At 38.1% G+C, this 72089-nt stretch overlaps 4 protein-coding genes and 2 pseudogenes across 4 annotated transcripts in view; 4 read left to right on the top strand and 2 right to left on the bottom strand.

Moving 5' to 3' along the window:
* LOC142642230 (zinc finger CCCH domain-containing protein 19-like) overlaps positions 1 to 12123 on the top strand; it is a 16120-nt gene extending 3997 nt beyond the window's left edge. The window contains exons 3-10 of the mRNA XM_075816567.1: positions 1035 to 1222; positions 2166 to 3090; positions 3192 to 3319; positions 5360 to 5419; positions 5501 to 5551; positions 8049 to 8119; positions 9527 to 9681; positions 9836 to 12123. Of these exons, the coding sequence (XP_075672682.1) occupies positions 1035 to 1222; positions 2166 to 3090; positions 3192 to 3319; positions 5360 to 5419; positions 5501 to 5551; positions 8049 to 8119; positions 9527 to 9681; positions 9836 to 11865 (3608 nt within the window). The 3' untranslated portion in view covers positions 11866 to 12123. The remainder of the gene's footprint in view (positions 1 to 1034; positions 1223 to 2165; positions 3091 to 3191; positions 3320 to 5359; positions 5420 to 5500; positions 5552 to 8048; positions 8120 to 9526; positions 9682 to 9835) is intronic.
* A 6473-nt stretch (positions 12124 to 18596) lies between these two features.
* LOC142644429 (uncharacterized) lies at positions 18597 to 19700 on the bottom strand. Its single transcript, XM_075819046.1, has 4 exons — positions 19663 to 19700; positions 19327 to 19444; positions 18771 to 19150; positions 18597 to 18681 (listed from the first exon to the last, which is right to left on the bottom strand). Exons 1-4 carry the CDS (start codon positions 19698 to 19700, stop codon positions 18597 to 18599), a joined length of 621 nt encoding a protein of 206 aa, XP_075675161.1.
* Positions 19701 to 24960: 5260 nt separating this feature from the next.
* On the top strand, positions 24961 to 27776 carry LOC142644428 (protein FAR1-RELATED SEQUENCE 5-like; annotated as a pseudogene).
* Positions 27777 to 33355: 5579 nt separating this feature from the next.
* LOC142644427 (receptor-like protein EIX1) lies at positions 33356 to 34672 on the bottom strand. Its single transcript, XM_075819045.1, has one exon. It carries the CDS (start codon positions 34670 to 34672, stop codon positions 33356 to 33358), a length of 1317 nt encoding a protein of 438 aa, XP_075675160.1.
* Positions 34673 to 50461: 15789 nt separating this feature from the next.
* LOC142642506 (putative pentatricopeptide repeat-containing protein At1g26500) lies at positions 50462 to 53748 on the top strand (annotated as a pseudogene).
* Positions 53749 to 68994: 15246 nt separating this feature from the next.
* LOC142644765 (uncharacterized) overlaps positions 68995 to 72089 on the top strand; it is a 4215-nt gene continuing 1120 nt past the window's right edge. The window contains exons 1-3 of the mRNA XM_075819337.1: positions 68995 to 69331; positions 70379 to 70548; positions 70963 to 71020. Of these exons, the coding sequence (XP_075675452.1) occupies positions 69136 to 69331; positions 70379 to 70548; positions 70963 to 71020 (424 nt within the window). The 5' untranslated portion in view covers positions 68995 to 69135. The remainder of the gene's footprint in view (positions 69332 to 70378; positions 70549 to 70962; positions 71021 to 72089) is intronic.

Genomic DNA, 72089 nt, shown 5'->3' with positions numbered 1-72089 from the left:
TTTATGGTTGAGTTGAAATTGATGTTGAGGTTGTTGTTTGAGTAGTCTCATGCGTTTAGAACTACTTTCTATGATTTCTTTTGTAGATTTATTGATTTTCCTTCCTTCAAATTTGACTTTTAAGTGAGAAATTTATATACATATTTTGTGTACGTGAAGTTTCCTCTTTTATCTAAACAAAATTCTTTTCACTTATCTATGATTCTTACTTATCCCAGAAAAAAATCTTATAAAATTCAAATAAATTAGTACAAGATATGATTCTTTTGAGGCACATTTGGTTGTCCCATAAGAAGTGATTTGTCCCATTTTCTTTTTGTTTTGGATTTTATATGTAAGTTCATCCTTTGAATGGAGCAATTTATGAAAATATGACCACTAACACACTTTGTGGTGGAGGCTTGAAATGGTTCCACTTCACAAAATCATGCTAGTGATATCAAACCAAGAATTTGTGTGGTTACATTTTCATTGTCCTATTGCTGCATCCAACTCAACAGATTCACCCCTTAATGTTACATGTAGATATCGATTTATTTGTATTCAATTTTAATGGGAATGTTGTGAGACTTTTAGATCTCTTTTAGTGCCACTATTTTTGGGAAAAAACATAAGATTTTGAATGATAATGCATACAATTTGGCATTTGGCATTTGCCTTTGCATTTTCTTTTTCAAAAATTGCTTTTTTTATTTTTATTTTTCTAAAAGGCAAAAATTGCATTTTAAAATTGCAGCTTATGGGGTTCTTTTTCAAAAATGCTGTTTTGAAAAGAAAAACTCTGTTGTCATATTGCAGTTTTCTAATGCATCAAAACTTTTTACAAACTTTACCAAATGCTCAACTGCATTTTAAAAATCACATTTTCAAAACTCATGTTTTCAAACAACTGACCCAAACAGACACTTAGTTTTCAAGATCTGTTTACGTTCAATTATTATTACCTATTGAAGTTTACAATTTTAAAAGGATTGTATTATTTTTGGTTGCTTAACTCTATCTAATTGAAGTGTTACCATGTTCATGGATTTTAGGTTGGCACCTGTGTAGTAGCTGTGGGAAGAATGCCAACTATATGTGTTATACATGCACATTTTCCTTGTGCAAGGGGTGCATCAAAGATGCAGTTATCCTTTGTGTGAGAGGAAACAAAGGCTTCTGCGAAACATGCATGAAAACAGTGCTGTTAATTGAACACAATCTGCAAGGAAACAAGGATATGGTATGTGTTCTTTGCTCTCTCTCTCTCTTAAATTATTTTTTGTTCTGCCATTTCCTTCAATGGATCATTCTCATTGTTAGGGCTGTGAAAAATTAATAATGTAGCTGTAGTTTAGTTTACTAATGTCTAGTCTTTGGAATTAAAGCATATTTGGCCTTTGTATTTATCCACATTAATGGTTCAATAGAAGTATGAAGTATCTTCCTTTCCCCCCCCCCCCCCCCCCCTTTCCTATTGATTGATTGAGACCTTGCCGAAATATTTATTGTCATTTAAAATTGATTTCTTCAAAGTGATGCAAAATATGTGCTCAATATGTTGGTGCCCCTTGGCTGTTTAATCTGTTTTATTTTGCAAGTTTTCCATGTACTTCAGTGTTTATGATGGTTTATTATTGGCTGTCATGTGTATTTTTGCTGTTGCTTTTGTCACTGTTTCTGCATTCACCTTGGGTAATGTTGCTCTAGCTGCACTGCATTTTTGTAACTTATTGGACTAGCACATAAGCTGACTAATTGCATTCTAACTTTTAAACTTGAATAGCATATTAGCATGACAAGTACATTGGACTGTTTCCTTAACTGATTATGGCTTTCTGTAATAGACTAGGCATGAATTTTTAGTCTATAGGTGCTATAGAATTTGCATCTTTTTCTCTTCGTATTTCTCTGGTATGCTTCCTATGTTCTAGGATTGTGCCCCTTTTTCCACTTTTTTTAAAAAAAAATAAAAAAATTATTACTTTATTACCTAAATTATTATTTGTTTTTCTGAAAGTCTTAATTTTAGATGGGAAACTCATTATATATAATATATATGTTCGTACTGTATTGCTTCAAAGATCATAAGAGCATTTTAGTGTTCTTATTATTACTTTTGTTCTATTTGTGTTCAGAATTTTTTGGATGTCAAATTTCTTACTGTCTTTCTTGTTCTTATGCAGGGTCAAGTAGATTTTGATGACAAAAGTAGCTGGGAGTATCTCTTCAAAGATTACTGGATAGATTTAAAAGAGAGGTTGTCTCTGAATTTGGACGAACTCAATCAAGCTAAAAATCCGTGGAAAGGAGGATCCGATGTGGCTACTGGTAAACAGGAATCACCTGATGAACTTTATGATGCTAACAATGATGAGAGGTCAGATTCAGACAGTTCTTCTGATAATATAGAAATCAGTAACTCCAAAAGAAGAAGGGGCAAGAGACGGTTGAAGCCCCGTACCAAGGAATCTAATTCATCAGCCTCAGCTGCAACTGGTTCTGGAGGTCCATCCATGGTTGACAATGCTGAATGGGCATCAAAAGAGCTTTTGGAGTTTGTTATTCATATGAAGAACGGTGACAGATCTGTTTTATCTCAGTTTGATGTACAGGCTCTCTTGCTAGAGTATATAAAGAGAAACAAACTCCGTGATCCTCGTCGCAAAAGTCAGATAATTTGTGATGCAAGGCTTGAAAGTCTGTTTGGGAAACCACGTGTGGGGCATTTTGAAATGTTAAAGCTTCTTGAATCCCACTTTCTCATAAAAGAGGATTCTCAGGCTGATGATCTTCAAGGGAGTGTTGTTGATACTGAAACTAGTCAGCTTGAGACTGATGGGAACTCTGATACCTTGGTAAAGGCTAGTAAAGATAAGAAACGTAAAACTCGTAAGAAAGGCGACGAGAGGGGACCTCAATCAAATCTTGAAGACTATGCAGCCATCGATATTCACAACATTAATTTAATTTACTTAAGACGTAATCTAGTGGAGGAACTAATTGAAGATATGGAAAAGTTCCAGGACAAAGTTGTTGGTTCTTTTGTGAGAATAAGGATTTCTGGTAGTGGCCAGAAGCAAGATTTGTATAGGCTGGTCCAAGTTGCAGGTAATTATTTAGATAAATTCTATTGCATACTATTTTGATCTGAGCATACAAGGGGAAAAAATCTGGTATATCATAGAGTTTCTTAATGATTTTGTGGACAGGTACATGCAAAGCTGCCGAGCCATATAAAGTTGGTAAAAGGATGACAGATACTTTGCTAGAAATATTAAATTTAAACAAGACAGAGATCATTTCAATTGACATAATCTCAAATCAAGAGTTTACTGAGGTGATTCAACAAAGAACTTTTCAGCTGTTATTTGTATTTTCCACCTTAGTTTTTGTGATGAGAGAAAAGAGGGATATAGATTTCCAATGAACATTTTTTAAATGCAACTTTGGTTGGTTTAATTCTGGCATACAATGGAATTTTTTTTTTTGATAAGTAATAAAGATATATATTCAAGAACACTACCTTATGCAGAAAACATAAGGCAGAGAGAAAAGTACAAAGGGAAAGAAAGAGAAAAAAGAAAAAAGAAAGGAAAAGATACTAATTACACAAGAGAGAGCTAAGGAACATAGGGAGAGAGTCACTAGAGGTGAGTCCCCAAGCCCTGGACCAGTCAAACAGAGAGCCACTGAAAGAAGCCAATAGCTGGTCATCCGAACTTTCTATGTCCTCAAACGTTCTCCTATTTCTCTCCCTCCAAAGACACCACATCAAGCATAATGGAGCTAAATTCCAAATGCTAGACACATGCTTTTCCAGGCCAATTCCACCAACCAAATAGAGTATCCGCAACTGATCTTGGCAAGACCCAAGAAATTCCAAAAGATCTAAACACCAAACTCCACAACCGATGAGCCTTACCACAATGAAGTAACAAATGACCCATCGTCTTCCCATTACAACAGCACATGATACACCGGTCAACAAAAACCATCCTGCTACCCCTCAAATTGTCACCTGTAAGAATCCTATCCCATACAGCAATCCACACAAAGAAGGAAACACGCCGAGGAGCCTTAACCTTCCAAACGCCTTTCCAAGGAAAAATAATGGGCAAGGGGCTTCTCAACTTATTGTAAAACGAACGGATATCAAAAACCCCATTCTTTATCAATTTTCATCGCATACGATCACAAAACCAATTAAACAAGCCCTTGAATGCCAACAAAACTGCTCATTTCCCTTGTTGTAACACGTATTATTCACTAATAGGTTATTTAACTTTTCATTGCCATACTTGAGGAGGGATATCCCCGCATCCAAATTTGGAGATTCTAAAAAAATCATGTATTCCTTTAATATCCATTGTATATTTATTCTGCTTGATGCAGGATTTAGGAGCCGGGTTAGGTACATAAATGTATTAGATCCGACAAATATGTGTTACTATGTCTCAGAATTTCTTGATGCAGGATGCGATGGACCTCTGTTCATGGTTTGTACTTGCCTGCAATTGCTATTATATATTCTTGCTGGTTTAGACTTGATCTTGCATCATATTTATTCAGAAAAGGCTCTCTCAATATTTTATTTGCTTGTAGCTTGTTAATCTTTATAGTATTGAGTTTCCAAAAGTCTATTGAACATCAAAAAGCTTTGAGATGCTATAGAGTTTTTTTCCTCCCAAAACTCCATGAGAGAGAAGCAGAAGAGCAAAGAGAGAGTTTCACTGATCATCACCTTGCAAGGAAAAGACTCTGTAGCATCTCAAAGCTTTTTGATGTTCAATAGACTTTTGGAAACTCAATGCTATAAAGATTAACAAGCTACAAGCAAATAAAATATTGAGAGAGCCTTTTCTGAATAAATATGATGCAAGATCAAGTCTAAACCAGCAAGAATATATAATAGCGATTGCAGGCAAGTACATACCATGAACAGAGGTCCATCGCGTCCTGCATCAAGAAATTCAGAGACATAGTAACCCATATTTGTCGGATCTAATACATTTATGTACCTAACCCGGCTCCTAAATCCTGCATCAAGCAGAATAAATATACAATGGATATTAAAGGAATACATGATTTTTTTGGAATCTCCAAATTTGGATGCGGGGATATCCCTCCTCAAGTATGGCAGTGAAAAGTTAAATAACCTATTAGTGAATAATACGTGTTACAACAAGAGAAATGAGTAGTTTTGTTGGCATTCAATGGCTTGTTTAATTGGTTTTGTCCTTTAATTGAAACAACTTGTGGAGTCCAAATTTCTAGCATATACAGTCATTGGAAATTATTAGGAGTGAAGATTGGATGTTTTATGTGAATGTTATACCTTTTGTTTAAAAATCAATTCATTTCATCTTTTTGTCTCTAGGACGAATGCAAGCGTCTACGTCAGAGCATAAAATGTGGATTTATCAACCGGTTGACTGTGGTAATTCTATGCTCTATTTCCAAATTTATGTTTATTAAGCATCTAAACCCTGTGCTGAGAAAGTCAAATGGTTCATTTTAGGGAGACCTTCAGGAGAAAGCAATGGCACTCCAAGAGGCCAGGGTCAAAGATGTAAGTTTTCTTTCTTGTCAACTTTGATTCCCTTAGATTCTTGCTGGTTGTATGTCTATGCTCAATGTTTTAAAACTAGATTAAATTTTCCCACCATATAAGATGTATTGGCATAGGAAAATACTGGGTGAGAAACATTGTAGACACCCTAACCATTTGCTTAGAGATCACTTTTTTTCTACTTATGCTCTGTTTGTTTTAATATAAAATATTTTACACCTGAAAATTCATTTGCAAGTCTGTTTAATGGTTAAATGAAAAAAGAAAATCTTTAATTAGAAACAACCAAAACTAAAAATTCTCATCATCCTAAGTTGAAATTCTCAAATTTTAATAAGAAACACAGCCATGAATCAAACCACCCAAACTCAAATTAGCTATAAAAAAAATACAGATTTGCAACCAAAAAAAAAAAAAAAAATCAGATATGCAAAAAGCCAAAAAACACAGATTTGGATACCAAAAAAAAAAAACTCAAATTTGCATGACACCGGTGGAGATCTACAGAATTTTTGTATGACAGGGCCTAGCAGTAGAGATTTGTACAAAACAAACCCAGATCTACAGGGCTTAGGAAAAAAAAAAAAAAGATCAGCAAACACAAATTGCAATTTTGGTGCTTGACTTGTCACCGATTTTTGTGACGGTGACAGGGCCTACCGGTGAAGGAGAAGAGCGGCATCTGACAGAGGGTATTGAGCCTTAATTCTCATGGTTTGTCAGTGGGCTGTTTGAGATCATCCACATGTAGTGGTCACCGGACTTGTCACCAGAGATGAGTGGGAAATATTACAGTGGAAAATAATTTCAAGCTTAAATTATTTTACTTCTTCTTGCCTTAATTTTACAGTTTGATTGGAAAATATTTTACAGTTGACCAGATTTTACATGAACACAAACATGGTAAAATGTGTAAAATATTTTACTTCGAAACAAACGGAGCATTAGTTGAAAAGGGATGAGCTCTAGCTCAAAAATGTAAGTAAAAATAAGGTGGTGTGGGTGACGTCGAGGGTTCAAGACTAGATGCTCATGTAATTACCTATAAAAAAGTAAAAAATGGATGGCAAAAAAAGTATTAAGAGTATATGTCTAAACTCCAAGAGATAAATGTTTTTAGAGTTCAGGTGTGCACCATTTTTGATAAGGTACCCTTTCTCGGGCTGATTTGATTGATTGTTGTAATTTTCAAGCACTTTAGTTTTTTGGTTGTCCTTAGCACACAGCCTGTGTGCTTTGGTTTTTTGTGTTACTTTCCTTTTCAATTAATGAAGTATTACTTATTTATCAAAAAGAAAATTGTGTTTACACATGGTTGAGGTGCCCCCCTAGGAGCGAGATTTCAGGAGGTGCACATTCTCTCTCTCTCTCTCTCATAGGAAAATTGTGTATACTTCCACCACTACAAGTATGGTGTGGTGGATGAGATCAGGGGTTTAAATTCAGGCAGGTGTTGAATTATAATTACAAACCAAAAAAAAAAAAAAGGTTTCTTTCATAGCTTTCTCTTGTTGCAATGGGTTGGAGTATAATGATATGGGTTTGGAACAGGTTTAACCAAACTTAATCAAGTTTAGATTTAAACATCTGATTCAAGCCTATTGAAAAACACGTAGGAGGTGCATGCTAGTGTTTGGATATCCTTCTAATTGGATGGGGGATACGCGGGCTCCACTATCCAAATCCTGCCTTTTCCTAGGTTTATCTTTGGGAAGGTGAGAACCAAGACCTAGTGACTTGCACTCACCAAGCTCTTCATCTTGTTAGTTATATTATGGCACAGAAATACAGCAAGACCTTGTAACATTTTCATGGTTTGGGATTGAGCAATTGGCGTTGGAATGGGTCTATCAACCCCCTTTTTTAAGAGGGAAAAAAGAAAATTCAACTTGTGCACTTCCAGGATTGAATCTATGATCTCACTTTCTACAACTGTTTTGGGGGGATGGAGATGCCATTTGATCCTAAGAGGTGTATCCAACCTTAGTTGTGTACTTGTGTTTGTATTTTAGCAACCCATCCTACTCAGACTGGACCTATTGGTGGGAGGTGTATGTCATGTTACAGATATCCTTTAAATAGGATGGGGTGTGGCTTGGTGGGATTCACTTTCCTAGACCTTCCTTATCACCACCCTAGTTTTTGCTTTTGACAAGGTCAGAACCAAAGGCCAGTGATTCACCTCCGCCAAAATCTTCATCAGGATAGATATTATAGAACACAATTTTTTTAATATACCTAGTGACATCTGCCAAGCTTACTTCGTAATTAATCCTGAGTGATTAGTTCTTCAAATGTGTCATTTACATCTCTAGAGACAATTTTAACTCATACTCTATTCTCTGTTTGAATTGATTCTAGTGTGAATTGAATAAATGGCTTGTACATCCCCAATTAATATTTTTTCATGGTAAATATCGCTTATTGTGTTGATATTAAATAACTTAACATCTAGAACTTTTTCCTTCTGATGAATTATGCTCTCTATTTAATGCAGTGGCTGGAAACAGAGATAGTGCGACTCAGTCATCTTCGTGATCGAGCTAGTGAAAAAGGGCGTAGGAAGGAATATCCTTTACTCTTTAATGCTTTTTCGTTTTCACAGTTTATGCAGTTGGATTGCTTTGTATTACTTTCTATTTCCTAGTGTGCAGTTTCTGATTGCCAAACGAGCTCTAGCTCAAATGGTAGCAATTCTCCTTGAACAACCACCGTGGAGGGTGAGGTGTGTGCGTGTGTAACTTGCGAATCATAAAAGAAAAGTTCCTAGCATGTAGTAAAATGACTTTAGCGTTTTGCATATTTTAGCTTTCTCAAGGAATGACTCAACTGACATTTGAGTATGACTTGCCTATGTGATGAAACTGAATTGCTATTTGTTTTAATTTGTTAATATGTAGATATGCTATGATCAAAGTGTAAACTAAAATTTGAAGCATTTAATTGGAAAAAAAGAAAAGTTTACATGGTTAAGTCTTTTCAATCATTGAGCTCTGGCTAAAATGCGACCTCCTCTCCCTCTAAGAACAAGGTGGAGGGTGAAATTGTGGGTTCAAAGCTCACTGGGTGTGTGTATAGCTTTCTAATCCGGAGTAATTTGAGACTTCTGCTGTCTTTGTTGAGGATCCATAACTGACCCCAAATTTTTTGGACCAAGGCTTTGTTGTAGTTGTTGCTGCTGCTTATGCCTTTGTTGGGATTATGTATTTCTGATCCTATTGGTAATTTTTTTCCAGTTTTTCTGTTCTTTAGTGGGAGTTGGGAGCAGAATTTGTGATATACTCAGAGTTTAATTTTAAAAGAATTTTTAGTATTTATAAAAAAATAAAATAAAAGAATGCTAGATGAGCTGAATCCCTGGTCTGGCTATGTGGCTTGTCTCCACTTTGATTGCAAAATTAAAATGGGTATTGTTGTAGCTTTACCCTTGGCCCTTGCCACATCCTTTGGAGTAGGATGTCTGCCTCAGAATTCAAGGAAGATAAGTTCTACTTTGTTGAAAATTTTCTTAGGATTTGAAGACTTCGATGGATTCAAATGGTACGAATTAGATTCATTTGAAAGATTAAACATTGTACATAAGCAACTTTTGCTTGGTGATGTTGCCATAGAATTATCTTCTAATTTCGCATGTCTGCATATTTCTTAGCTAGATATACTTTGTTATTGGGAGTTTGGTATTAACTGATCTTAACTCTTCTGTCTTTTGTCATGTCCTTCATCCCTGAGGTAGAGAGCCCAAATCAGGTATGATGGTTGAAAGATTGGAAAAACCGTTTAGAAAGAAAAAAGGTCTCATAAAGCTACAAGCATCTTCATCATGCAATCTTTCTTCTTCTTCTTCTTCTTCTTTTTGTGTGTGTGTGTGTGTGTGTGTGTTATTATTTGTAATATGACACTCCTTGTATGTTCATTTGTAATGGAAATGGCCAAAATATCTCAGAATAATTTAAGTTATCCTTGACTTCTTTTCACGCTCAGAGAATGTGTAGAAAAATTGCAGCTCCTCAAGACACCTGAGGAGCGCCAGCGTAGGTTGGAGGAAATTCCTGAAATACATGCTGACCCAAATATGGATCCAAGTTATGAGTCTGAAGAAGATGGAGGTGAAACAGATGATAAGAAACAAGGTCCTCTCATTTTTAAGTCATTAATTCAAGTCTTTTCCATTGTATTTTTATTTATTTATTTATACTTTACTTATTTATATAAAAAAGTATTTTCTATTGTTTTTCATTTTTATACAGCATTTACTAAATAGGATTTTGCTTCTGGTGCTTGCAGAAACCTACATGAGACCAAGGGGTACTGGCTTTGGCAGGAGACCAAGGGAACCAGTTTCTCCTCAAACAGGAGGTTCTCCATTTAGTGATTCCTGGAGTGGGACAAGGAATTATTCTACCGTGAATAGAGATTTAACCAGGAATATGTCTAATAAAGGGTTCTCTCATAAGGGAGATGATACTACTGGTGTTGGTGAGATATTGAATGAATGGAATCAAGGAAGAGACAGAGAAACTCAGCAAATTAACAGTTGGGAGAAACAAAAAACTGCTGCAAGCTTGGAAATTGATGCTAGTAAGACCCAATCTGCAGTAAAGTCTGAACCAACTTCTGCTGCTGCAGAAGCATCTCTCTCCACCACGGTGGCACAATCTGCTGTCACAATCAATGAAACAGAAAAAATGTGGCATTATAAGGATCCATCTGGAAAAGTTCAGGGACCATTTTCTATGGTGCAGCTGCGTAAATGGAACAACACTGGATATTTTCCTGTTGATCTGAGGATTTGGAGAATTACTGAGAAGCAAGACAATTCTATACTTTTGACTGATGCATTGGATGGAAAATTCCAGTCAGACCCACCCTTGGTGGATAACAGTTTTCTAAAGGCCCAAGGGGTGCACAATTTAAATCTCCCTTCCTCATATTCCAGTAAACCCCATGGAGCACCCTTACAGCATGGTATTGAAGGTCAAGTTGGTGAAAGATCAAACTTTGATCAGAATCGTGCTGCTCTGAGTTCACAATCTCCTACAGGCATGCTGGCTACTTTGTCAGTTGAGGTCCCTAAGATTTCTATTGATGGTCGAAGTTCTAATTATCAAAATGATTCAACAAATCTTCCTTCTCCTACTCCCCAATCTACCACGAGTGCAACAAAGGGGCAACCTTATGAAAATAAGTGGTTCCAAAATCCTATTCAGCCTGCTGATTCTGTCGTGGGAGCTGGTTCATTCTCAGCAGGAAATGGAGGACTGCATCCTCCTGCAGCAGTTATCCCCGAGAGTGTATTGCGAGTTTCTGAAAATAACGGTGCAAGCTCACATCTTGGAGTGACCCCAATACCAAAGCCAGAAAAGAGTATGCTAGCAGGATCTACAGACACTCTTCAAATGCATGCTCAATCAATAAGTCCTGGTGCTGATATGAAGAATTCTGTCACTAATTTCCAAAATTTGGTTCAGTCTGTGGCTAATAATAATCATCCTGTTGAAACTCAAGGATGGGGGGGTGCTCCATCGCAGAAGGTAGAACCAAATAATCTTGCTAATATGCCTGCACAACCAGCTACTCATGGTCACTGGGGGAATTCTCAATCTGTCCACAATTCTGCAGCATCATTCAGCACAGGAAATCCGGTGGGGAATTTCCCCTCAGCAGGCTTCTCAGGCTTGCCTCCATCCGATTCTTGGAGACATCCAGTTCCAGTGAATCAATCAAACATTCAGCCTCCAGCTCCTCCCCCACAAACGTGGGGCATGGGTGTTGCTGAGAATCAAACAGCTGGAACAAGACCAGAGAATCAAAATACTAGTTGGGGTCCAATGGCAGGGAATCAGAATATGCCCTGGGGAGGACTAGTTCCAGCAAATTCCAACATGAATTGGGGAGCTTCTGGTCCAGGGCCAGTACCTGGAAATGCAACTGCAGGATGGGTTGCACCTGTTCAAACACCTGGAAATGCAGTTCCTGGTTGGGTCCCTCCCAATCAAGTGCCACCACCAGTAAGTGCGAATCCTGGTTGGGTTGCTCCTGGTCAGGGACCACCACCTAGAAATGCAAACCCGGGTTGGGTGGCACCCACTGGGAATGCAGGCAACAATGGAGACAGGTTTACAAACCAAAGGGATAGGGTTTCTCATGGTGGAGACTCTGGTCATGGTGGCAGTAAACCTTGGAACAGACAGTCATCATTTGGTGGTGGAGGGGGAGGAGGTTCTAGGCCTTCTTTCAAAGGGCAAAGAGTTTGCAAGTTCCATGAGAGTGGGCACTGCAAGAAGGGAGCCTCATGCGATTATCTGCACCCATAAGTTCTAATTTCGATCACCAGAGCAGTCAATACTGTACAGTTAATTTTCATAAAGAGGTTTTTGACCTTGTATAACCTTTTGTTTCTTTTATGTGTAAAACTAGTTCAGTTTAGAATCTCACCCGATTTTGCTTCGTTCAGTCTCTTAGTGGATGCTTTCCTTGCATTCGGTTAAAAAGTAATGCGAGGTGCTATTTCTTTATGATGGAAGTCCTAGTAAAATAATAGGGAATGGATGGAGGTGGTTCTAGATTGGTTATTTGGTTATTTCCGGCGTGTCAACATGCCTCTCTGATCTTGATTTTAAGTTGATATATGGATGGATGCGTGTGCGTCTGCTTGTAGGGTTTCCTTGCAAAATTTTTGGCTTTGTTTGGCAAATGAGATGGTTGAATAGGGGGCTCTGGATCAGGATTTTCTTTCCTATACTGTTTTTTCTGGTCAAGTTGTTCTTTTCATCTATTGCCAACTAATTATAAATCTAATAAAATGACAGATGTATTACATATGTGGAGTTAGTATGTTATGAGTTTGGAGCAGGCCTCTCACGGGCTTCTTGGTGAGTGGTGACTCTTATGGCATGATCTCACTTAAAACCCGAACAATGTTGGTGACACAATATCTAGGTAATATATTATATATAACAATGAGGAGATTACAATTACAAATTTTGTCACATTGTTTGTGTTCTATTTTATGCTCTATTACTTATGGTATGATATGTGTTTGATTTTTTTCCTTGTTAAACTTAAGGTATATTGTAAGGGAAGTGAAACAAATATATGATAAATTGTGATTAGTAGAGTATAAAATGAAACACAAAAATGGGACGTAATTTGAATTCGACAAAGGCTTATATAGGGTTGTTCATCTATCTGTCCAACTTGATTAACTAATCTGACCTAGCCCAGTTGGACCACCCTTCACAGGTGATTTCAAAAAAACACGTGGGTGTATAAAAAAAAAAAAAAAAAAACTAAAATGCTTGGTTGGATAGTGGGTTTGGTGGGGTTCATCCATCAAACTCAACCGGATGGAAAAACCTATACCCTTTGACCTTTGCTTTCTGAATATCTTCCTTTTCGCCCAAATTTGCCTAATGCCATTACTTCTTTTCTTTGTACCCACCCTCTCAATTAATAGCTTGAGCTACTAACTTTAATATGTTGTTGTCCTCTCTGATCCCCTTTCGGCTTGGTAAGTTCGAGATTGTCTGCAAAAAGAAAAATGACCATTACGCAAGCCCCCGGTGGGTGTTTTGGCAAGCAACCATAACCATTTATTACTACTACATTTGTTGCTTTTTCGCTTGCACCATAACAAGGGGGTGTGCTTGGAGCCTTATCCCAACGGATTCAGCTCCCTTCCTCGGCTGCAATTGTTGAGTTCTTGGCCTGCCGCAGGGCAATGCTATTTGCAAAAGAATTGAGGATCACGCACTGCACTTTTGAGGGTGATGCTGAGGTAGTTCTTAAAGCTATTTGGAATAAAGACTCAACGCATCCAAAATATAGTCATGTTATTACTGATGTCCTATCACTAGCTAAAGTTTTTCAGTATTGTAGTTTTTCATACTTTTTCATTTGTAAAGCGTATAGGTAAGCCAGAATTTCTAAGTCTAGTAATGAGCTCCAGGTTTGGTCTAATTCCTTTCCTGAGAATTTAGCTCCTCTAGTCGCTCGGGATTCATTGTAAATTCCTTTTTGTTCCTTCCAATTGATCAGGGCCTTCGGGTCCGGTTTCTCAAAAAAAAAAAAAAAAGGGGTATCCAGTGGCGGAGTTAGGATTTTAATTTAGAGGGGACAAATTTAAAAGACGATATTAAAAGTAAAATTTATCTAAAAAACATTAATCAACAACAATAACAAAATAAATAAACAATTGTAAGCAAATATGAATATATTTCATGTTATTAAAATAAATAAACAAAAACAACCAATTCATAGCTACTAAATAATTTACAAATTAATGGAGTAAAAATAATGATTAGTGTTACTTAAAAAATATAATGAATAAATGTTTGAAATTATTTTTTGTGATTGGTAACATGCCAATTTGTAAGACATAATTAGTAAAATTTGTAATATCTCTAGCATCATTCAAAGATAAAATGCTGTGAAAAATATCATAAATAGTAAAAATAGTGTAAATAATGATATAAAATAAAAATAAAAAAATAGCGAAATAGGTGGTTTGGTCACTTTCAAGTTTCAACAAGTAGAAGTCTTTTTTCTTTTTTCCTCCATGTGACTACTAATACAAAAAAAAAAAAAAAAATTTAGTAGTCAGGGGGCAGGTGCCCCCCCTCACCCCCCTCTGGCTCCGCCAGTGGGGGTATCACGTTTTGCTAGGGCCGGGTTTGGCATGCATTCAATGCACAATAAATTATTGGCATTTTTAAAAGAGAGATGCTATGTCTACAACATTTTTATAACATTTTCACAATAAATCATAAGTAGTTAGTTATTATTGGTTCAAATTTGAACCTAACACTAAGGTTATTTTTTTGCCCCCAACAATAACAACTAGTAACAACCTGCCACTTAAGATTTGTAGTAAAAATGTTGTGAAAATGTTGTGAAAATGTTGTGGACATATCATTTCTCTTTTTTAACAATCAATATTATTGGCTTATTGATTATTTTTTTATTTCACATTTTTCTTAGTTTAAACGTTTTGTCTTTTTTTTTTTTTTTTCCAACAAATAAAAATAAATAGTCTCTTTTCATATAGGTTTAAAAAAAGTGTTGGGATACAAGATAGTTAAGTGGTAACAAAATCTTTTGCAATGTGCCGTGTTTGTGATTTGAATTGAAACTCACATTTTCCTCTCCACTATCTACCTATCTCAAAAAAAAAAAAAAAAAAAAAATGATGGGCCACATTGTATATGTCTAGATCTTGTGTCTGTTTGTCACACATGTAGGTTCAAAAAATACGTCTATACTTATCTATCTTCTTTATGAGACAAATGGTTTCTTATTATTTAGGATAGTTCACTTTATGTAAAAGTCTGTTAATTAAGTTTCAAGAAGTTTAAAACTCTATTAGTTTAATTTGGAAAAAATTTAAAATTCTACTCCAATTGAATTTTTATTTCAATAAATTTCAAGAATTTTAAAATAAAATTGAAAATATATTTTAATTATTTTGACCATCTATTATAATGTTGTATTTTTATATAATAAAATTTACACATTACATATCACCATCCTTATGCCAATTAGCAGCTCAATATATGTTTGCATTTTGACAATTTGATTTAGATAAAACATTATTAAATTTCAAGCGGCTCACTAAAGTTTTGATAGTATTTTTAAAATATATTTTTCTTTTAAAATTTTTATGCATTGTCTACTACTGTATAATAAAAGTTTGAGTCCTAGAAGTCGTTGTGTCATTACTTATTGTAACTTTTACTATTATTGTAGTCCAAGCCAAAGTCTTGGTCTCCTCCATGTCAAAACTACTTCAAGGTGAAGTAAAAGATAAAATTAAACTCTTCAAAATAAAATAATTATAAAAACCTGTAATTCAGAACTAGATAATCGATTTGTAAGGAGTGAATAGTATTAGGCTGCAGTGAGTTTTTCCTTGTAGGATTTTTGTGTGGTAATTAATTAATTATCTTTCAAAGAGCTTAAGTGGGTTTTATTTAAAAACCTACAACAAATACCAACGTTCATTTCTATAACGTTAAAATTTCCAATGTTCATTTCATTTTTTTTTATGGGTCCAATGTTCATTTCTGTTCCTAATACTTTTTTTTTAAGAAAGTTTTTACTTATGATGTATTTTCCTAATGATAGTTTTTAGTACATAAACGTATACTTTTTTATTTACCTCACTGGTCTCATTCACAATTCTATATATTAAAAAAGAGAAAAAGATAGTCATTGGATAATTGATACAGCATGTCATCTCTTTGTTTTAGTCAAATTTCTATCCCGCATTGATAAAATTTAGTCCTACAACTAAAAAGACTTCTAAAAAAAAACTATTTCTTAGTATTAATTAAGAAAAATTTCATTAGATAATAGATACAACAGAATTACCTATAATACATACATATATATATATATATATATATATATATATATATATATATATATATATATATATATATATATATATCCTTAAGTTACGTTTATCTCTTTCTTTTCATCAAATTTATAATGATAAGCCTGGCCTCCTATTATAAATCTGACTTAGATCGGGATATAAGAAAATTGCTACTTTCTAGAAAAGAACTTCTATCTCATCACAGAAAATCAATCATCAAAAATGTCTTAATTATCACTAGTGACCATATTGATCATCTTATCAACAACACTCAACATGCAAATATCATCATTAGAACTATGAAGAAGTATTTTATCTTCCTTTAATTTGGCTTTTCTTATTCTCATCCCTTACTATAAATTTGTCATTTTCTCTACCACTAAATGCATATTTTTCCTATTCAAAAAAATGCTCTCTCTCTCTCTCTCTCTCTCTCTCTCTCTCTCATAGCTTTGGTTTATTTTTGTTTGAGTTAATATTTAATTATTTTGGAAGAGTGATAATTTGAATTTATATCAAAACACAATCTTGGCTATGCATTTGAATGTGCTTATCAATTATTTAAGTAATATCAAGTGTAATTTTTTTATGAGTTTTGATTATAATAATAATCTCCATTAAGAGAATGAAGAATTTGAATAATTTATTTGAAACTTAAAAGTATAGATGTACAAGAAAAAAAGAAAAAGAAAAACATGGCGCACTATAATATAATTTTGAAAAATAAGAACCATCTAAAAAATGAATAATATCAATTAAACACACCTAAAATGATATACTGGTAGAGATAAAAAGATGGAAAATAATTTTAAAAATTGTTTAATTTTTTGCTTGAACAAATTATCTTCAATAACTTTTAGAGAACAAATTGTATACTATACTACAATTACCAAATAATCATTTATTCTCACGTATCACATGAGTCTGTATCTAGTATATATATAGAAGTAAAAATCATATAAATTTGTCTAAACTTAATATAGAATCACATGGGGAGAAGGAATAGTACCTGAATTCGGGTGCATTCACCTTGATTCTTGAAACGGAGTTAATGCCATCGCCGTTGTAGTTTGCTGCAAATTATTCTAATTTGAATTTAAAATAACCTTCATTTGACAGTAGAAGTTATGAGACAATGCAAGCATTGGAAGCGTATTCCAGGAATCCAAGATATTACAGTTTATTCTACACTTTTAATACTTAAAAGACATAAAGAAGACACTTTTAATACTTAAAGAAGTAAAGAAGGTACTCGCAAAAGTTAGTATTGAACAGAATTATTGACGACCCTTTACTTGGGAGTTTGTTGGTGTTGAAACTTCCTTTGCAATTTGGCTACTCCAACTGCTACCTTGTACCATCCCAGAAATTTTGTCATTCATGTTGCCCAAGAAGCGGAAATAAGTGCACCTCCAAGATTTATTCATCAGTAAAGAGCACCAAAATCCACAATACCCTGCAATAAATCCGAGTCCCATGCTAAAATAAAATGAAGTTATTTCAAAGCCATACTGCTCTTCTTTTTGAATGCCTTGCTTTTCTTCATCTCCTTCTTCAATGCTACAATGTGGATCTCCGAATGATTCATTGCTTGAGCATATCTTTGAAAGTGGAGGCCCACAAAGTTGATTATTCCCTATAAAGCTTGAGTCTGGAATTGTACTAAACTGGCCGGTATGTAAAATTTTCCCTGACAAGTTGTTATATGATACGTTGAAATCCATGAGGAAGGGAATATCTATCATGGCAGTGGGCATAGTGCATGAAAGGTGGTTCCTTGATAAATCAAGAACCTCTAAATTTTCCATTTCACCAATGCTTGGTGGGATAGGTCCGACCAGATGATTTCTTGACAAATTCAAATATAGCAATCCGCCTAGGCTCATTACTTCTGTGGGAATCTTTCCCGACAAGTTATTAGATGAAAGGTCAAGCACATAGGAAGGATAGTTCGAAAAATAACAAGAACGATGGTTTCTAATAAACTCTCTAAAGTTGAATGTGAGTTTGACACCATCAGAATAGGCCATATAAGGATAACTCATGTAAGGATAATGCATGGCTTCCAAGGAAGCCATGCCAGGAAAGACACATGATGGAATAGTTCCAGATAAATTATTGGACGAAAGATTCAAATAATTCAAATATTTCAATTGGCACAACTGCATGGGAATATTTCCACTGAATGAATTAGAACTTAATGAAAGAAATTCCAGGTTTTGTAAATTTTCACTAATCCATGCGGGTACGTTACCCAAGAGTCTGTTGTTGGCAAGATTCAAAACAGTCAAGTCAGTGCAAGTCTTCAATGATAAAGGCACTTCTCCCGATAGACTATTGTTCTCCAATTGCAATGTTTTAAGATGTATTAATTGGCCCATTGAGTTGGCAATTTGTCTTGAAAAATTGTTATTGGCTAAGTTGAGAGTGACCAGATGGTATCCATATTTCCAACAGTCTGGAATCTCTCCCGATAAATTATTTGAATATAGATCCAAATAAGTCAGGGAGTTATTCATAGACAATATTTCACGTAAGTTTGAAATTTGTCCAAAAAATGAATTTCTAGCTAGAAACAATACCCTTCAGTTGGCGGAGAAGCGAGGCAGGGGACTCCAAAAGTTATTGCTAGTCAAATCAAGTTGTGAAAGTTGGAGTTGGGATGAAAAATCAGGCACATGTCCTTTGAGCTCGTTGAAAGACAGATTCATATACATGATCCTGGAAGAAAGGTTTCAAAACCAATCTGGCACATCTACAATTCCAGCATTAGAGATATCAATGGCAGAAAAACTCTTTTGTGATCGAAGCCACAGGGGAAATTTCGGGCCTAGTAGGCAAGACCTCAAACCTATGGTTTCAAGTTGAAAGGGTGGAATCCAGCTTGAACTCACTTCCAATGCCAACGAGTTTGAAGAAAGATCTAACACCCGCAAGCTACTGAATTTTAGCAAGTGAGCTTCTTTGATGCTACCGTCCATGCAATTCATTGCCACATCCAGGACAACCAGTTGCGAAAACTGTGCAAGACTTCGTGCCAAGGATCCGTTCAATCCATTGCTAGAAAGATACAATTCTCTCAGTGATGAAGATTTGTTAAACTCACCTTGTTCTTGAAAAAGGCCTAAAGTTAACGGAATTGGACCTTTGAGGCCATTCTTCGAGAGATCAAGAGAGATGAGAGAAGCCAGGTTCCCAATAGCATCTGGGATCACACCTTGCAACTGACATCTTGAAAGATTAAGGTAAACAAGACTATGACCAATGTCAAACAACCAATTTGGTATTGTAGAACTGAAGTTATTAAACGAGAGATCGAGGAATTCAAGTGAAGTAAAATTCACATGATGCAAATTTGAGGAAGCTTGGGAAGTTTGCAATAGAATAAACGCAAGTTTACCAGAGAAGGAAGCAAATTTACTGCATCAAGCCAATCCTCTGCATTGCTAAGATCAACACCACCCAGATCAAGAACTTTCAAAGAGGAAAGACCATAAACCCAACTGAGGTTTTCGGCTCTTAAAGAAAAGCCATTTCAACTCAAATCTAGAGACTCCAAGTGCGAGAGGTTTCCAAGACTACTGGGAATGGTTCCTCGAAAATTGGCATTAGATAGGTTGAGATATTTGATATATTGAAGAGAACCAATCAACTCTGGAATTGGAATATGCTGGAAATCGTTGAGGCTCAAGTCTAGGTAACTCAAATATGGTAAGTCAAGCAGAGAAGGACTTACCTCATGAGCTTGCAATGTGTTGTAAGGGTCTCGACCATGGAAATCAAGGATGGTCACATGACCGGTTGCGTTGTCACATCCAACTCATCTCCAATTGCAACAATCTTCATCTGCTGTCCATGAAGAGAAGGATTCTGAAGCACTCTTAAAGCCTTCTTAGAACTTGAGAAGAGCCTCTTGCTCACTATCCATGCACGGTACCGCACAAGTCAAAGCCATTTCCATCCAATGAAGCCCAATGAGATAAAATACTAGTATATGAATAAATTTACTTCCTCTGACCACCATGATCATGGTTGTGTTTGAGATTGCAAGCTATCGGTATAAAAGGAAAGGTTTACAAAAGCAAGTCTTAAGTCTCAAGCGAGCTTGTGAATAGAGATTAATATATGACCAACTCTTTCTGCAGTTGCCTTTAGGTAAATGAAGTCTTCATGTAACTTTGCTTTTTTATTTTTAAAAATAATAATTTTTTTTTTGTTTGATTTTTTGTTATTTGTATCAACAATTATGGAAAAAGTTCTATCACGTATGGTGTGTAGAAACTTCCCTTTGGTAGAAAAATAAGAAAAGTGAGTCTTACAACGTGAAAGGAAAAAATAAAAATTAACCTTGTCAATTATAATCTTATAACCTCTTAGTTTACAAAATTCTTATTGTAGGTGATGAAATTTTTCTATGAAATTTTTGTGGTAGGATTATCACAGATGGATCATTGTCTAATTGTTCTAAATGTTATATACGACGCATTTGGTATACTAAATGAAAATTATGTTAAAAATACAAATTCATATTATTGAAAATAAAAGGCAATGTAATAGAATAATTATTCCAATCATACCTTTAGTTGTAGAATTTGAATAAAAGCTTGTAATTATATTTCACAAATTAAAATTAAAATATCTTATTCATACAATTATATTTACACTTTTTGTGGGGTTCAATTATTCTAAATTATGTTTGAATATTTTTAAGTTAACACCATTTCCTAATTTTCAAAGCAATAAGCATATAAAAAATTATATATATATATATATATATATACAAAGAAATCATTTAAAATCTGGATTGTATATATATTTGGCAACTAAAATCATGGTAATGGAAATGTTTGTGGATTTAGGTATCGAAGATAGTGTAAAATTGGATTTTTGATTTGTTTTTATTAAAAAATATTACATGTAGAGAGTGAATTTATGTTTTTAAAGATTTACTATTAACTTTTAAAGTTATTATGCACATTAAAGAATAACTTTTTTTTTCTTTAATGATTCGATAATTAAAAGAGAGGAATGTGAAAACTTTAAATATTTCGATTAGAAACACTAAGAGCCCGTTTGGTAGAGAAGTTTGAGTAATGTTGTTTGTAGTTTCTTGAAATACGTATAGGTAAAAAAGTGTGTGAAAATGTATATAATATTGTTTAAAAACTGAAAATTTGTATTTAAAATGCTCTACCAAACGGAGGCTAAGAATTCCTATTAAACTAAATGGCTCTGAGCAAAAAATAATTGTCATAACTTTTCTAAAATCTCAGTTTAAGGGAATAATTAGTTTTAAGGAATAACTAGTCACCTTGGAAAGACAACCAATGATTGAATAGCTATCTACGTAAATAACCATTTATTACTGGATTTATTTTTGTTTGCAAAACATGCATGTCTATAAAAAATGAATTAATATTAAGCTAAAATTTATCGGAAATTATTTTTAAAGAACGAATGAAGGATTGTTGAAACGATGGAGGGATCCTTTATCAGAAATTGAGTTATCATCAACACTAGAAAGTTTAGTCGTAAATTCGAAGTCTTCTATGAAGAAACTTCTCAATTATTAGTAGATGAAGTCTTTGCACATAAATTTCTCCTAAATGTTAAGTGGACTTGACGTTCATGCATGTTCATTGAGAAGTTATATATATATAAAGAAAAAGTTTAGCTATAAAATTAAATGTAGTCTAAGGTTACAACTTTACTCAAAATCATTAACATTACTATATATTTTAAAAATTTAACCGTTGGATTGTATTTTCTTTACGCTCTTAGTATAGATGTCAAATTTTGTGCGAATTGGTTATTATTTACTATATCATCTATAAGATTATATAATAAAGTGACAATTAATTTATACTTTTGATCTAATCTGCAAGTAGTGTGGTTGAACCAAGTGACAAGAAGTCGATTCTCAAAAATAAATAAATAAATAAAAGAGCCAAGAAGTCAAATACTCAAATGATCGAGTCTCAACTTTCAACATTGCTTTTTTATTTTATTTATTTATTTATTTATTTACCTATAGATAGGTCATGGGTATTTGAAGAACCAAGTGCCAAGAAGTCAAATGATCGAGTCCCAACTTTCAACATTGCATTTTTTTCTTTTTACCTATAGATAGGTATCTACATTGCATAATTGCGGTTTATCATGAGTCATGAAAATTTCATATTCATTTCCACCGAAGTTTTGCTTTTTTACTTTTTTGCATGCACCAACAAAGGGGTATTACGCATAATCAGGAACAGATCCATGTTTAAGTCAATGACCACCATGACTTACCAAACTAACATATTTTAATCACCTGTCAAAGAATTTGAGTTCATCCAAAATAAGAATAATGCTATATTCACAACAATTTCACAATAATTTTACTAAAAGAAGACTAAACAAAAGAACATCAAGTGAACATATTTTCAACAGAAAACTATTTAAAAACAAAAAATAAAAATCTTTTATATTATTCAAATTTGCAACTTGTTCAACTTAATTATTACATAAAAATAATCTCTAACTTCATTTTTCCTTTAAAAATGTATCGAGTAATACTATAGTCATGAGTTTTCTTTAGCAGTACCAGCAGTTTTGGTCTCTTCAGCTTTGCAGTTGTAATAATTTTGTTTTCCTTAGCAACTCAACTTGCAGTTGTAGCAAATGTCACATATCTCTCTCTCTCTCTCTCATCACCATTCTTAATTCCCATTTTATCTCTTTTCAATCCATTTTTTCTTTTTCTTTTTCTTTTTGTTACTAGAAAGAAATTGTAATACTTTAAGTATTTGCGTGTTTTTTTGTGATGTTGATATATTCAAATTAACTCTTTATTATATTTTGTATAATTTAAGTTTTTTAGTCACTACCCTTAAACAGATTCCTAAAACCATCACTACTGCACATAAATTATAAAATCCAAACCGCACTAATTAATCAGAATATAAGCCAAGTGACCAATATGTACATGTAAGCGGGTTTGATTGATTTATTAGACTACTCGTGCAATTAAATTGGTAAAACCCACTAAATCCCAACATTGTTTTTGTAACCTATGCAACCTAGATGGGTTGTTTTCATCAAGCAGATTTGCCCACTGAATTCCAACATTGTGTTTATAACTTGTGCAACCTAGATGGGTTGTTTTCATCAAGCAGATTTTGTAGTTAGGAAAAAAATTACATGCAAAGGTCCATGATAGTGTCTTTTTCTACTTCCTTGCTATTTAAAATAGAAAATTTCGTAAATTTGCTAGGGATACTAACTTAAAAGGAGTCAAAAGTGATTTGCATTTGTGAAATTATGATTTTGATTAGGTGGCTAATTTCTAAACTTAATTTTAATTAACTATTTAGGGATATGCCTATTTTTTAATTTATATATTTTATTTTATTTTATGTATTATCAAAATTATTATTATAGCTATATAATTATGTACTTTATTTGACCCTCTGGTTCAATTGGTGATCCATTGATTGAACTAGAGAACTAATAACCCAACTCTAAGATTAGGTTCATGTCTAGTTCAAGTTTAATGACTATGTTATCACATTTCTCTAGGGGTTTAGCTCGCTTTAAGTGTCCAGTGCAATTGATGCACTGGACACAAATGCACAATCCCAATCCCATTTTTTTAAAATTAATATTCTTTGTTTTAATGTAAAAATCGCAATTTCATTCAAACGAGAAAAAAAAAAAAAGTACACCTTGATGCACTAGGTGCTCAACAATACAAGGAATTTCCACATGTCAAACTGACCCACAATTTTAATGGGTAAAATAAAACCCATTTCGGATTGGATCAAGCGAGTGAGTCAAGCAGGTTTCTCACAAAGCCCTAGTTCCAATGGCCCGTATGTTGGTGTTAGCTTCAAAGATCCAAATCAGAACGGGTCGGGAGTGGGTGTTTCTTTACTGCTCCAAATCCAACCCATATGGAAAAATATAAATTTTTTAACAAAACACTTCTTTTTAGAAAAATTTAAATTTATTATAAATTTTACTACAAAAAACTTTTTTTTTTTTTTTTGGTTTAACGAAGTTTGTGAATTCTCTCGTAAAGCATTACTCTACTAAAAAAACCCAACCCCCTGATTTTATTACTGCTCTGTCTCTTTGCGTCTGTGTTGATCTTCCAGGTACTAATCTTTCTCTATCTCTCTCACTTGTTTCTTTTGTTTAATTTCTCAGAAACCGTGGGAAAATCAATTAAAGCTTCCAAACTTTGCTTATGGTGGTAATTTTAATTGGTTTTCGATTTCATTCTCTGTCATTAGTAATAGTGTGTTAATTGAAGTGCCTTGAATGTGAAAGAGTTGTAAATGATATTGTTTTCAATCTTATTATATAGCTGAGAGTGGGCACTGCAATAAGAAGGGAGCCTCATGCGATTATCTGCACCCCTAAGTTCTGATTTCGATCACTAGAGCAGTCAATACTGTACAGTTATTTTTCATAAATAGGGTTTTGACCTTGTATAACCTTTTGTTTCTTTATGTGTAAAACTAGTTCACTTTAGAATCTCACCCGATTTTGCTTCGTTCAGTCTCTTTAGTAGGTGCTATTTCTTTAAGTTGCAAGTCCTAGTAAAATAATAGGGAAGGGATGGAGGTGTTTCTAGATTGGTTATTTGGTTGTTTCCGCCAACCTGATCTTGATTTTAAGTTGATATTTGGATAGATGTGAGTGTGTCTGCTTGTAGGGTTCCCTTGCAAAAATTTTGGCCTTGTTAAGCAAATGAGATGGTTGAATAGGGGGCTCTGAATCAGGATTTTCTTTCCTATACTATTTATTTTTGGTCAAGTTATTCTTTCCATCTATTGCCAACTACTTATAAATCTATTGTTATCTAATAAGATGATAGATGTATTACATATGTGAAGGAGATAGTATCTTATGAGTTTGGAGTAGGCCTCTCACGGGCTTGTGGATGAGTGAGTGGTGACTATTATGGCATGATCTCACTTAAAACTTGAATAATGTTGGTGACACAATATCTAGGTAATATATTATAGGATAAGGATTTCCTCCAAACATGTTTGCAGCAACTGCTGCAAATAGGGACATGTTTTAATTAAATAGGAAGACACTTAAGCTTGGGGGTCATGTGCATCGCACATGACCCATTTTAAGTGAAGATCTGTTAACCCTAACGTTAACAGTGTTAGCCAAACGCCTCTCACCCATAGCAACAAAGCCTCACGCGTTTCTCTCATCTCCTCACCCATAACAACAACCTCACGCCTCTCTCTCATCTCCTCCACCTCTGTTTTCTCAACAAACTCAGATCAGTAAGAGCTTGGGAGGCGGAATCGCTGATCTCACCGGACCATATCTTCATTCTTCCTCTTCACCCGTTTCCCCCTTCGTTGATTTTGCCCCATTCAGATTCTCACTCAGCCGATGCCGCTTCCACAAATTTGCCGCCAAGGACCACCACTCCTACCACTCCATCCTTTCTCGGCGTTCTCCTTGACAGTGACAAATGCAATGGTTCTCAATTTGTTCAGGTCTGATTTTCTTTTTAGAAAAAAACATTGTTTTTTAAAGATAATTATTTTCTCAAATTGCATTATATTTGAAGTTTGAATATTTGTCCTTATGATTATTACCACAGCTGAGTTCTATAGCTTAAGAACTTATGGTTTTGTTGGTTTTGAATGGGTATTTATTGTTGGTGGCAAGGATTTATATAGTACTTATTTTTTGAGAGTTTTTGAGTATAATTTCTATTGAATAGGATGTTTTGGTATTTTGAGTTCTGAATATTGTTGTTGTTGTTGTTCATCATAACTGTTTGTAAGACTATAAGCAACTACGATTTTTTTGCTGGGTTTATTAAAAAAGTTGAATATTATTTTTTATATTGAATATTCTTAATACTATTGCTTTTTATTGGTTTTTGGATTTAGGAAGAAGCACAAGTCAAACCTATTGATGGCAGTGCAAACACCCTGAGTAAACACAATAAGGAAATTAAGGCATCAATGATTGGAATGAAATTTGATTGTGATGATAATGCATATGAGTTTTACAAACAATATGCTCATAGAATAGGCTTCAGTGTAAGGAAACAGTATGTTAGGCGAAGAAGTGCTGGACATGTTAAGAGGAGAACATTTTGTTGTTCAAAATAAGGTGAACAAGCTATTGACAAACGTCGTGAACATGTATCTTTCCATCACCCAATTTCACGAATTGGTTGTTTAGCACAAATGAGTTGTCAACTTCAAAAGGATGGTATGTTAGAAGTTGTTTCTTTTTACGAACAACATAATCATGAGTTTACTCCTTCTCCAATGAAACACATTTTAAGATCAAATAGGAAAATTACACTTGCCCAACAAGCTTTTGCGGATGATGCAAAAAAATTTAGGGTATCAATAAAACAAACCATAGATTTGTTGAGCATGCAAGTTGGTGGTTATGAAAATCTTGGGTTTTTGAATGTTGACTATAGAAATCATGTAAATTCCAAGAGGAGAGAGGCTTTAAAGAGAGGAGATGGCCGTGCTATGATGGATCACTTTAGAAAGATGCAATTAGAAGATCCATCTTATTTTTATTCTATACAACTTGATGATGATAATCAAATTTTGAATATTTTTTGGGCTGATTCTAAATCTATAGTTGATTATGGACACTTTGGGGATGTTATATGTTTTGACACCACTTATTGAACAAATTCATATGGTTGACCCTTTGCTCCATTCATCGGGGTTCATCATCATAAACAATCACTTATCTTTGGTGCAACTTTACTTTATGATGAAACTATAATGTCATTCAAGTGGTTGTTTGAAACTTTTTGAGTGCAATGTCAGGGAAACAACCAAAAACTATATTTACAGATCAATCTGTTGCAATGGCTAATGCAATAGAAGATGTGTTTCCTAAATCAAATCACCATCTATGTGTGTGACATATTTATTAGAATGTTGCTAAACGTCTACATCAAATATTTAATTCATCAATCCAATTTTGAAATGATCTTAGTAATTGTGTGTATGATTTCGAAGATGAAAATGAATGGATAGTTGCTTGGAATAACATGCTTGAGACATATGATCTAATTGATAATCTATGGTTGCGTGAAATGTTTGATGTGAAAGAGAAATGGTGTATGGTATACGGTTGACATATGTTCACTACTGATATGAAAAGCACTTAATGCAGTGAGTCAATGAATAGTGTGTTGAAGAAATACTTGAAGCCAAAACATGATCTTTTGTAATTTTTTGGCCATTACTCTAGAGTATTGTCTGATAAGCGAAGTCAAGAACTACAAGCAGAGTTCAAAATGAGGCAAACAACACCAGTTTTACTATTTGATTTTGAGATGTTGAGACATGATGCAAAGTTGTACACTCCAGAAATATTCAAAATGTTTCAAGGTGAATATGTGAAGATTGTGGATTGTACTATTTACAAGGCTAGTAAATTTGATTCTATCATAGAATACATAGTGAAATATCAAAAGAAAACTCAAGAGCACTTAGTCAAATATGAAGCCTCAACAATGACAGTCCAATGCAGTTGCATGAAGTTTAGCTTTTTGGGAATTCTATGTTCCCATGCTTTTAACGTCCTTGATAAGAAAAATGTTAAGAGAATTCCAGCCCATTATGTATTGAAAAGATGGACACAAGATGCAAATGTTGGTTCTATCAAGAACTATCGAGGCAATGATATTAAAGGTAGTGCTCAAGAGTCAGTGGGAAAGCATCTTTCTCATTTGAGTCACAAATGTCTTCAAATTAACACACTTGCAGTGGAGAAAGAGATGATGTATGAACATGTTGATAAATGTTTTGACAAATTATTGAAGGATTTGCTAGAAATGAGAATTAAATGTTGTTTGTCCTCTATGGAGGGTGAGGTCCATGGTGAAGTTGTTCCCGAGAATGTTTTACAAGGTGATGGTGGATTTGAGTCACATGTGGACATTTCTCAAGGCATATGTGGGATCTAAACAAAACCTACTGTAGGTCGTCTAAGAGGAAGGTTGAAAAGTTCATTAGAAAGGGGAAAAAAAAAAAATCTCAAAGTAAGAAGAATCAACCCAAAAAGACTAGTGGAGCAAGATAAGTTCAATCACGTGGTGGCCTAATTAGAGTAAGTTCATTTACAGGTATATCATGTGTTTCATTGGAGAAGAAGCAAACTCATGATTATGTTGTTCATGAAAAGAAACAACTTCTAACATACCATCCTTTTGAAGTTGACAAGTCATTTGTGCTAAATAACCAATTCGTGAAATTGGGTGATGGAAAGATACCCCTGTTCACGACGTTTGTCAATAGCTCGTTCACCTTGTTTTGAACAACAAAGTGTTCTCCTCTTAACATGTCTAGCACTTCCTCGCCTAACATACTGTTTCCTTACACTGAAGCCCATTCTATGAGCACATTGTTTGTAAAACTCATATGCACTATCATCACAATCAAATTTCATTCCAATCATTGGTGCCTTAATATCCTTATTGTGTTTACTCGGGGTGCTTGGATTGCCATCAATAGGTTTGACTTGAGCTTCTTCCTAAATCCAAAAACCAATAAAAAGCAATAGTGTTAAGAATATTCAATATGAAAAATAATATTCAATTTTTTTAATAAACCCAACAAAAAAAACCGTAGTTGCTTATAGTCTTATAAACAGTCACGATGAACAACAACAACAATATTTAGAACTCAAAATACCAAAACATCCTATTCAACAAAAATTATACTAAAAAACTCCCAAAAAATAAGTACTATATAAATCCTTGCCACCAACAATAATTACCCATTCAAAACCAACAAAACCATAAGCTCTTAACTATGGAACTCAGCTATGGTGATAATCATAAGGACAAATATTCAAACTTCAAATATAATGCAATTTGAGAAACCAATTTGAGGAAATAATTATCTTTAAAAAACAATTTTTTTTTTGGAAGAAAATCAGACCTGAACAAATTGAGAACCATTGCATTTGTTACTGTCAGGTAGAATGTCGAGAAAGGATGGAGTGGTAGGAGCGGTGGTCCTTGGCGACGAATTTATGGAAGTGGCATTGTCTGAGTGAGAAACTGAATGGGGCGGAATCAGCAAAGGGAGAAGCGGGTGAAGAGGAGGAATGGAGATATGGTCCGGTGAGATTGGCGGCCGCTACATGTGGCTGCCGTTGATTCCGCCTCCCAAGCTCTTGCTGGTCTGAGTTTGTTGAGAAAACAGAGGTGGGGGAGATGAGAGAGAGGCATGAGGCTGTTGCTGTGGGTGAGGAGATGAGAAAGAGGTGTGAGGCTTTGTTGTTGTGGGTGAGAGGTGTTTGGCTAACGCTGTTAATGTTAGGATTAACATATCTTCACTTAAAATGGGTCATGTGCAGCTTAAGTGTCTTCCTATTTAATTGACACCTGTCCCTGTTTGCAGTAGTTGCTACAAACATGTTTGGAGGAAATCGTTGTCCTATATTATATATACTAATAAGGAGATTACAAATACAAATTTTGTCACATCTTTTGTGTTCTATTTTATGCTTCATTACTTATGGTATGATATGTGTCTGATTATTTTTCCTTGTTAAACTTAGAGTATTATATAAGGAAAGTGAAATGAATGTGTGGTAAATTGTGATTGGTGGAGTATAAAATGAAACACAAAAATGAGATGTGGTTTGAATTCAACAAAGGCTTATACAAGGCTGTTCACCCATCTGTCCAACTTGATTAATCGATCCGACCTGGCCTGGTTTGACAACCCTTCACAGGTGGTTTCAAAAAAGCATGTGGGTGTAAAAAAAAAAAAAAAAAAAAAGAAAGAAAAAAGAGGACTAAAATGCTTGGTTGGATATTGGGTTCGGTGGGATTCATCCGTGAAACTCAACCCGATTGAAAACCTATACCCTTTTGCCCTTTGTTTTCTGAATATCTTCCTTTTCGCCCAAATTTGCCTGATGCTATTACTTCTTTTCTTTGTACCCACCCTCTCAATTAATAGCTTGAGCTACTAACTTTAATATGTTGTTGTCCACTTTGATCCCCTTTCAGCTTTGGTAAGTACGAGATCATATACAAAAAGAAAAATGATCATTAAGCAAGCTCCAGGTGGGTGTTTTGGCAAGCATGAAGCAACCATAACCATTTAATATTACTACCGTATTTGTTGTTTTTTCGCTTGCAACATAGCAAGGGGGTATCATGGCTTGCTCGGGCTGGGTTTGGCATGCGTTCTTGTGCACTAAGCACAACACAAATATGTTACACGTTTTAAAATAGTCCCACGTCAGCCTTAAATCTTGTTCAATGCACAATAAGTCACTGACATTTTACAAAAGACCCCTTTTTTTAACGATTAGTGTTATCTATTTTAGTGTTAGTGCGTGAGTGTATTCTCTTGTTTCATTTTCTTTCTCCTATATATGTGTGTGTTTCTCAAATAAAAAAAAGAACTGTGTTGTCGAGGCATCCCACATCGGTAAGGTGTGATATTGAGAAGAGATTTATTACTTGCTCTGCGATACTAATTGCTGCATGCAGTTTTGACGTTGGCGTATGAGTGTATTCCTTTATCTCATTATCCTTCTCCTATATATATGTGTGTGTGTTTCTCAACCAAAAAAAAAAAGTATTATAATCTACTTATTGATTTTTTATTTCACATTTTTCTTAGTTTAAACGTTTTGTCTCTTTTTCCTCAAAAATAAAAATAAATCATCTCTTTTAGTAGGTTTAAAAAAAGTTATGGAACACAAGATAGTTCAATGGTAATAAAATATTTTGTAGTGTCTTATGTTTGTGATTTGAATCGATCCCACATTCCCCTCCCCACTATCTACCTATCTAAAAAAAAGTGTTGGGCCACACTGTGTATGTCTCTATCTTGTGTTAATTTGTCTCACCTGTAGGTCCAAAAAAGACGTTTCTACTCATCTATCTTCTTTATGAGACAAATGGTTTCTTATTATTTGGATAGTTCACTCTATAAAGTCTATTAACTAAGTTTCAAGAAGTTTAAAATTCTATTTCAACTATAGTTTAGGCAAAACTTTATTAATTTGGAAAAATTTAAAATTCTACTCTAACTAACTTTCTATTTCAAAACTTTATTAAAAATTTCTAAAAATTTAAAATTTTATTTTAATTTTTTGACCATATATAGTAATGTTGTATTTTTATATAATAAAATCTATACATTACATATCATCATCCTGATGCCAAGTAGCTAAATATATGTTTGTATTTCGATAATATTTTTTAAAAATTTTTGAGAAAGATATTTCGATAATTTAGTTTAGATAAAATATTATTAAATTTCAAGTGGATCACTAAAATTTTGAGAGTATTTTTAAAATATATCTTTCTTTTATATAATTTTTTTTAATTAATTGATGCATTGTTTAGTACCATATAATAAAAATTGAGTCCTAGATGCCGTAGTTTTACCAAGTGGATATCTCTTAACTCTTACTATTATTGTAGTCCAAACCAAAGTCTTGGTCTCCTGCATTTCAAAACTATTTCAAGGTGAAGTAAAAGATAAAATAAAACTCTTCAAAATAAAAATAATTAAAACCTGAAATTCAGAACTAGATAATTGACTTGTAAGGAGTAAATAGTGTAAGGGCTGCAATGGGTTTTTCCTTGTAGAACTGTTGTGTAGTAATTAAATAATTATCTTTCAAAGAGCTTAAATGGGTAATTATTTAAAAACCCACAACAAATACCAACGTTCATTTTTATAACGTTTAAATTTTCAATGTTCAATCAAACACTTCCAAAATAATACAATGATATATTGATAGAGATAAAAAGATGAAAAATAATTTTAAAAATTGTTTAATTTTTAGAAAAAACAAATTATTTTCAATAAATTTTAAAGAACAAATTGTATATTATACTACAATTACAAAATAATGATTTATTCTTACATATCGCGTGAGTATGCAACTAATATATATAAGAATAGAGATCATGTAAATTTGTCTAAACTTAATACAGAATCACATGTGGAGAAGGAATAGTACCTGAATTAGGGTGCATTTACTTTGATTCTTGGAACGGAGTTAATGCCGTTGCCATTTTAGTTTGCTGCAAATGATTCTGATTTGAATTTAAAATAGACTTCATTTGACAGTAGAATTTATGACAATGCAAGCATTGGAAGCATATTCCAAGAGTCCAAGATAGTTCAATTCAAGTTATTCAACACTTCTAATACATAAAGACATAAAGAAGCTACTCGCAAAGGTGAGCATTGACCATAATTATTGACGACCTTTTACTTGGGAGCTTGTTGGTGTTGAAACTTCCTTTGCAACTTGGCTGCTCCAACTGCTACCATCACATAAATTTTGTCATTTATGTTGCCCAAGAAGCGGAAATAAGTATACCTCCAAGATCTACTCAGCAGCAAAGAGCCCCAAAATCCACAGTGCCCTGCAATAAATCCAAGCCCCATGCTTAAATAAAAGGGAGGTATTTCAAAGCCATGCTGCACTTCTTTTTGAATGCCTTGCTTTTCTTCATCTCCAAAGCTACAATGCGGATTTCCGAATGATTCATTACTTGTGCATATCTTTGAAAGCGGAAACCCACAAAGTTGAGGATTTCCTATATAGGACAAGTTATCAAATGTCTTCAACTGGTGACCACGTAAAATTTCCCTTGACAAGTTGTTAAATGACACGTCAAAAAACTCCAGGAGGGGCATATTTGTCATGCCAGCTGGCATAGTGCATGAAAGGCGGTTTCTTGATAAATCAAGAGCATTTAAATGTTCCATTTCACCGATGTTTGGTGGGATAGTTCCGACCAGCTGATTTCTTGACAAATTCAAAATTAGCAATCCTGCTAGGCTCATTACTTCTGTGGGAATCTTTCCCAACAATCTATTAGATGAAAGGTCAAGAATGTTGGAAAGATAAAAAGAATAATTGCTGTTTCTAGTAAACTCCCTAATAAACTCCCTGGAGTTGAATGTGAGTTTGACACTGTCAGAATAGGCCAGATAAGGATAATTCATGTCAAGAATAGTGTCTTCAAAGGAAGTCATGCCAAGAAAGACGCATCGTGGAATACTTCCAGATAAATTATTGAATGAAAGATCCAAATGATTCAAATATTTCAGTTGGCACAGCTGCAAGGGAATATTTCCACTGAAATCATTCGAACGTAATGAAAGAAATTTCAAGTTCTGTAAATTTTCACCAATCCATGCCGGTACGTTACCCAAGAGTCTGTTATACGCAAGATACAAAACAGTCAACTCAATGCAATTCTTCAACGATAAAGGCACTTCCCCCAACAAATTATTCATCTCCAATCGCAATGTGTTAAGATGTATTAATTGACCCATTGAGTTAGGAATTTGTCCACACAAAGAGTTGACAGCTAAGTTTAGAGCTATCAGATTGTGTCCATATTTCCAACAATCTGGAATCTCTCCCGATCAAAAATTTAGAGATAAATCCAAATAACTCAGGGAGTTATTTATAGACAATATTCTACACAAGTTCAAAATAGGTCCAGAAAATGAATTATTAGCCAAAAATAATACCCTTGTGTTGGTGGGGAAAAGAGGCAGGGGACTCCGAAAGAAATTGGTAGTCAAATCCAGTTGTGAAAGATGGAGTTGCGATGAAAAATCTGGCACGTGTCCTCTGAGCGCGTTGAAAGACAGATTCATATACATGATCCTGGAAGAACGGTTCCAAAACCAATCTGGCACGACATCTACAATTCCAGCATGAGAGATATCAATGGCAGAAAAATTCTTTTGTGATCGAAGCCACTGGGGAAATTTCGGGCCTAGTAGGCAAGACCTCAAACCTATGGTTTCAAGTTGACAGGGTGGAGTCCAGTTAGAACTCACTTTCAGTGCTAACCGGTTTGAAGAAAGATCCAACGCCCGCAAGCTACTGAATTTTTGGAATTGAGCTTCCGTGATATTACCCTCCATGTAATTCATAGCCACATCCAGGACAACCAGTTGCGAAAACTGTGTAAGACTTTCTTCTAAGAACCCAGTCAATTCATTGCCGGAAAGATACAATTCTCTCAGTGATGAAGATCTGTTAAGCTCGCCTTGTTCTTGAAAAAGGCCTAAAGTTAAAGGTATTGTACCTCTGAGATTATTCTTCGAGAGATCAAGAGACATGAGAGAAGTCAGGTTCCTGAAAGCATCCGGGATCACACCATGTAACTGACATCTTGAAAGATTAAGGTAAACATGACTATGATCAATGTCAAACAACCAATCTGGTATTGTAGAACTGAATTCATTTAACGAGAGATCAAGCTTTTTAAGGGAAGTAAAATTCATAAGATGCAAATTTTGAGGAAGCTTGTGAAGTTTACAAAAGAATAAACGCAATTCTACCTGAGAAGGTAGCATATTTACTGCATCAAGCCAATCCTCTGCATTGCTAATCTCAACACCACCTAGAGCAAGAACTTCCAAAGAAGAAAGACCATAAACCCAACTGAGGTTTTCGGCCCTTAAATAAAAAAGGCCATTTCCACTCAAATCCAGAGACTTTAAGTGTGTGAGGTTTCCAAGACTACTGGGAATGGTTCCTCGAAAATTGGCATTAGATAGGTTGAGATGTTCGATATATTTAAGAGAACATATAAACTCTGGAATTAGAGTCTGCTGGAAATGGTTGAGGCTCAAGTCTAGAGATCTCAAATATGGTAAGTCAAGCAGAGAAAGACTTACCTCACCTAGCAATTTGCTGGATGGGTCTCGACTGTGGAGATCAAGCATGGTCACATGACCAGTTGTGTTGTCACATCCAACTCCTCTCCAATTGCAACAATCTTCTTCTGCTGTCCACGAAGAGAAGGGTTCTGAAACATCTTAAAGCCTTCTTTGATCTTGAGAAGAGCCTCTCGCTCACTATGATATCCATGCACGGTACTGCACCAGTCAACGCCATTTCCATGCAGAGAAGCCCAATGAGATAAAATACTAGTATTTGAATCAATTTACTTCCTCTGATCACCATGATCATGGTTGTGTTTGAGATTGCAAACTATCGGTACAAAAGTAAAGTAAGGTTTGCAAAAGTAAGTCTCGAGCCTGTGAATAGAGAATATATGACCAACTCTTTTTGCAGTTGAATTTTTGTATTATTTTTATCAACAATTATGGTGGCAATGTGGCGGGCCGGAGGATGGGTACTCGTCCCGCCCTGCATGTTGCTCCATTTTCGCCCTACTCACATGATTAGAAAAACTTTCTTACCCTATTCTTGTCACTCGGGACCTCGTGAAGTCCTACCTTACTTTGTGAAACTCTATTTTTTATTAATTTGCTCTACAACTAGTACAATTTTTTTAATGAAATCTATTTCATTAATAAAAATGTTCTTAAAATTACAACTAAATTTATCTCATCAAATCAAATCAATTTTTAGAAAAAAATTGAATAATATATCTAAGTGTTTAACAAGACAATCATAAAAAAAAAAAGCTCATAGTATAATGCATAACAAAATAAAGGCAGAGAACCACATTGAGTAGAATAAAATAAGCTAATATTGATATGTTTGTTTAAATAGTAAGGTTTTAGGGTATGAAAAATTTACAATTATAACTTTTAGGAACACGGGATGAGGCGGGTGCTGGGCTAAAATCTTGCTCCATCCCCGCCCCATCACCTTTGCAGGGAGGGAAAAATCCGTGCGGAGCTAAACAAGAAGGGGCGGAAAAAAATTGTCATCCTACTGTAAAAGCTTCCCTTTGGGACTCATGGACTTACCAAAAAGCCAATCGTTTAAAGTCCATCTGTCCATGGTTTCCAAGAAACTCGTTCCATTTATAATTATGACAAATTTAATGCGTTTTACTTTTTAAATTTAACAACTGACTCGAGTCAAATGATCGTGTCCAAACTTTCTAACATTGCTTTTTTCTTTTTCCCCCATAGACAGCTATCTACATTGCATATCGTTTATCATGAGTCGTGAAAATTTCATATGCATTCCTACCCCCAACAAAAGGATTGGAACTAATTAATTATTGTGGCTCATTATCAGGAGGAGCAGCAGTAACCTATCGATGTTCATAAAAACACTAACGCCACTCTTTTGTTTTGTCCTTGGCATATTTCTAATATAAGGTAAAGTGGAATGCTTCCAATGGGAGCTTTTGCATCATGATTAGTGATGATGCCGAAAAAAACCACCAGTAAGTTGCAAGCACTCTCCGAGTCGAGTCAACACCTGCAAAGAGAAAACAAAGAGACCTAAGAGAGAGCACCGGTGTGGTGCCAGCCAAAAACCTTCCGAAGGTCAAGTTAGAATTTCTTTACAACTCTAGAGTGCCAGAGTTGAGTCTAATGTGTGTACCTCGTGTGATGGGGGTTTTTGATGTATTTATAGAGGCGTGGAGCCTACTTCCATCCCTTGATTATCAAGTTCTTTCCTTTTATACCTCCAAGAATTCTTTTCCTTATAAAGTTCCTCCAATCAAGGCTAACATGTAGTGCAAGAGTTCTTCATATATACGTTGGCATGAATTACAATCAAGGCCACGTCAGCCCTAATCATATATCGTAATTTGAGGTAGCCCGAAGAATGTGGGAGAAATTATACGCATGCATTTTACTCGTCCGTCCACTATGCATCCGTCCTCCTTGGTCATATAACCTGTCACCCTATCGTAACCATTTCATGGTGGTACCTTCATGTTGGTTTTATCCCCGATCAGTTGCCCCCTCATTCCATGATACCGTCATCTCTCCCAAGCGGTTTCATGGAATGACGGTTAGGATTTCTGACGGACAGGGTGGAATGCTGTCATAAATGCTCAAGGACACGTGGGGGAATTTCAGTGGTTGTTTGCTGGAATCGAGGCGTCCCTTCGTTTATCGCGCTATTCCTTCTATATATACCACCCACCGTATTCACTTTTACACTTTTTTGAAAATTTTATGCTGTTCAGAGCGCAACCGTCAACTTATTTCAGAGAGTAACCGTCTCCTTTGGGAATCCGAGAAACAACGTGCTGATAAGTTCCCCGTCGTGTTTTTCTCGCCGTCTGCTTGTAAGTTATTATTATACAATGTTTTGTTCCTTATTTTTCTTGTTGGTCCCGTCGTCGGTACAAATCTAGAGCCTTAGGCTTCCTTTACCCGTCATATGTAGGTGTCAGATGTCTAGTGAGGCGTCAAGTAGTCAGTCTTATGCCCGCGAGGGAGCGGGTTACGAAGAGGTGTTCTCGTTAGGTCAAGCAGACCAAGACACCTCCAGTGGGGAGAGGGAACCGTCGGCTAGCTCTCCTTCCCATGAGGAAGATGAAGGGCAGAATGGGGACGGGTCAGAGTATGACTCGACCGACAACCTAGATGGTATCGACCCACCGGTCCAATCCGTCATAGGTCCTGACGGCTTCAGGGAGTTCGTCTTGCTCCCTCTGTGGACGGTGAACGACTTTGTGTCAACCATCAAGCCTGCGCACTTCAACACGCTGAGGCAAAAGTACCAAATACCCGACACCATATCCATCCGTCTACCATTTAAATCAGAAAAGTGCTATTACTACGGTCTCGAAGACGTCGGGGTCTACGAGCAAATGCTAAAAGCTGGTCTTCGTTTTCCCCTGAGTGCTTTGCACTGTCGTCTCCTCCAGTACTTGGGTTTGGCCGTCACCCAGATATCTCCGAACGCATGGAGGGTTTTTCTGAGCGTCGAGGTATTGTACGATGTGATGTCCGACGGAGCTAGATGGTTGACGATGGAGGAATTTTTCCATTGCTACCGTCCGTCTGAAATTACAAAATCAAGGGGCATGTACAGCTTTATGCCGAGGAGTCCGGTACTTAGGCTAGTGTCCGAGACCCCTGACTCCAACCGTAACTGGAAGGGTCGTTATTTCTTCCTTCGAGGAGATAACTGGATGTGTCGTCCAGGTGATGACGACTACATGCCGGTAGATAAAACGTGGGGGATAATGCCCCCATCTGGTACGAGTCTGTCTACTTGTCAACCGTCACCTGTTTTTATGGGTTTACTCTTAACTTAACCCCTTAAACTTTTTTTTTTTTTTTTTTTACAGCGAGGGACCGTCCACCTATCTCAACCGAACAATTCGGATTTCTAGAGAAAATTTTTCAAAAGACTAAGTTGTCTGAAAGGACCTGGTCAAAGCTCGTCACGTTGGACACGCTGCACTGGTACTGTGACGGTCCTGAACCTACATCCGTCGCTCGCCGATACGACGCTGGTGTTTGCAAACGTAAGTTCTGGAATCCTTCCGTCGATATCCTTACTCTATGTAATCTCTTTTTTAACCGTCTACTTTTGTAGAAATGGACGACGCCAGGAGACGTGCTATTAAACAGCGGGCAGCCAAAAAGAAACAAGGTGGCGACGCTTCAACAATGGATCTGTCGCATACGGCCCCTAAAAGACCATCCTCTGAGAGATGGGACTGTCATGCCAAAAAGCAGAAACTTGTGACGGGTCTACCTGCCAGCTAGGGGTCCGTCATGGTGAAACAGCCTCCCAAGCTTGGGATTGGCAAGGGTAAAGGCCTGATGACCAACCCGGACCCTGTAAAGGAGAAGCCCCCCATCCTGCTTCGTGAAGACCCCCAATACGCTCTCCGTCGTATTGGTTCCATTATATCTGACGAGGACTACGAAGACCTTGGAAATCATGCCACTGAAGCCATGGGTGAGACATGTCTGTACAGCTTAGCTCAGGTTAGTGTCCGGCATAGGTTCATTTCGTCATTTTGACTCCGTCTCGTTCCTTTCCGCCTTGAATTCATTTCTATCCGAACTGTTGCAGGGTGTGCTGATGGCCAAGGGCTTGTCAGACCGTTGCTTGGCCCAGGAGAGAGCCCTTGAACGAGTACGTGCAAAGGCAAAGGCGACGGTAGAAGAATTGGACGAGCTGAAGTTGTGGAGGGTCCGTCATGAGCAGAAGCTGACGCTCTCCGAGTAGGCTCGGGAGAACTTAGAAAAGGAGGTGGAGCTGCTCAGGGAGACGGTGAAAGCTCATGACGACAACATCCGTCAAGCTAAAGTTGATGCTGTCAGAGAGTATCGTGACTCCGACGCGCTTCTGATGGAGCTCGGTTCTTCTTTTAGCGACTGGTTCGATGACTGCATCCGTCAGGTGAAGGCATCATTCCCTGACCTGGACTTAGCTCACATAACTATAGATGCCGAGGCCCAAACCCCTGCTCACCCCGTCGACTCTGAAGGGACAGAGGAACTTTTTGGCGAGGTTCCAGGTGATGACGGGGTCGCTAAAGCCGCAGAAGAAGCCACCGTCGTTGATTCTCACCAGCCATTGCCTAAAGGCCCTGAAGAGGCCGTCACAATTAATGACTGATGTAAATTATAGTCATAGGGAACAACTTTATTTTTTGTCTTTTATTTAACTTTTTTATCTAAGTATCAGACTTTTTATTATTGAACTCTATTGTATCAGTATATTTCGGACTATCCGTCCACTTTCATCGAATTTTCGCTTTTTATTTGGCCTATTTATGTAGCTCTTAGTTTATCCGTCCACTTTGTGGACGTACAATTTTCACCTTTGGGGTGATCCGTCCACTTGGTGGACTTGGAAGTTTCACCCTTTGGGAAGATCCGTCCACTTTGTGGACTCGTAGATCTTTCATCCTTTGGATGATCCGTCCACTTTGTGGACTTAGTAGAACTTTCATCCTTTGGATGATCCGTCCACTTTGTGAACTTTGTAGATCCTTCATCCTTTGGATGATCCGTCCACTTTGTGGACTTCGTAGAATTTCCATCCTTTGGATGATCCGTCCACTTTGTGGACTTCGTAGATCTTTCATCCTTTGGATGATCCGTCCACTTTGTGGACTTCATAGAACCTTCATCCTTTGGATGATCTGTCCACTTTGTGGACTTAGTAGAATTTCCATCCTTCGGATGATCCGTCCACTTTGTGGACTTAGTAGAATTTCCATCCTTCGGATGATCCGTCCACTTTGTAGATTTAGTAGAATTTCCATCCTTTGGATGATCCGTCCACTTTGTGGACTTAGTAGAACTTTCATCCTTTGGATGATCCGTTCACTTTGTGGACTCGTAGAATTTTCACACCATGCATTACATATTTTCTGAATAAAAATTACTCTCATTATATAAGTTCAACAGACCATATTGTTAATGGAAAAGAAAGCTTGGGTTCTAATAAGTAAAAATTATAACTGTTTAAAATTAAACTGAAAATAAGGCGGTAGATATCGTTTTATGACTGCTGCACTACTGGTAGTACTTCTTCAGGTGCTCCGTGTTCTAGGGATGGCCCAGTTTCCTTTCGTCTAACGTCTCCAAGTAGTACGTTCCTTTCCTATGCCATGAGATAATTCTGTACGGGCCTTCCCAGTTAGGACCCAGCTTTCCCAGGGATGCATCCTTCGTAGCGCCAAGCACTTTTCGTAATACCAGATCTCCCACCTTGAAGTCCCGGTGCCGGACCTTGGAGTTGTAATGTTTTGCCATCATGTCTTGGTACCGTGCCAGTCTCTGTGCTGCTGTTGCCCTGACCTCGTCTACAAGGTCAAGCTCTAGACGCAATGCTTCATTATTCTTGCTCTCGTCATAGCTTTCTACGCGGTAGCTCGTTAATCCCACTTCTGCCGGTATGAGGGCCTCAGCACCATACGCCAATCGAAACGGTGTCTCTCCTGTTGGCGTCCTTGCCGTTGTCCTGTAGGCCTATAGTACACTTGGTAGTTCGTCCGGCCATATGCCCTTTGCCCCCTCGAGCCGGGTCTTGATAATCTTTAACAAGGACCGGTTCGTGACCTCAACTTGTCCGTTGGCCTGTGGGTGGGCGGGTGACGAGTAATGATTCTTGATTCCCAGCTGAGAACAAAAGTCTTGGAATGCATCGTTGTCAAATTGCTTCCCATTATCTGAAACGAGCACTCTTGGAATCCCATATCTGCAAATAATACTTTTCCATACAAAGCTGCGAATGTTTTTCTCCGTGATGGTAGCAAGAGCTTCTGCTTCCACCCATTTGGTGAAGTAGTCAATTCCAACCACCAGGAACTTCAGTTGTCTTACCGCTGTCGAGAATGGACCCATAATGTCCAATCCCCATTGAGCGAACGGCCATGGAGCCGTCATAGGTGTGAGTTCCTCTGTTGGCCGTCTAATGAGATTGCCAAACCGTTGACACTTGTCGCAGGCTCTAACGTACATATGGGCATCCTTTTGCATTGTCGGCCAGTAGTAACCCGTTCGGAGTAGCTTGTGCACCAGAGACCTTGATCCAGAATGGTTCCCACAAATTCCTTCATGAACCTCCCTCATCACGTAGTCTGCTTCTTCACGGCCAAGGCATCTTAGATATGGTCGGGAGAATCCTCTTTTGTTGAGGACGTCTTTAATCAGGATGAATCGGGCAGCCTTAACCTTCAATTTCCTTGCGTCTTCTTTGCTATCTGGCAGCTTGCCGTCCTTGAGGTATGCCACAATTGGAACCGTATCTAGTAGCGATGAATGTTGGACGAAGGACAATACCTGCTCTGGGGCGATCATAGGTTCGGCCGAAGCAGCTTTTGCGAATCGATCCGCCTCTTGGTTCTCTTCTCTTGGGATCTGAACTATCGTGAATTGGAGGTCACTCGTTCGAGCCTTTACTTCCCTGAGGTACCTTCTCATTCGTTCGTTCCTACAATCATAGCTCCCATCAACTTGACTGGCTACGATTTGAGAATCAGAGTAAACCACCGCCTTTCTAGCTCCAGCCGCTATCGCAAGCTCCAATCCTGCCACCAGGGCCTCATATTCTGCTTCGTTATTTGTAGTGGTGAATTCCAAACGGATTATGCATTCGATCTTATCTCCTTCCGGGGTGTGGAGTACAACCCCGATTCCCCCCGCATGCTTGTTGGAAGATCCGTCTGTGTGAATTCTCCATATGGGCGTCTCTTCTGCCCCCGGCTCCTCAGGTGTAGTGAATTTCGCGATGAAGTCTGCCAGTATCTGTCCTTTCACAGCCGTTCGTGGCTGGTATTGGATATCGTACTCGCTCAGCTCGATAGCCCACAAAGCCATCCGTCCTGCATTTTTAGGATTGTTCATTGCTCTCCGCAAGGGCTGATCCGTCAGGACTTTTATGGTATGTGCTTGAAAATAGGGCTTGAGTTTTCGAGCTGTAGTCACAAGAGCGAAAGCGAGTTTCTCCATCCGTGGGTATTTCTCCTTTGCGCCTCTTAGCGCCTGGCTGATAAAGTACATGGGCTTTTGTATCTTCCCTTCCTCTCTGATGAGAGCTGCGCTTACTGCTGCTGATGAGACGGCAAGGTACAGGAACAATTCCTCCCCCGGCGTGGATGGACTAAGCAATGGCGGGGCAGAGAGATATGCCTTCAACTCCTCAAATGCCCTTTGGCATTCGTCCGTCCACTCGAAAGAACTCCTTAGTGTTTTGAAGAAAGGGAGACACTTATCCGTCGCTCTTGATACGAACCTATTTAAGGCTGTTATCTTCCCTGTCAAGCTTTGCACTTCCTTCACCGTCCTCGGAGGAGATAGCTCCATAATCGCTTTCACTTTCTCTGGGTTGACTTCAATGCCCCGCTGGGACACCATGAATCCTAGGAATTTTCCAGCGGTTACTCCGAAAGCGCATTTGCTTGGATTCAGCTTCATTTTATACGTCCGAAGAGTGTTGAAGGTCTCCTGTAGGTCCCTCAGCTGATCAAACACCTTTGCGCTTTTCACCAACATATCATCTATGTAAACCTGGACGTTCCGGCCAATTTAGTGCGCGAACATTTTGTTCATTAATCATTGATATGTGGCTCCTGCGTTCTTGAGCCCGAACGACATCACATTGTAGCAAAAAAGGCCCTGACTTGTCACAAATGATGTTTTCTCTTGATCTTTTTTCTCCAATTTAATTTGATTATACCTGAGAAGGCGTCCATGAAGCTCAACAATTCATGTCTTGCGGTGGAGTCTACTAAGGCGTCGATGCGCGGGAGTGGGTAACTGTCTTTAGGGCACGCTCTATTCAGATCCGTGAAGTCAACACACATTCTCCACTTCCCATTTGACTTTTTGACCATTACCACATTTGCCAGCCAATCTGGGTAGTACACCTCTCGTATGAAGTTTGCTTCTCGTAGCTTCTGCACTTCCTCTACTGCGGCTCGATCCCGTTCGGGGGCAAACACGCGCTTCTTTTGTCGAACTGGAGAGAAAGAAGGTGACACGTTCAATTTATGAACTATGACTGTTGGATATATTCCCGGCATGTCGTCATGGCTCCATGCAAACACGTCTTGGTTCTCTTTAAGGAATAATAGGAGCGCATGTCAAACCGTTTGGTCGACTGAGGTTCCGATCCTTGTGGTCTGCTCGGGCCTCGAATCATCCAGTCGTACCTCCTCCAATTCCTCCACGGGTTCTGCTATTGTTCTCTGTTCCTCGATGTTCATTGCCTGTACATGGTCACCCATCTCCATCATGGCAACGTAACATTCCTGTGCAGCCACCTGATTTCCACGCAGTTCTCCAACTCCGTATTCGGTGGGAAACTTGATCATCAGATGGTAGGTAGAGGTGACGGCCTTCCATGCATTGAGAGTGGGTCGTCCGAGTATGGCATTATACGCTGAGGAGCAATCAACCACTAGAAAGGATACATCCTTGGTTATTTGCTGTGGGTAGTCTCCTACTGTCACCGCCAACATGACGGATCCTAAAGGATAGACCCGGGTTCCTCCAAAGCCAACGAGGGGCGTGCATGCCGGGATCAGGCGCTCTTTAGCAATCCCCATCTGCTGGAACGCGGGGTAGTAAAGGATATCTGCTGAGCTCCCGTTGTCCACTAAAACTCGGTGGACGTTGAAGTCCCCTGCCTGTATGCTAACCACGAGCGCGTCGTCATGGGGGTGGTGAGGGCGCCGGGCCTCCTCTTCCGAAAACTCGATACTGGAGCTGTTTCGTCGTGTTCCTTCTAGTGAGGAGCCCGTCGACTGGATGCTTTGTACCATCCGTAAATAGGTCTTTTGGGCTTTTTTAGACGACCCTGCTGAAGTACTGCCCCCTATTATCATCCGTATGTCTGCTACCGGTGGTCTGGGACGTTCGTTTTCCCGTCGGGGATTTTGTTCATGGTTTTGATCCGTTCTCTCCTTCCTGACGAACCTCTGTAACCTACCCCGCCTAATGAGAGCTTCAATTTGTTGTTTCAAGTCATAGCAATCCGCCGTATCGTGACCATGATCGCCATGAAAGCGGCAGTACCTGTCTCTTGGCCTCTTATTAGGATCTCCCTTTAGCTTGCCTGGGAACGTCAAAGTTCCTTCATCCTTAATCTGCATCAACACCTGGTCACTTGGGGCGGTGAGGGGGGGTGAAGTTTGTAAACCTTCCTGTAGGCGGCTTGGGTCGCCGATCCTCCCGTCGTTCTACGGTTCTTGCCCTTATGTGCCCCTTGTCCGGTTGCATATCTTCCGGCCTTTCCTTCTTTTTGGGCTTGTCTTCTCTAGAGAGCAAGGCGTCCTCTGCGTTCATATACTTTGTTGCCCTGTAATACACGTCGGACATAGTCTTTAGGTCATTCTTGTATAAAGAGAACAGGAACTTACCCTTCCGTAGCCCGTTCATGAATGCTGCCACGAGTATCTTGTCATTGGCCTCGTCTATCTGGAGGAATTCCCTGTTGAATCGGTCGAGGTATGATCTCAAGGTCTCGCCTTCTCGCTGCCTGATGTTCAACAAACACGCAGTGGATTTCTTATGCCGGTGACTCCCAATAAAGTGGGACACAAACTGCGCGCCCAGTTCCTTAAAAGTGCTGATAGAGTTAGGCGCTAGCCTGCTATACCAGTCCCTTGCAGGTCCTTTCAACATGGTGAGGAAAGCCCTGCACATGACTTCGTCTGGCACGCCCTGAAGGTGCATCAGAGCCTTGAAAGATTCCAAGTGATCCAAAGGGTCCTTGGATCCGTCATAGTTCTTGATGTTTGGCATGCGAAATTTTGGAGGAAGGGGGCACGAAGTCACGGGCGTTGTGAATGGCGAATCTGTTCTGTGGACTAGGTCGTCCAAGTCGCTAGATATTCGTCCCCTCAAGGCGCTCATCATCATGTCCATACGTTCCCTCATCTCCTGCATCTCAGCTGCGATGTGAGGTGGTAGGGAGTCCAAGACGGACAGCGGGTTTGTCTCCAGCCGCTCCGGTCTAGTCGGTGCAATGCTACCTTCAGGCCCGACAACGTTCCTCCCCTTCGGGCTCGCGGCTTCCTGGTCTTCCTCTGGTGCACTTTGATGTGCATTCCTTTGTCGTAGTTGCTCTTCTAAATCATGATTCTGCTTAGTAAGGCGCTCAACAGCCGCAGCAAGCGTTTAGACTTGCCTTTCTAGCGCTGTAGCATGCGGTTCTTCGCCTTGGTTGTTGATTGTCGCCATCGATCTGGTGAGTACCATGCAAATTTTTGTCTTAGGAATAGAGCAAAGGCTAAATAGTCTTCCCTACGCTCTCAATTCCCACAGACGGCGCCAACTGATGATGCCGAAAAAAACCACCAGTAAGTTGCAAGCACTCTTCGAGTCGAGTCAACACCTGCAAAGAGAAAACAAAGAGACCTAAGAGAGAGCACCGGTGTGGTGCCAGCCAAAAACCCTCTGAATGTCAAGTTAGAATTTCTTTACAACCCTAGAGTGCCAGAGTTGAGTCTAACGTGCGTACCTCGTGTGATGGGGGTTTTTGATGTATTTATAGAGGCGTGGAGCCTACTTCCATCCCTTGATTATCAAGTTCTTTCCTTTTATACTTCCAAGAATTATTTTCCTTATAAAGTTCCTCCAATCAAGGCTAACGTGTAGTGCAAGAGTTCTTCGTATATACGTTGGCGTGAATTACAATCAAGGCCACGTCAGCCCTAATCATATATCGTAATTTGAGGTAGCCCGGAGAACGTGGGAGAAATTATACGCATGCATTTTACTCGTCCGTCCACTACGCATTCATCCTCCTTGGTTATATAACCCGTCACCCTATCGTAGCCATTTCATGGTGGTACCGTCATGTTGGTTTTATCCCCGATCAATTAACTTAAGATTCTTTAGAAATTTTTTCTGAAATTTATCACAATAACACGAGTGAAGGTCATCCATGCAACTTGCAACTAGGTCGACTTGAGCGTCTAATACCCTCCCAAGTTCATAACCTAACTTATTCAAAGTTCTACTTTTTGTTTTTTGCATGCACTGCAACAAAGGGCTATCAAGCATAATTATAAAATTCGGACCAACCTGTTTTATCGGACTAGAAACCCAGTGAACCAATATAAGCCAGTTCAATTGATTAATTAGACCACTTATGTAATTAAACCGTTAAAAGTCCACTAAAACCTAACATTGTAACCTGTGTAACCCAAATGGCTTGTTTTCATCAAGCAGGTTTTGTAGTAGTTATGAACAAAATTGCCTGCAAAGGTTCATTGTAGTATAGTTTTCTACTTCTTTCCTATTTAAAATTAGACAATTTAGTAATTTGATGGAGTTACAAACCTAAAAGGATTCAAAATGTGATTTGCATTTGTTATTTTTCAATTTATATATATATATTTTTTATTTTTTTATCAAACTTATTTTTATATCTATATAATTTTGTGCTTTTTATTTGACCCTACAATTTGATCGGTGACCCATTTATTAAACCAAAGACCTAAGGACCCGATCTTGACACTTCATTTTTTCACTTTCCTCTTGTGCATATATCTACTCCAATGTTTACTTCAATACATATTTGTCCATTAATCACCACAGTTAAAAAAAAAAAAACAGTCTCTTTCACTTTCAACGTGAGATTAAGTATTTCACCTACTCCTTATCTTCTATATTAACTTTCATATATTTATATTTATGTTGTCATATTTATTCATTTTAATTAGATAATATTAAAATGCTACAAAAAGCTTTTAACAAGTGCCCTTGTGGACTAGGCATGGCACAAACATGACTTGTCAACCTCGTGTCCCATCGAATACATAAAAGCACTAGTATTTTGAAAGGGTCTCTTTTTTTAACCATTAGTATTATTTAATTATTGATATCTTTTCTTCAAATTTTTCATATTTTAAACATTTCGGCTCATTTTTTTTTTTAAAAATTTATAGAAAAAAAGAAAAGAAAAACATTTCATCTTTTTTATTTTTTTTCTAAATTTTCCTAAAATAAACAAAAAAGACATTTCTTCTTTTCAACCTGTAGGTTCAAATAAAGTCATGGGCCAAATTGGGTGTCTCAAAATGAGAAAAGGTATCTTATGAAGCTGTTTCGTGACACCTCTTTCTCATAGTATGTGTGAGTCTCATGTGTATAGGTCTCACAAGCTGTGAGAGTGTGATTTCTTGAGATACTATATATCGTCTCAAACAAACTATGTCTCTGCTTGTCTTTTTCTCACTCCAAAGGTATTTCCCTGTCTCGTAATGCTTCAAAAACCAGAAATAATGTCCAACATGCATCGTCACTACCTCTATATTTATCTATTCATTATTTCTCCAATAGATTCCAAACCTTATTAGATGAATATTCTAAGACTACGGTGCTTGATCCAGACCTACGACTGGAGTCTAAAGGTTCATGACTTACGGGTTAGCCGACTCTTTTCTTGAAACTCTAGGTCCAATATTTGACTTGATAGTCTGTACACGGAGTTTTAGCTAGGCAGTAGCACCCACAAGTATGGATCCTAATATTAGGACGTGGTTCCAAATATTAGGACAGCACATGCTAGGTAGGTTGAGGTTAAAATTTTTAACCAAGCCTCCTTAATCAGGTTGGAAATATTATAAACCATCATTGACTTACCAACATCTATAATTGGCCGATTAATTGAAAATATAGACAGTTTCAACTCAGTGAGTTGGATAGGTTGTGCTAGTTAGCAACATACATTTACTTATATTGGGATTTCTCTAATTAGGTCATAAAATAGAACTTATATATATATATATATATATATATATATATAAAATTCTTTATTTTCTCCCAAGTTAACAAGAAAAAAATAATAATAACAAAACAATTTACATAATTTTTTTTTATTTATGCGTACATATAAGAGTGTTTATCAAACCACTGAAATCACACGACTGCACCCAAATCAACCAAAACCACCTGCAAAATGAAATAACCGTACCACAAGTAATAATGAACTGCACCGCATTTTTTGGTGAGGAGTGCAATTTTATGATAAGAAAATTGTATAAAACCGTATCATACTGTATTGCACCGCATTCATACATATTTATTTTATTTTATATTAAAAAAATATATAATAATTTAATATTATATGAAGTAATTAAATGGCCAGCTTAATGTTTAGTACATTTCAGTTTCATGTTAAAAGGACTTCGTTTTGGTTAAATACAAAATAAAAAATTCAAAAGTTTTTTGTTGTTGTTGTTGTATATACTACATATTTGTAGTACTTTTAGTTTACTGTGAATCTATCATGAAATTGGCCATGACATCTTGTTATGATTATTAATTGTAAATTAGAAATTTGCCATGACATCTTGAAAAAAATACCATCTCGAAACCGACTAAACCACAGCTTGTACATCACACATGTGACTGCAAAATTGAAGTGCGGTGTGGTTATGATTTTGGCTAAACCACACCACAAAGTGCGGTATTTAAAATAGCTCAAAACCACACCGAACCACATTACAAACACCCCTACCTATATATATAGACACGTTAGGTCAATTCTTGTGGGGAAAAAAAATCAACCTGGATGTCAAACTGACTTATAATTTTAATGGGTAAAAACAACTCAATCTGCATTGTCTTCCACTTAACCCACATTGGTCGAAAAGGGCCCGACGAGTGAGCAAGTCAAATAGTTTTCTCACAAAGCCCTAATTCCAATGATGCTCATATTGGGAATATGGGTGTTAGCTTGAAGCAAGGAAGTCAATACCGTACCGGAGGTTGTACTGGTTTGGCTTACGGTACGATATATTTCGGATACCGGTCAATACCGGTGTACCGTTTCGGATTTACCGCTATTTTTTACTATTTTATATAATATACACAATTATATTTCTAACAACTCAAAATATCATTTTGAGAACATTTTATATATATATATATATATATATATATATATATATATATATATATATATATATATATATTTGGAGTTATCATCATTAATATAAGTGAGAAGCTAAAAAAAAGAAAAGAAGACACCTATTAAATAATCAAAGACCCACCCACTCAATAAATGCCAACCCATCTTCTCATGCTTTGAAAATATCAATGGGCAGAGGTCTTTTCTTGGGCAGACCGGCAGAGAACTTTGAAAAAAGAAAAGTTTCAAAAAAAGAAAAGAAAACCGAGACAGAGAGAGAGAAAGAGAAAGTAGCAGAGACGCCAGAGAAAGAGAGAGGAGAAGAAGAAGAAGAAGAAGAAGAAGAAGAAGATGAAGATGAAGGAGCAGCAGCAGCAGTCAAATCAGTCCACGACCCCGACTTGAGGTCGAGAATGTCTAGATCGTCGCGGCCTCGCCGGTGGAAGGTGAGAGTGACAAAAAAACATAATTTTTTTTTCCGGTCCGGTACGCATTTACCGGCCGAAATCTGAAATTTTCCTCCGGTATGGCCGAAATGACCCGGTATGATCGGTATATTTTCTAGTACGAAACAACCTTGTTTCTATACCGGCCAAGGTGCCGGAACAGTAAATACCGGCCGTACCGGCCGGTACGGTACGAAACAGACTTCCCTGGCTTGAAGTCGTAGATTTTTACAGCCTGTTTGGTAGAGTGGTTCAAACCTACATTTTTATTTTTTAAATAATCTTACATACATTTTCACACATATTTTCACTCACACGTATTTCAAAAAATTACAAACAATATTACTCAAATTCCTCTACCAAATGAGTAAAGATCCAAACTATGATAGGTTGAGGCTCAAGAGTGGGTGTTTCTTTATTGCCCAAAACCCAACCCATATGCCATATATAAAAAGTAAAATTTAAAATACTACAAATTTTATATCAAACGATGCTTAATTGATGGGTTTTTATTTTTATTTTTATGTAAACTTAATTGATGGGCTGAAGTTGAACCAACTAAGAAATGAATATTTGAATTTATTTTTTCCTATTGATCAAGTATCATATTAAGTTCTTCTCAAAAAAAAAAAAAAACCAGCATATTAAGTTTGTGAATTCTAAATTTTGTGTGAACTCTATCCTTAAGCATTTTTTAAAAGAATCCAAAAATGGTAATGATTTACACTATCTAATAACAAATTGCTATATCCGTTTTTTACTTAAAACTCAATATATATCTACTACATTTAATAATATCTTAATAAACTTCTAATTTAGTCAGATTTTTAGATAAGTATTAGAATTAATTAAATATGATCATTCTTATTTATTTAATATATGATAAATTGACATGACATGTTAGGATTGAAAACATAAAACTTGGGTTTAATGCCAAGTACATACAGAATTTAATCTCCTCTTAAAAAAAACCCAACCCACCCCAAAAAAAAAAAAAAAAAACCCCAACGCAACCCCTTGATTTTCCTGGCGCTTTTCTCTCTCTCTCTCTCTCTCTCTCTGCACCATCAAAGCCCCTTAGCCATCATTCTCAAGCTCAGCTTGTCAACTCCATTGGTCATGGAACCGCCATCACTTTAAGCTCGCTCTACTTCCAGGTACTAATCTTTATCTCTGTCACTTGTTTCCTTTGTTTGGTTGGTCGGAAACCGCGGGGAAATCAATAAGAAAAGTTTCCAAACTTTGGTTATGGTGGGATTTTAATGGGTTTCCATTCTCTTTGTTATTCGTAATAGTGCGTTAACTGAAGTGCCTTTAATGTGAAAGAGTTGTATGCGATATTGTTTTCAATCTTATTCCATCTTTGGCTTTCTTCAATTCCAAGTGTTCAATGTCTAAAATCTCACTAGAAGCTTAGATTGCCGATTGGCATTGTGATGCCCATTTTAGGGAAGCTTCTACAAGCTGAAATGCTAGTTTGTAAAAGGGTTATTCACCTTGAAATATATTAAGGTGACTTTTGCCATTATAGGAACTTTATAGCTTAATGTTATGTGTAATTGGTCAAATTCAATTTATGTTATAATTGGTTTGATAACGTTTCCATTTTGACACTACAAAATATGATTTAATGCAGTCTGCTTAAGAAAATCTTGAACAAGATCAGTCTCTCTCAATGATAGTGAACCGAATAACACCCACTAAACCCATCATAAACCTCCTCCACCACCGCCACCTTCATCTATTAAGCACCAACTCTACCCACCCAACACAACCTTCCAACCCCATTACCATCATTTCACCACCCAACCCAGATCACCTACTCCGAGTCTGCACCATACTCTACCAGCAACAAAGACTCCCCAGACCCAAGACTCCAATCCAAGCTCCATGCTTGCCAGTCACAATTCGACCAAGACAACCACCTTACCCACGAGTTCTTCCTCCAAGTCTCCAAAAAATTCCCTTACTCATGGCAATTTATTTACCGCTTCTTTCAATACACAGAAGCCAACACAACTTCACATTTTACTCACACCTCTGTCTCCTTCAACAAGTTGCTCAACGTGATTGGAAAATCAAGAAACATTGAGCTTTGCTGGGAGCTTCTTCACGAGATGGGATGACGTCATCTGGTCAATGATAAGACTTTTAGTATTGTGCTTAACACCTTGGCAGCAGCAAGGGAGTTGAAAAAGTGCGTGGAGTTTTTCCACTCTATGAATGCATGCGGGTATGAGTATAGCTTGGAGACTTTGAATAAGGTGGTTGAGACTTTGTGTGGGAATGGTCTTGTTGAGGAGGCCAAGTTTGTTGTGTCCAAGTTGAGAGAATGGATAAAACCAAGTGGGGTTACTTATAAGTGTTTGATAAAAGGTTTTTGTGATGTTGGTGATTTGGTTGAGGCTTCAAAGGTTTGGAATTTGATGGTGGATGAAGGGTTTCAGCCAAATATTGATGCAGTTGAGAAAATGATGGAAACCCATTTTAAGATTAATAGGTATGATGAGGCATTGAAGTTATTTCAGATGATGAGAACGATGAGGATAGACGATTTGGGCCTTTCAACTTATAGGCTTGTGATTGATTGGATGTGCAAAAGGGGTAAGACTGCGCAAACATACATGATGTTTGAAGAAATGCATGAGAGAGGGATTCAGGTTGATAATCTAACATTGGCATCGCTTATTTATGGGCTTTTGGTGAGAGGGAGAGTTAGAGAGGCTTATAGGGTTGTGGAAGGGATTGAGAAACCGGATATCAGTGTATTCCATGGGTTAATAAATGGACTTTTGAGGTTAAGAAGAGCAAGTGAAGCAACACAAGTGTTTAGAGAGATAATAAAGAAAGGGTGTGAGCCTACAATGCATACCTATATAACGTTATTGCAAGGTCATTTAGGGAAGAGAGGGAGGAAGGGAACCGACACACTTGTGAATTTCGAAACTATTTTTGTTGGTGGTTTGGTTAAGGTTGGAAAGTCTTTAGAAGCCACAAAGTATGTGGAGAGGGGTTTGAGGAAAGGGCTTGAGGTGCCCAGATTTGATTACAATAAGTTTTTGCATTATTCAAATGAGGAGGGTGTTGTTATGTTTGAGGAGGTGGCAAAGAAATTGAGAGAAGTAGGGTCAGTTGATTTGGCAGAGATATTTGAGAGGTATGGGCTGAGAATGGCTACGAGTGACAGAAGACGAAACATATCAGTGGAACCTTGAGAACCAATTTTAATGACTGAAATTGTAGGTTATAATTTGCTTGAAGGAGTTTATATGACAAACAAGGAAGGAAGTTGATATATTGAAAATTAATCACTCTCTCTCTGCTGCGGTCCACAAAATTTTCTCCCTTTGACCAGACTGTTTTGAGGCTCACAGGATGTTTCTATTATGGATATATGAAGTGTACGAGATGACCAGAGTGGTACAAGATTTGGCAATCCTAGTAGCTGAGCTAAAGCTTGCTTATATTCTATGCATGCACACATATTGATGATTTTTAAACTCTGTATCATTTACTTGGAGCAACTTGCTATTGACTTCCTAGGTGCTTAAGGTTGTGCTTTGTAATGTTCCTGTGATTGTAGAATTGGTTGGTAGTGCTGTTGCAAACCAAAGCTTTCATATTGATGGGCAGGATGGGGAGGGAAAAGTAAAGTTTTTTCTGCAGTCAGTTTTGACCCTACTCATGTTCGCTAGCAAAGAGTCACTCAATCATGTTGGCTAGCAAATAGACGATAACAGAAGTGACATCCAATATAAAAAGTCGTATGCAAATGGAAGGTCGGGTCAGTTGCAAATTTTCACTTATTTATAATTTCCTATTTTATGTTTGTAGTTCTACAAGTAAGATTGTTCTTCAAGAGCTTTATGCCGTTATCTGTAGAATGGTTTGATTGTAATAGTTAGCCTTTGAGAAGATGCTCCTTCCTACTACATATGACCACTATTTAATAAAAACTTATGTCTTCGAATTATCACAATGCAGATTTGGTTACTGTCAAATTATAGAGATCACACGCGTGCGCGCACACACACACACTTATATTGATCAAGAGAGAGAGAGAGAGAGAGAGGATCAAGTCATGCCGATGTAAATTGAGCAATTTTGCACCACTCAATTACTTTTTATAGTATATACAATTTTTTGAACCCAAAGTTGGATCAACTACACCCTATGTATCCCATATGTGTGCTAAAGTTCCAATAATTACATCAATTTGTTGTTAGTAGCTCTCCAATCCATAAAAATTACACTGCTTTATGTAAATAAACTTCAATTTTCAACATTCTGGATGTGTGTTGCAGTTGGAGAAGAAGCAATATCCAGCTGATGTCAGTGTCATATCAGCAATTTTTTGTTGGTATTATGTGAAGCTTAATCCTGGTAAAGCATTGTAACTTAGGGCAGATGAATCCTATGAATATATATCCAGTGAGTGCATCGAATGCTTGGCAACTTAAGACGATGTTGTCCAGGCCGGCCTTGTAACTATTGAAGTAAAAAATGTTGTACAGGCTGGCCTTACTCCCAAGCACAGTGTCCAAACTCTTTGTTCCACGCTCACATTCAAACAGGGAATGACTGGATGTTCTGTTTGCTTCATAGGGAATACATCTCTCCTTTCCTTTGGCAACCTTGTAGTCAACTTTGGGGAGTTAATCAAGCTATATCCACTAGTAATTTGAGATATGTACTCTTAACCTCCCAAGTAGGATCTTTTATGGGTTTATTCAAACCAAAAGTTTGGTTGTTGTATAGTTACATAGTATGAAACTAATTAATAGCAATTAAAGGTGTGACAGACCTGCCGGTGAATAAACATTCTCACAAGTAGTCTCTCTCTCTCTCTCTCTCTCACACACACACACACATATATACTCGATTGGTAAACAGTCCTTTGGAGTGTGGAATTGGTGTTCTTGTGTCTGATGTGGACTTTGTGGAGGGAGTGAAACTGTTGGCACTTTTGGAGATGTGGAAGTATCAGAGGTTCAGTTGAAGGTTTCCCTGATTAGATAATTTAATGAATAGTCAACATTCCGTTTGGATAGAACTTATTGCTGAAAACTGAAAACTGAAAACTGAAAACACTGTAGCAAAATAATTTTAAAATGTGTGAATAGTACTGTGGGACCCATTTTTAATGAAAAAATTGCTGAAAAGTGAAATTTGTGGGTCTGTGAACAGTGCACGAATGCACTGTTCACAGAAAATTGGGTCAACACTTGCGGCTGGAGGAAAAAAAAAAAAAAAAAAAAAAACCAAAACGCGGACGCAGAAACGCCTATCCAAACTCCACCTGAGTTTGGATAGCGTTTACGTCCACGTTTTGCGCATTTTGATGCACGTTCCAGCTACTATTCATTGCCCCAGAACAGTAAAAAAGGCAAATGAAAGTATAATAAGCAAAACGATGCGTTTTGAGTTCTAAATGGCTACTGTTCATGGCTCCAGACACACAAAAGCGTAGACACCAAAAAAAAAAAAAAAAAAAATCAGCTAACTTATAAATTATTTTGCTACAATGTATTCAGTTTTCAGTTTTTAGCAAAATAAGCAGTATATCCAACAGACACATTAAGGGTCTTATACGCTTATTTTGCTAAAAACTGAAAACTTATTACTGAAAATACTGTAACAAAATAATTTTTAAAGGTGTGAATAGTATCGTAAGACCTAAAAATGCATGATTATGCGAATTTTTGGCTGGGTCGTGAACAGTGCCATAGTACCTAACCAAAAACTAAAACGCTGAATAATTTCTCCTCTGAAACGTGCACAGTGCCGTGGGTCCCACTTTTCAAATGCCAAACGCAGCAAAACGTGCAATCTAAATGCACACTTAGAGGGCGTTTGGATCCGCGTTCTACGTCCACGTCCGCGTTTTGGCTTCTGTGTTTTTTTTTTTTTTTTTTTTTTTTTTTTTTTTTAACTCAGCCGCATATATTGACTTTCAGCTATGAACAGTACACAAAATTACTGTTCATGGATCCCACAAATTTCACTTTTCAGCAACTTTTTCATTAAAAATGGGTCCCACAATACTATTCACACATTTAAAAATTATTTTGCTACAGTGTTTTCAGTTTTCAGTTTTCAGTTTCAGCAAAATAAGTTATATCCAAACAGACCCTTAGTGCTAGTAGTACCGTTACAAATTTCATTGATTCACTTTTGTTTGCTTGTAATACTTGATGTATTTTTTAGGCTACCCTCTGTTCATTTCATGAGGTAGCTCTTTGGTAATAGAATTCTTAGTCATCAAATAAAATGTTGGTACCCATTTCAAACAGTGAATAGATGTGTTAATGATTGTGCCTTAAACATGCAGCTTCACTGTTATGGGTGCAAGAAAAACATGAGGTTACTTAATATTTTCTTACTAAATGATTTTGTGTTATTTGTATCAATTCTCTTGGTGATGTTAGTGACTACATTGGACCCAAATTACAAATATATGATGTTGCATTAATGATTGGCCTCAAACTTGCAGCTTCACTGTTCTAGGTGCAAGAAAACCAAGAGGTTGCTTTAATATTTTCTTACTGAATGATTTTGTGTATTTTATCAATTCTCTTGGTGATGTGAGTGACTACATCGGACCCAAACTAATATATGAATATATATTGAGGTGTCTCTGCTGCAGGGCTTTCCTGAAATCCTTCAAGGAACTCCTTTGAATTCATATGTAACAAGGTACCTGCTACCTTTTGATTAATTTGAGGTCGATTGCTGTATTCTTCCCCCGTGAAGCATCAACAGTTTTTCCAGCAGTTTCAGGCCCTTCCATTTTTCTCATTATGGCTGGGAAGGAAATTATGCGCGCAGGATCATTTGAAGGAAATGTTCTTTTTGCACCTGCTGGCACTGAGATTAGCGTTACAAGTGAATCAGAATTGCAGTTATATATATAGAGCTGGATTAAACTTTTTTATTTCAAGCCTCGTGAAATTATAATGGAAGAGCACCTTTTTTTTTTCCCTCTTTAGGTCAAGTAAATAACTAATTTATTTGCGTGTCCAATGCTGTGCACTATCTATGAACGTGTATTATGAAGCATCAGCACTTGCATTTTCATGCTTGAGCAATGAGTATAGTAAAAAAGAGTGTGTGTGTGTGGTAAAAAAGTGTGTGTGTGGGGGGGGGGGGGGGGAAGTTATTGAAGTATATTTTGGTCACCCTTGCCACTTTCTCTCCTCCCCGTATCTTTCTTTGTTCTGAACATGCTTTAGAATATTATCTTAGTACTACTAAATTCTCTTATGGTTAAGCCCACTTATGATAAGTTCATTCCATCTATGTGGCTTGATCTAGATATATCCTCAAAACTTTTTAATTATGAAAGCTGTAAGGACATAATTCAAGTTCCCAAACCACGACTAGGAGGAAAATGGGCTTGAAATGCCTTTCTTCACAATGAATTTGTAGATGATGGGTTTATAATTTAGATTTCAAGGATGGCTTTAGACAATCACAAAAAGAACGGGCTTTGGGCCCAATGGAACAAAACAAAGAATCGTTTGCAAAAAGTAAGATTGAGAATTCCTCCTCGGACTGTTTCCGAGGATAGTTTCTAATAGTATTTCTCAAGTGTGGATACAAATATTGATTATCATACACTTTTTCTTTCTTAAAAGGCCTCCTCTATGTTCGTATGCCTTCCCTCCTATTTATACTCCTCCTCTTCTCTTCATCATCTTCCACTTTATGGCCGCGACCCTCATTTTTGGATACTTGTCCCATCCATTCTTCCCTAAAGTCCGCTGGGATTTGGGACCAAGTTCCAAGCTCTATGCTCAGGTCCCATCCTTCCATCTATATCGTCAGCGTATCAATTACAGGGTCTTTAATATATGGGCGGTGGTAGCAGCTTTACTTTAGACATTCCACCGCTCTTTCTACTGTCCTCCACGTATACTGTGTATCCTCGGCTTAATATTCCGAGGACAAATCTACTCCTCGGACAGTATGGGACACTTAAATACTCCACGATCATTTCGATGTTTTCGGATTTGGGTTTCTAGCCCAAAAGACCTTGTTGGGCCGTCCATTATAAATTACTAGGCCCAATACCCCTACAATAGCCCCTCGAGATTCTTTATTTTTCTTTCACCTCGGGAGGAAAATAGGATCTCGATTTAAAAGACCTTTTCACCCTGCAGGATCCTGGAATATTACTAACGGAAATAACTTCTGAATTACCCATCGCGTGTTCCCGATGCTTCGGTATGCGAAACGCCCCCGAATTTATTATTGGCGCTTCTATGTCCCCCACGTTTCATTGATATGACACATATCCAACGGTCGAGAGCGATTCCTGTGTTGAGGCGGGAATTCGCCCGCTTCAAAACACCTTTTGACATATAAATACTAATTTTCTTCAAACTTCCTCACACTACAGAAACCTGATAACGTACCTGCCACACTTTCCATCTCCCCGTACTCTCTCTTTCTATCAAGTACTCTGTCCGAGGTGACGTGCTTTCTTCTTTTAAAAGTAAGTTCTTCAATACTCTTTCCCCTCCTTATCAGCTTTTTGTTTCTTTTGTTTCTTTTCCTTCCCGTCTTCTCCTTTTCACTGTGTCTTTCATCCTCGGCGTAGTTAGTTTTCTTCCCACCCCCCCTTTTTTCAAAAAAGAATGGGTAGGTTCGCGTCCCTAGTAGATTCGAACGAAAAAATAGAGCAGTTTAAGGCTAAGTACAAAATTCCCTCGGATGTATCCATTACGTACTGTAACGAGGAAGAGTATTATACAAAAAGAAAAACGGGGGAAGTCGTAATCCCGATGATTGCGTTCATCGAAGGGGAATGAAAATCCCCATGGGAACCGTGACTAGGGATTATTTTAGGGCTTTTAGATTAGCTCCCACCCTGCGCCCCCAAATGTCTTTAGGATCCTAGGTTCACTAGAGGCCTTAAATGAGAAGATGAACTTAGGGCTCACTCACCACGACGTGAACCGGGTTTACAACCTCCATTACCTAAGCAAAAAAGATGAGTATTACCTAAAATCTAGATACCCGAGAGGTTAGGCTAATTCAATGTCTCCGCCCGAATCAAATAAGGGCCTAAAAAATGACTTCCCGATCATATCAGAAATTGGCACGACGCCTCCCCGTCCGACAAGGAAGGGACTCCGGGTGAAATTTCTTTTACATACTATTATCCTCTCTTTTTTACTTATTCTTACCCTCTCTTACTTGGACAACTCTACGGATCCACACGCCGCGGATCGTCATCCCAATCTCGTTGACTTCGGACGGTTGGATAGGATCCTACAAGCGAGGTTTTTGTGCATGCGGCGGTCGACTCCGAGCAGCTCATCTGATCCTCGGCTACAATCCAATATCCAAAGCCTTTCAGGCGCCGAAGTGCGTGATCAAAGCCCACGATCCTCGTCTTCCTCGGATCAGTGTTGCTGTTGAGGGTTTTTTGCTACCGGAGGGGACGGCCATTCCTCAAGGCACCTTGGTCACCCAACCAATCCAACCACCACAATTCGTTTCGGTTGGGATTCCCACAGTTCCTTTCTCCACAAAATTAACATTTGGTGAAGCCGCGCCTTCTCACTCCACTGTAAAGGAAGAAGAAGAAGAAATAGTTGAGGTATCAGATTCCGAGGACGATTTTGAGGTTTTTAATCAACCCTACTCTCCTGAAGATTCAACTTCCATCCTCGGCACCTCTACCCATATCTTAAAGGCTACTACTGAAGAACTTGACACTATGGGCATTCAACGAAAGACTAAGCCCAGCCTAAAGGATGTCCTTGAGGGGCACCGATAGCCCCGAGTCCCAAGAACCACCAAAAGAGGTGCGCCCTCGGACTCAAGAAAAGGGTGCCGACAAAGGCCCCGAAGCTAGGCTTCCTCCTCCTCCCCATCCTCCCAAACCCAACGCACCAACATAGCTGATCTCAAAAGAAAGAGATCACCCGAAAGGAAAGGAAGTGGTGGAGGCGGGGAGAGGCTCTGCTTCCAAGGAGCCCGAGGTGGAAAATGGTGCAAAGCAGGCCCGCACTATACGTACCAGGTCGGAGAGAAGAACCGACCAACAGGTGGCCGTGCGCGCCCCTTTATGGCTCCCCGTCTATGGATGACGAGGCCATTACTCTGGATGCGTCCATTAGGAATTCCGATGAAGGGACTGCATGCGTCGCGGATGCTTTGGAGCAGTGCGCCGTTACTCCCCGAGGATATGGTAAGCCGAGAAAGAAAAGGGACCATACCGTCTTCATGACTTTGAAGAAGGAGCTTGCAATGGTAAGTTTTCTTTCTCTAAAATCTTGGCCTTTGTTTTTATTTCCTATATATATATGTCTGATTTTTATATGTTTTGTTCGTAGGCCGTTCAATCTGCCCATAGGGCAGAGGAGATTGCCATCAACTCCTATAAATCTTTGAGGGCCGAGGAATCCAGGCGTGAAACCGCCCAAAAGATCTCGGACCTTCATAAGAAGAAACTGCAGGAGGTCGCGCAAAGTTGGCCAAGGCGAGAGAGTGATAAGAGCAAGCTTGGAGGCGTGCCGAAGACCACGTCTAATCAAGCCGAGGATCAGCGCCTAAAGCTCCGCGAAGCCGACAACAACCTCTTAACAGCACGCAGGCTCGTAGAGGATCTCAAGAGAGATCTGAACGAGTGTGAGAAGGTCAAAGAGGAAGCCATCAAGGGCAAAGAGGAAGCCATTGAGGAGAAGAAAAAGGCCGAGAAAGCAAAAGAAGAGGCCGAGATCTCAAGGGACCAAGCCGAACAAGACGGTTATGATATAGGCGTGAAGGAGGTCACTGAAACCTTCAAGGCTCAGGTTCCCGAGGTATGTAGGCATTACTGCCTCCAAGTGTGGAATGAGGCACTTTCCCAAGCTGGGGTTGATGCCTCTTCCACTCTTTGGAAAGCAGAGAGTGTCTACTATCCTCCCGCAATTCGCGCTTCTTCCATTCCTGAAGTTGCCCAAGAAGCTGCCCAGGGATCATCTGAGGATAAGGGGGCTGATTTAGTTGAGGATTCAACTCTTCCTGAAGATGCTTCTAAGCAAGCCCAGTACAAGAAAAGGCGCTTGAAGACGTACAGCCCTCAAGTGACCTTCAGGTATCTTCGAAGGATGAGTTGGGTGATCAAGCTAATCCAATACCCTTGACAGATGATCCCAAAGGCAAAGGAATTGCCGTTGAGTCCTCGATCCAACTTCCATCTCCTAAAGACCCCAAAGGCCCTCTGAAGATCAAGCTGAAACAATGAATGCCTGCTGTCTTCCTTCCCCCTTTTTTTTATTTTGTTTTATCTGTAAGTGTAATTTCTAAATGTGATTGAAAAAAGTACTTACTTTGAATTTAATATAAGCACGAATGTTTGTTTTACTTGTTTGGATGATTCTTACTTTTTGCTCTGTTCTGATCATATCATTCCATAAATATCATCTTTTTGTCTTTTACCAAAGTTATTAACAACAGCTTGAATTGAAATTGATACTCCTAGGAAGGCTTAATTATGCCGAGAACTGCATTAAGTGATGCATTTTGAGTATTTGTTTCTTCGTTTTGGATCTCTAGTTTGAACTATGTAAAGATAAGGCATATGGTCTATGCAAATATCTGATGTATTAATTTTTCCCAAGTAAATGATCCGAGGATCCAACAATACCAAGCTTCAGCTTGATACTTAGACGAATAAATTTAAAATGTTAATTTTCCCAAAGTAGGTGATCCGAGGACCAGACGTAACTTAGGTTCTGTTTAACACTTAGTAAAGAATATCAATTTAGACGAGGTATGTGGTCCGAGGATCCAGGCATACCAAGTTTCAGCTTGATACTTAGACGAATAAATTTAAAATGTTAATTTTCCCAAAGTAGGTGATCCGAGGACCAGACGTAACTTAGGTTCTGTTTAACACTTAGTAAAGAATATCAATTTAGACGAGGTATGTGGTCCGAGGATCCAGGCATACCAAGTTTCAGTTTGATACTTAGACGAATAAATTTAAAATGTTAATTTTTCCAAAGTAGGTGATCCGAGGACCAGACGTAACTTAGGTTCTGTTTAACACTTAGTAAAGAATATCAATTTAGACGAGGTATGTGGTCCGAGGATCCAGGCATACCAAGTTTCAGCTTGATACTTCGACGAATAAATTTAAAATGTTAATTTTCCCAAAGTAGGTGATCCGAGGACCAGACGTAACTTAGGTTCTGTTTAACACTTAGTAAAGAATATCAATTTAGACGAGGTATGTGGTCCGAGGATCCAGGCATACCAAGTTTCAGCTTGATACTTCGACGAATGAAGATAACGAATATAATGTAGTTTACAACAAAGAACGACCGAAGTGCCTTTTATTTAGTAATAGTACCTTCGTAGATTATTTACATTCCAGGGACGTTGTACAACATTTTCGTCCAAATCCTCCAGATTGTAGGCCCCTATTCCTGCTACCGAAGTAATACGATAAGGTCCTTCCCAGTTGGGCCCCAATTTTCCCCACGCAGGATTCTTCATCGTGCCCAAAACTTTCCTTAGTACTAAGTCACCTGGTCCAAAAGGTCGAAGTTTCACATGAGAATCATACCCCTGCTTGAGCTTATGTTGATAATAAGCTAGTTGAACCATGGCGCTTTCTCGCCGTTCCTCAACTAAGTCTAAGTTTCTCATTAACAGATCATCATTGCTATCTGGAATAAAGGATCTTTTCTTCAGGGTTGGGAACCCAGTTTCTAAGGGGGATTACCGCCTCGGCCCCATAAGTCATGGCGAAGGGTGTTTCTCCTTGTGGATCTTCGTGGTGTAGTTCTATACGTCCACAAGACATGTGGCAAGTTCTTCCACCCACCTCCCCTTGGCGTCACCCAACCTCTTTTTGAGTCCGCTCACTATTACTTTGTTGACAGCCTCGGCTTGCCCATTTCCTTGGGGATAAGCCGGAGTGGAATATCTATTCGTAATGCCAAGATCACAGGTATTTCCGAAAGGCTTTGCTATCAAATTGTAAACCGTTATCGAAATGAGAGTATGAGGAATGCCGAACTGGTAACGATATTCTTCCATACAAACTTTTTTGCTTCCGTGTCTCTGATGTTTGATAATGGCTCGGCTTCAACCCATTTGGTGAAGTAATGTTCCCACTAGAAGCCACCGTCGTTTCCCGTTGCTTTGGGGAAGGGTCCAACAATGTCCAAGCCCCATTGGGCAAAAGGCCATGGGCTAGATAGAGGATTGAGGACTCCACCCGGTTGATGTATATTTGGAGCGAACCTTTGACATTGGTCACATTTCTTTGCATAATCTTGCGCTTCTCTCTGCATATTTGGCCACCAATAGCCCTGAGTAAGGGCCCTGTGAGCTAAAGACCTTCCTCCTGTGTGACTTCCGCAAATCCCTTCGTGTAACTCTTCCAAAAGTAGCTCCGTTGCCTCGGGGTGTATGCATAGCAAATATGGTCCCGAAAAGGAACGTTTGTACAATTTTTGGTCCTCGGATAACCAGAAACGAGTGGCTTTCCTGCGAACTTTATCTGCTTCAGCCTTTTCTCCAGGCAGGATGTCATTTCTGAGAAATGTTACTATTTGATCCATCCAACTAGGCCCTGTCCTAATTTGAAGAATTTGAGTGGAGTTACTATCCGTCCCAGTGGGTTTCAACAGATCTTCAACGAGGATAACTCGTGGTAGACTTTGTGCCGAGGACGTCGCGAGCGTGGCTAATGAGTCGGCATGGGTGTTGCCACACGTCCGGATACATGCAATAGTAGAAATGACTCAAATTTAGATTGCATATACCGACACTGGGTTAGGTATTCTCGCATTCCTGGAACCCCTTGCTTCTCGCTTGCCTACTCATGGGCCTACCCCCAATAGTTAATCCCATAACATCGCCCCCGTCTTTCCTCCATTTTATGAACCATGTTCATCCCTGAGGACGGCTTCATACTCGCTTCGTTGTTGGTGGCCGAGAATCCCAATCTCAAAGATTTCTCAAAAGTAATTCCCTCCCTGGCAGGGATATCAAAACTAGTCCGATACCCGATCCCCTCTGATTTTCGCTCCATCAACATGGACTTTCCATAATGGAGGCCCTTCACACGAAATCATGCCCTGCGATTTTTTACCCATGCCTTCTTGATAGTCTTCCAACGAAGGCTCGGCAAATTCCGCCACGAGGTCGCGATGACCTGTCCCTTTATAGAGGTGCGGGGCATATACTTGATATCGAAAGCTCCTAGGACAGTTCCCATTTGACAATTCTTCCCATATAATCTGCACTTCGCAGAATTGATTTAAGAGGGAGTTGTGTAAGAACAACAACCGTATGAGACTTGGAAGTAATGGGGAAGTCTTCGTGTAGCATGTACCACCGCCAAGATAGCTTTCTCCAGTGGCAAATAACTCGCTCGGCCTCATGCGAGAGATTTGCTTACATAATAAACCGGTCTCTGGATGTTATTGTCATCTCGGATAAGAACCAAACTAACAGCATGGTTAGCCACCGCAATATATGCAAACAGAACCTCATCAACCTCTGGTCGAGACATAACTGGTGGTCGCGAGAGATATTCTTTTAGCTGTTGGAAAGCTACTGCGCACTCCTCGGTCCATTCAAAACCCTTCCATTTATTTAATAATTGAAAGAAAGGCCTCGCATCCGTCCGCGGACCGAGATATAAATCGGTTGAGAGCAGCGGTCATACCCGTTAGCCTTTGCACTTCTTTAGGATTCCGAGGTGGGTGTAAGTTGTTTATTGCCTTAACCCCGAGCAGGATTCACTTCAATTCCGCGAGTCACCATATATCCTAGAACCTTCCCTCACCCCACACCGAAAGATCATTTAGAGGCATTGAGCCGCAATTTATACTCTCTTAGCTTCGAAAAGTGTTGCTCAGATCTTCCAGATGTGCAGAAACTTCTTTACTCTTTACCACCATATCGTCCACGTATACCTCAATAGTTTTTCCTAGCTGTGCCTCAAACATCCTCGTCATCATCCTTTGGTAGGTAGCCCCTGCATTTTTCAAATCAAAAGGCATTACCTTATAATGATAATTTCCCGTAGGAGTGACGAATGCAGTCTTCTCCTGGTCCTCAACGGCTAAAGGTATCTGGTGATAACCTTGGAAAGCATCAAGAAAACTCATCCGAGGATGTCCAACAGTAGCGTCAACCAATTGATCAATTCGAGGCATCGGGAATGAGTCCTTTGGGCAAGCTTTGTTTAAATCTGTGAAGTCTACACAAACTCTCCACTTCCCATTCTTCTTTTTCACCACCACCGTATGGGCTAACCATTCAGGATAAAACACTTCTTTGATAGCCCCTGCCGCTTTGAGTTTGAGCACTTCCTCCTTTACGGCTTCGGAATGTTCTTTTGAGGACCTCCGAGGTGGTTGCCTCCTCGGCACTACAGTTGAATTGACCCTTAAATGATGACATATGAAGTTCGGATCAACCCCAGGGGCCTCATACACGTTCCAAGCGAACACATCCATATTTTTCTTTAAAAACAAAATCAGCTCTGTCTTCTCTTCCTGTGGCAATTGAACTCCAACCTGGAAGAACTTTTCAGGATCATTGTCTATGATAATTTTCTCCAATTCTTCACATACTGCCTCATCTACCTCGGCTATGGGAAGAGACTTTGATTGCTATGCTTCACCGTTAGCCGAGGACGGGGAGTCTGGTTCTGGTCGACGCAGGCCCAGGCGGCACCGTCGAGCCACGGGACTCCCAAGTAACTCCACCACCTCGATCTCCCGAGGAATGAAATTTGATTTTGACATGCAAGGTTGAGGAAACGGCCCCTAACGCATGCAGCCAAGGTCTTGCCACAATAGCCGTATAGGGAGAATAAGCATCGACCACGATGAAATCTACGTCTACCACCTCGGACTTATTGCACAGGGCGTCTAATCTGTCCCTTTGGAACGACGGCTCTCCCTTCGAAGCTTATCAAGGGTGAGTCATATGGCATAAGATCTTCAACTCTTAACTTCAAGCCTCTCGAATAGGTCGTGGGTACATGATATACGCACCACTACCTTGATCAACCATTACCCTCTTTACATCATAGTTCCCTATTCCGAGGGTTACCACTAAGGCATCATCATGAGGCCGGATGGTCCCCATCTTGTCCTCTTAGGAGAAACTTAGGACTGGCAGGATACTTGCCTTAATCCTCTTCGTGATCCCGTGACTCCTCGGCAAATGTTCGAGCAACTGACATTACCACTGAAAGGAGGCTGAGCCGATCCTACCAAGTGCTGCAAAAATGACATTGATAGTACCTGAGGAGGAGGTCTGAATGAAGGACGTCGTGGTTTGCCACTCCTGATTGGTTTCCTCGTCGCCGTTGGGTTGGTACGAAAACCGCTTCGGCTTTCCCTCTTTAACCAATTGTTCCAAGATGATTCCACAAAGTGCGACAATCCTCGGTGGTATGACCTCTCTCCCTGGTGATAATGGCAAGTGGAGATTTTGGTTGCGTCTCGAAGGGTCTCCTGCCATTTTATTCGGCCATTTGAAAAAAGGCTCATGCCTTATTTTCTCCAACACTGCCGCACCGCTTCCTCGAAGACGGTGTTGACCACTTGTGGGGGTATGTGACCAGCCTGGAAAAATCCAGCGTAGGCCTATTGTTGTTGTATCGGTCCGACCTGAGATCCCTCCTTTCTTGTGGGATAACCTTCGCCTTGCCTTTTCCCTGCTGCTGATCTTCCTCGGCCCTTTTGTACTCGTCGATGCGATCCATCGTCGACGTACGCTTCTTACGTGCTTCTTCGTCGTCAAGGATTTCCTCAAGTCATGCTCCGTTGGTAGGCCGACCTTGAAGGTCCTTATGGCTACATCGTCAAAGTCTCCGTCGATTTCGTTGAACATTTCCCAATATCGGTCCGAATACGTTTTCAGGGTTTCCCCTTCCCTCATGGCCATGGATAGTAAAGAATCCAATGGACGAGGAACTCTACCGCACGTGATAAAGCGAGAACCGAATGCTCTAGTAAGCTCTTTGAAAGAATCAATTGAGCACTCCCTTAAGCCGTCAAACCATCTCATGGCTACGGGACCTAGGCTAGAAGGAAAAATCTTGCATAACAAAGTTTCATTCTCGGAATGCACCGGCCATTCTCTGCTGAAATGGCTTACGTGCTCCACAGATCCGTCCGACCATTGTAAAGAGTGAAGGCCGGTTGTGTGAAGCGCCGAGGTAACCTCCCTTCCTCCAATCTGCGCGCGAAGGGTGATCTGGAGATTTGGTGTAACGCTCTTCCCATTGCGTCATTTCCCAAGCCCCTAGGGGGGTAGTCTCTGCCACGCCTTCCATGCAGATTGTCTTCCTCGGAAGAGACATATTCACCTGGGGGAGTTCTGGATCTCCGCTCGTAATTGTCATCCTTGGATCCTTCCGAAGAGGGGTCAGAGACCGGAGGAGTTCTCCTTCTCCTCTCGTGACGCAGTCTCCTCTTTAGGGCGTCAATCTCTTTCTGCATGGCCCTGGCATTCCTCTCATAAGGAACTCTACTTCCTCCTTGCGAATGACTAGCACTTCTGATGGTGTGTGTAGTATGTACACTTCCTTCTCGGTTCTCTCCATGATCAGGATGTAAGGAGTGATCCTCACGCTGGGAGCCGACGGACTCTGCACTGCGTGGTGGTTCCGATCCTACCATGATGCCCTAAACTTCCTTAAAAACTAAATCCCCACAGACGGCGCCAATTGTAAGGACACAATTCAAGTTCCCAAACCACGACTAGGAGGAAAATGGGCTTGAAAGGCCTTTCTTCACAATGAATTTGTAGAGGATGGGTTTATAATTTAGATTTCAAGGATGGCTTTAGACAATCACAAAAAGAACGGGCTTTGGGCCCAATGGAACAAAACAAAGAATCGTTTGCAAAGAGTAAGATTGAGAATTCCTCCTCGGACTGTTTCCGAGGATAGTTTCTAATAGTATTTCTCAAGTGTGGATACAAATATTGATTATCATACACTTTTTCTTTCTTAAAAGGCCTCCTCTATGTTCGTATGCCTTCCCTCCTATTTATACTCCTCCTCTTCTCTTCATCATCTTCCACTTTATGGCCGCGACCCTCATTTTTGGATACTTGTCCCATCCATTCTTCCCTAAAGCCCGCTGGGATTTGGGACCAAGTTCCAAGCTCTATGCTCAGGTCCCATCCTTCCATCTATATCGTCAGCGTATCAATTACAGGGTCTTTAATATATAGGCGGTGGTAGCAGCTTTACTTTAGACATTCCACCGCTCTTTCTACTGTCCTCCACGTATACTGTGTATCCTCGGCTTAACATTCCGAGGACAAATATACTCCTCGGACAGTATGGGACACTTAAATACTCCACGATCATTTCGATGTTTTCGGATTTGGGTTTCTAGCCCAAAAGACCTTGTTGGGCCGTCCATTATAAATTACTGGGCCCAATACCCCTACAAAAGCTATTTGAACATCTCTATATAGCCTCCCTTAATGGATTTCGTAAGTATTTCTAGAGTCTTTTAGTCATGATTGAGATTTATTCTTCAAAGAGATGTTATGTTAGTCATCATGATTGGTAATAGAGAAAGGAGAATCCCTAGGTTTGGAAGCAGGTGTATTTTCCTGAAAAGAAATTCCAGAATCATCACTTGATACATCTAGTTTCTTCAAAAACCAGAGCTTTTTGGCTTGAGTGTTCTTCAAATTTGAGGAACATTTCTCAAAGCTTTCAAAGAATTTTGGTCTTGATTTTGAGAGAGTTATTTTATTTTTTAAATTTATTAGAGAGAGCTTAAATGCTTAAAAGAATGATAATGAATGAAAAAAAAAAATGATAATGAATGAACCTAGAGATGCTGGTTAAAGTGGGAGACTGGATGAGTTCCACTATGATTTTTGTCCTTTTGAGGATATATTTGTCAATTTCGATTGGCAATAATAATAAGAATTTCCCTTGATCTTAGCCAAAAATATGTATAATAATTATTTATTATTTTACATTGAGATCAATATTATTGTATCAATGTCAAGAATGTTTACTCAAACAAAAGAAAAAGTCATGTCTCCCTTGTAAGAGTTGAAATGTGACGTCTGAGGCGTGGTGCATTGGTAGAAATTCTAGACTAGGTCACACTTGTGAGTCTAAGAATTACTTAATTCGAGTTGCACGCTTCATCAAAATACTGTGCCATAATGTGAATAGCCCTAACGCAATCAGTGGTGCCCCATGCCATGAGTTATGAGGGTTCAAGTGGAGTGGGTCAATGATCATAGCATAAGACCCTTTTTTTTCATTAAAAAAAGAATAAAAAAGAGTTTAAATGTGAAAATTTTACCTAAAAATTTTATTTATCAATATGAATATATGACGTCAACTACTCAACTTAGCCAAAAAAGAATATATGATTTCAATTACTCAACTTAGCCAAAAAAGAATGATTTTTTTTTTAATACTTATTTTTTATTAAAAGTTAGAAAAAAGAAAAAAGGAAAAAGAAAAAAATATTATATTTTAACATTGGACAAACAATATATTCCTATAAGAGTGCACTGTGCACGCATAAATTTGGAGTTTTCTATTTGCGTTTCAACTTTTTTAACTATAGCATAGCAAAATGGGAGCAAATCACCAGCACATACTATACTATTACTAATACGTTAGGGACAAAAGAAATACAGATTTTGCAGAGTAGCAGTTAATAATGGCGGAGGACAAAGAAGACAGAGAAGAAGGAGGGTTCCATAATCAGAACCCTAACCCTAATCACAACAACAACATCATCAGCAAGAAAGGATCCAAAGGAAAGTCATGCAAGGGATGTCTCTACTACTCGTCTCTGCAAAGATCCAAATCCAAGAACCCCACTTGCGTTGGCATCCCCAGAACCCTCCACCAAGGTCAATCTCTCTATAATCCTGTTTTTCTTCTTTTTTTGATCCTTTGATTCTTATGATGATGCTTGTGGGTCTGTTTGGTTTGCCGAGAAAATCAAGGAAATTTGAAAGAAAATTCTGGGTTTTCTGTTTTTTGCTGTGTTTGCTTACTCAAGTCTGAATTTTGATGGGTTTTTTTTTGCATTTTTGGATTAGAAGAGTGGATGTTGTTATTTTGATTTGATTGTTGTTGTTGTTGACTTGCTGTTTCTTGGGTATTTTTCCCGGAATCCAAACAGTGAAATAGGGTTTGGTTGTGATGATTTTGATATCATTAAGTGGTAGCTTAAGATGATTTCTGGTTTTGGATGCATTATATGTGGTGGGCTGATGTAAAGTTTTGTGTTTATTGTTTTTAAATAATGTAAAATGCATACTGTTACTTGAGCATTAATGGCACTAGTTTGGTTCCAATGTTGTAATTTATGTAGAATGGCTGGAAATGTTGAGGGAATGAGTACTGGAAAAAAAAATTAGTGTTCTATGCTGAAATCAAATGTTTTTGTGCCATGGCTTTTCTTTATTTTGGGGGTGGGGGGTGCTGCTTTGATTGTTTTTCTTTAAGTTTTGACCTTCTGAACTATTGTGGAAGTATTTTACTTTGTACATAGCAAATTGATGATTTGGTTGTGAAATTTGTAAGCTTCTTCAAATTTACCACCTTTATACCTTTATAATGGAAAACTTCAACACTTACTGAACGGCTAAAAGACCTGAATGATATGATGTTACATGCGTTATCAATAGGCAAATTGAAGAATTATGAATTTCTTCTGAGGTGCTCATGAAAATCCATTGCTTAATATAAAATGTTTTTGAGGCTAGGACTTTTTACCAAAGAATGTTTACATTGTTCACAACTTCACATGTAACTTTGTGGATTTATATATAAGTTAAATGGTATTAGTTATTGACGGTACTAGCTTTATTGATAATTTCGGTTCCAAACAGTGGACTTTATTGGTAGGAACTTTTACAAGAAATGTACTGATATTTAAGGTGCATGACCAGTGCCCAGCTACATTGTGGGGGAAACTGAGTTGGAAGCTTCCAAAGAGGGCCGCAGTCTAACAGATTTCAAGTATGCTTGTGTTGGTTACTCGGTGTTCCTGAACAAGAAGGACTCTTCAAGCGATCAGCAGAATAAACAAGCAGAATTGCCATTTTGTGTTGGTCTTGAGGTGTTATATCTTTACCTTTTTTTCTTTGTTTTCCCAATGAATAATTCCATTTCACATTTTACTTTTAAGTTTGAAGACAACGGTGTATATATATTAGGATTACAAGTTTACAACCTTGTAGCAAATTCTTTAGATCAATATATAGCTTTCTTCATTTCAGCCAAAATTCATGTAAAGTGAGGGTATGTTACTATGTTATTGTTACTGAACATTGTGAAGCGATCAGAATTACTTTGTCCAAGTGTGATTATGAACCCTTGAGGTGTACTTTCTTCAATTTTTTAACTCTCGTTGAAGTGTACTTTCTTCAATTTTTTAAAGTTTTGTGAAGTTCAAAATGTACTTGTGATGATATTTATATGGTTTTTATTGCTTCATCAAATTATAATCTGACATAATTACTCCTTGTTTCAGGTATTGTTGGACAGAAGACCAGCAGATCATGCTCAGGCTCCTGCTCATGTTAATAAAGGTAAAAGTTGATGGTTTTCTTGCTTGTTGCAAAATTTTATGCAATCTTTGGTTGTGTACTAGACTCTTTTTTTTGTTGTTGATAAGTAATAAAAATATACTAAAAAGAAGAAGGGGTTGTGTACTAGACTTGTCACTCTCTTAGACTATTTCTGATGGATTGTTTGAAGTTGTACTGTAGTTGAGAATTCATCTCTTGTGGAGTTTCATCAGAGTTCATAGATTTTGGTGTTGCATATGGAGAAATCCTTTATTTAACTTTTGGGTTATACATGCTTATTAAAATGAGTATAAAAGAGGTATTTTTTGAATTCCAAATTGCTGGAATTGAACCCATATTGTGCAGTCCATTGCATGGTTAATTTCTATTAAATTTACTTGTGATGTTATTATATTTTATTCAATCACTAAAAGTTTAGATCAAATTCTCTTGAAGTTTGGGAAGAATTGACAGTCTTATCTGCAATGTGATTTTCCTGAAATAATGTAGTTTTCATGACTGTTCATTGAATTTCTGACTCTTGTTTTTTTAGAGTAGAAGGCATTTCGTATGAATGGTACAGTTACATACAAATGAGTACCTGCAGAATTGCAGGAATATATAGTTTAGGTGCCTCACTCAAGGAAATTGAAGAGCTGAAGATAAATATATAATATTGAGGAGTAGATGAGTTTGTAAAACTATTAAAATTTTATATTATTATTATTTGCATCTAAAGGCAAAATACTTTGTTAAGAAAATATGGCATCAAATGTGTCTAGACGTTATCTCATTCTAAATTTTACAAAAAAAAATTACCGAATAATTTTATATTCATGTGGATTCCAAATACCTCTAGATCTACCGATGGATCATCAATGTGTTCCATATGAAAATAAAAACATGCTGGGATGAGTAAATGCACTGCACGACTGTTATGGAGGTACCTGCTTTACTGCTTCTATGTTTGGTCTTTTCATTCATGATTTCTACTGACATTTGATTCATTCTATGTTTGTGAAATTATAAATATTGCGAAGTGATTCGAAACTCCAGATAGCATGAATTATAGTGTTTACCTATCAAAAAA

The sequence above is a fragment of the Castanea sativa genome, chromosome 7 (assembly GCF_040712315.1).
Source record: "Castanea sativa cultivar Marrone di Chiusa Pesio chromosome 7, ASM4071231v1".
Taxonomy (NCBI): Eukaryota; Viridiplantae; Streptophyta; class Magnoliopsida; order Fagales; family Fagaceae; genus Castanea; species Castanea sativa.
This window is presented reverse-complemented; position numbering and strand designations above follow the sequence as displayed.

What these genes read in the sequence shown, in the direction of transcription:
- LOC142644427 (XM_075819045.1), bottom strand. Translation starts at nt 34,672, where the DNA reads ATGCTTGATCTCCACAGTCGAGACCCATCCAGCAAATTGCTAGGTGAG.
- LOC142644429 (XM_075819046.1), bottom strand. Translation starts at nt 19,700, where the DNA reads ATGGTCGAGACCCTTACAACACATTGCAAGCTCATGAG. An exon ending in ACACATTGCAAGCTCATGAG is followed by an intron (nt 19,445 to 19,662) that starts GTAAGTCCTTCT and finishes CTTTTCTTTAAG; the next exon opens with AGCCGAAAACCTCAGTTGGG. An exon ending in CTTGAAACCATAGGTTTGAG is followed by an intron (nt 18,682 to 18,770) that starts GTCTTGCCTACT and finishes CTGGAATTGTAG; the next exon opens with ATGTGCCAGATTGGTTTTGA.